The 62,640-nt window shown below is 33.1% G+C and overlaps 10 protein-coding genes across 19 annotated transcripts in view; 6 read left to right on the forward strand and 4 right to left on the reverse strand.

The window, feature by feature from the left end:
- Positions 1–1,687, forward strand: part of LOC108320904 (late embryogenesis abundant protein At5g17165) — a 3,799-nt gene extending 2,112 nt beyond the window's left edge. For 2 of the 4 annotated variants that reach the window (XM_017552501.2, XM_052869373.1), the window contains exon 2: positions 1,108–1,687. In XM_017552501.2, coding sequence (XP_017407990.1) covers positions 1,108–1,408 — 301 coding nt within the window. In that variant the 3' untranslated portion in view covers positions 1,409–1,687. The remainder of the gene's footprint in view (positions 1–1,107) is intronic. The other 2 variants (XM_017552502.2, XM_052869374.1) reach the window with 1 other exon arrangement.
- Positions 1,688–5,171: 3,484 nt separating this feature from the next.
- On the reverse strand, positions 5,172–7,321 carry LOC108320834 (uncharacterized). Its single transcript, XM_017552384.2, has 5 exons — positions 6,850–7,321; positions 6,693–6,772; positions 6,151–6,226; positions 5,674–5,799; positions 5,172–5,580 (listed from the first exon to the last, which is right to left on the reverse strand). The coding sequence occupies exons 1-5, from the start codon at positions 7,165–7,167 to the stop codon at positions 5,431–5,433; spliced, it is 750 nt and encodes a 249-aa protein (XP_017407873.1). The 5' UTR covers positions 7,168–7,321; the 3' UTR covers positions 5,172–5,430.
- A 407-nt stretch (positions 7,322–7,728) lies between these two features.
- LOC108320833 (protein PLANT CADMIUM RESISTANCE 10) lies at positions 7,729–10,146 on the forward strand. Of its 4 annotated transcripts, none has more exons than XM_017552381.2 (4): positions 7,729–7,859; positions 8,274–8,461; positions 9,316–9,542; positions 9,771–10,146. In XM_017552381.2, the coding sequence occupies exons 2-4, from the start codon at positions 8,281–8,283 to the stop codon at positions 9,939–9,941; spliced, it is 579 nt and encodes a 192-aa protein (XP_017407870.1). In that variant the 5' UTR covers positions 7,729–7,859; positions 8,274–8,280; the 3' UTR covers positions 9,942–10,146. The 4 variants fall into 4 exon arrangements, with proteins under 4 accessions (XP_017407870.1, XP_052725335.1, XP_017407872.1 ...); XM_052869375.1 differs by lacking the exon at positions 7,729–7,859 and adding an exon at positions 7,902–8,010; XM_017552383.2 differs by lacking the exon at positions 7,729–7,859 and adding an exon at positions 9,110–9,210 and having other exon boundaries at positions 8,367–8,502.
- Positions 10,147–10,777: 631 nt separating this feature from the next.
- LOC108320845 (pentatricopeptide repeat-containing protein At1g71420) lies at positions 10,778–13,454 on the reverse strand. Its single transcript, XM_017552397.2, has one exon. The coding sequence runs from the start codon at positions 13,373–13,375 to the stop codon at positions 11,072–11,074; it is 2,304 nt and encodes a 767-aa protein (XP_017407886.1). The 5' UTR covers positions 13,376–13,454; the 3' UTR covers positions 10,778–11,071.
- A 225-nt stretch (positions 13,455–13,679) lies between these two features.
- On the forward strand, positions 13,680–18,887 carry LOC108320902 (pentatricopeptide repeat-containing protein At3g18110, chloroplastic). The gene is made up of 4 exons (XM_017552496.2): positions 13,680–17,502; positions 17,632–17,832; positions 17,907–17,997; positions 18,183–18,887. The coding sequence occupies exons 1-4, from the start codon at positions 13,928–13,930 to the stop codon at positions 18,768–18,770; spliced, it is 4,455 nt and encodes a 1,484-aa protein (XP_017407985.1). The 5' UTR covers positions 13,680–13,927; the 3' UTR covers positions 18,771–18,887.
- A 3,190-nt stretch (positions 18,888–22,077) lies between these two features.
- On the forward strand, positions 22,078–22,919 carry LOC108320854 (succinate dehydrogenase assembly factor 1, mitochondrial). The gene is made up of 2 exons (XM_017552405.2): positions 22,078–22,261; positions 22,471–22,919. The coding sequence occupies exon 2, from the start codon at positions 22,517–22,519 to the stop codon at positions 22,826–22,828; it is 312 nt and encodes a 103-aa protein (XP_017407894.1). The 5' UTR covers positions 22,078–22,261; positions 22,471–22,516; the 3' UTR covers positions 22,829–22,919.
- An 896-nt stretch (positions 22,920–23,815) lies between these two features.
- Positions 23,816–32,968, reverse strand: LOC108320876 (uncharacterized). Of its 2 annotated transcripts, none has more exons than XM_017552448.2 (8): positions 32,611–32,968; positions 31,864–32,198; positions 31,619–31,699; positions 29,210–29,395; positions 29,016–29,117; positions 28,840–28,911; positions 27,728–27,844; positions 23,816–25,328 (listed from the first exon to the last, which is right to left on the reverse strand). In XM_017552448.2, the coding sequence occupies exons 1-8, from the start codon at positions 32,810–32,812 to the stop codon at positions 24,054–24,056; spliced, it is 2,370 nt and encodes a 789-aa protein (XP_017407937.1). In that variant the 5' UTR covers positions 32,813–32,968; the 3' UTR covers positions 23,816–24,053. The 2 variants fall into 2 exon arrangements, with proteins under 2 accessions (XP_017407937.1, XP_017407936.1); XM_017552447.2 differs by having other exon boundaries at positions 28,837–28,911.
- Positions 32,969–36,216: 3,248 nt separating this feature from the next.
- On the forward strand, positions 36,217–47,066 carry LOC108320903 (uncharacterized). 3 transcript variants are annotated; one of them, XM_017552498.2, is made up of 14 exons: positions 36,217–36,366; positions 36,449–36,656; positions 36,769–36,853; positions 36,952–37,022; positions 38,106–38,220; positions 38,297–38,376; positions 39,375–39,459; positions 39,549–39,629; positions 40,728–40,822; positions 40,978–41,028; positions 41,439–41,519; positions 42,935–43,007; positions 43,102–43,179; positions 46,681–47,066. In XM_017552498.2, exons 2-14 carry the CDS (start codon positions 36,538–36,540, stop codon positions 46,717–46,719), a joined length of 1,053 nt encoding a protein of 350 aa, XP_017407987.1. In that variant the 5' UTR covers positions 36,217–36,366; positions 36,449–36,537; the 3' UTR covers positions 46,720–47,066. The 3 variants fall into 3 exon arrangements, with proteins under 3 accessions (XP_017407987.1, XP_017407986.1, XP_017407989.1); XM_017552497.2 differs by having other exon boundaries at positions 36,226–36,366; positions 36,474–36,656; XM_017552500.2 differs by having other exon boundaries at positions 36,228–36,392; positions 36,474–36,656.
- Positions 47,067–49,186: 2,120 nt separating this feature from the next.
- LOC108320934 (cytochrome c) lies at positions 49,187–51,851 on the forward strand. Its single transcript, XM_017552534.2, has 3 exons — positions 49,187–49,407; positions 50,634–50,767; positions 51,531–51,851. The coding sequence occupies exons 1-3, from the start codon at positions 49,296–49,298 to the stop codon at positions 51,624–51,626; spliced, it is 342 nt and encodes a 113-aa protein (XP_017408023.1). The 5' UTR covers positions 49,187–49,295; the 3' UTR covers positions 51,627–51,851.
- A 2,719-nt stretch (positions 51,852–54,570) lies between these two features.
- LOC108320933 (ethylene-responsive transcription factor ERF022) lies at positions 54,571–55,546 on the reverse strand. The gene has a single exon (XM_017552533.2). It carries the CDS (start codon positions 55,321–55,323, stop codon positions 54,670–54,672), a length of 654 nt encoding a protein of 217 aa, XP_017408022.1. The 5' UTR covers positions 55,324–55,546; the 3' UTR covers positions 54,571–54,669.
- Positions 55,547–62,640: the final 7,094 nt, after the last annotated feature.

Here is a 62,640-nt window from a genome sequence, read left to right on the forward strand (position 1 = left end):
TTAACACACAAGCTCAATTTTTATGTTTGGTTTTTTAATTAAATGGACAATATTTACTATCTAAAAGTGATACTTTATGTTTGGTTTTTTAATTAAACGGACAACATTCACTCTCTTAGGTACTTATTCTGATATACAACCACTATCTAAAAGATAGTTGAGTTTTTTCCTTCTTTTTTTTTAGTTTCGTTTAACCACAAATTCGTAATTAAGCAATTATTGAATTATTAGCCGTAAGAGCGGCGTGATGTCTACTATTTGCTAAGGTGAAGTGACCCTTCCCGTGTGCCGGATTGAATTAATGGCATTAAAAGTACCTATCTTAGCTGTAGTTTCCAACGTACGCGAGTTCCATGCTTCATTAATTTTATGTGTTTTTTGGGTGATATAATACCATTGTAGTGCCTGCTAAAAGACATTTTTGTCTGTGTCAACCTGTCCTATTTATTACTTGGGGTTGAATAATCTATTCATTCAAATGTGTGATGGTTATGATGCATTCTTTAGTATGACTTCCTTTTGTGTCAAACTTACAGTTATTTGAAGCTTTTTTTTAACGTCCATTTTATTTTCTTTATTTACCTACCAGCGTGTAAAATTTATGATATTTATTTTACTTATCATCATTATTTATATTAATATTTTTGTTTAAATTTGATGAGTCATGTTTTATTACATTACAAGTATTGTGATTAATCTAGGTAGTAAATCATAAAGTTGAAAGCTTTGTTTGAGTGGGTGAATGGGCCTTGAAGAAGAAGGCGTGGAAAATGCGTTGTGAATACTTAAATTAATTGGGTCGGTTGGTGGTCCAAATCTAGATAGGCTCATATATACCCATCACGTGCTTATCCCTTTTTTTTTTACACCTAACCATCTTGTGCATACAATTAGTGCCACGTGCGCAGAGTTATATATTACAGTACTCTGTTTCAAAATTGTTGTTTTATATTTATTATATATTTTTAGAAATGCATGTTATTGTTATTTGATGGGTAAAACTAATTTTTATTTAAAAATAATTATAGAGAAAGTTATCTAAAAGTAATTGGGACTGTTTAAAACTTATTTGATTCTAACTATGATTTAAAAATGGTTAATTTGAAGTAGAAAAGCAAGTGGAGGGGCAGCATACAGCAGTAGTTCGGTGTACGACAAGAACCCTGATGATCAGATCCAGTCTGGACCAGTTCCAGACGATGTGATCCACGCCACTCAGTCCGGCAAGTACTGGGCCCCACACCCACAGACTGGTGTATTTGGGCCTCCCGGCGACCACCTTGCTTCTCCTCCGACCTCCTCCACTGGCGGCGGAGAAAGCTCATTTCACTCTGATGTGCTGGAGGAGAAGGCCTGGTTCCGCCCCACGAGCCTGGAGGATTTGGAGAAGCCTCACAGTCTTCCTTGATTACCAACTGCACTCAACGAACCCTTTGGTTAAGACATTATATTATTAATATTACAGAATAAATAAAAGACAGACAAACAACACTTGTCACTGTTAGTGAATAAGTGAAAGTTTGTGTCGGTGAGTGAGTGAGCCTGGTGTGTGGGTTCGTTACTCCATTTAGCTTGTTTTTGTAAATTTACCTAAGTACCTTTTATCTAGCATAACCATGTATGTTTCTTCTTTCTGTTTTCATACTACTTTGAATATCAGACTTATGCCTATGCTTTTACTCATAAATCTATGGTGTTATGTCCTCTTCGTCCTTACCCTTGAACAACCCTTTTTTGTTTTCATGACACGTCACTTTGATCAATCTAATCCTAACTCCGACTAAATATCTATCACCATCATTTTCGTTTTTTACTTTAATGTATGTTTCAGCCTAACAAAAATTGTTAATTTTTAAATCAAAGATAACATTTTATGAAATCATTACATTATATAAGATAAATTTAGTTTATTAAAGTAATAATCTATGCTTTAATGTACTGTGTTAAAATAACTCTTAAAGGTTTTGAAGAGAAAGCATTAAAAGATTCTGTTGAAAATGTGAGTACATTTAAAACCAAAAAAGGTTAATGTTGGTTATCATTTTGAATTAGAGTAATGGTAACTTTCTTGACTAACATTACAATTAATGGAGTTAAGAAGGGAAGTTAAAATGTTTTTAATCTCAATTTATAAGGACTGTGTATTGTGCATGACTAAACACTCTTAAGTCATATCACTGCATGTACGATCAAATAAAGTAAATAGATTATTAGGTTATGAATTGAACAAACATAATAATTTATATTATAAATAATACAATTATGAAAAGTATTTTTTTTACGTGCTGATTTGGAATAGAAAAAGTTCTTAAAATTAGTTTTTATTATAGGTCTCTTCATAAGAAAATGTTGATTAAAAAAAATTGAACATATTATTATTACTCTCCAATATTTTTCATTAACAACAAAAATACGTTTTTTTAGATTTAAAAATTAAGTAAGTCTTAACTACTTTTTATTTTATTTGATTATATTTTCTTCTAAAATAGTTCAACTTTTTAACTAATATTTGACTTTTGACTTTTAGTTACAACATTTTTTCATTGACATTTTAGAAAAATATCAAGGGACTAGCAAATTTTAATGAAATTAGTTAAATGTGTGTGATTATTGATATGCATTTTTTTTCTGACTTTTATACAATTTTCATTTCAATTGTCCTATTATTTTATATGTTCTCATTTTTTTTATAGTAAGCATACTTTTTTTTTTCAAATTAAGTCATTTTTTATTTATCTCACTGGTTGCTTTTATGAAAGTTAATTTTAGATTATGATATGTAATTAATATGAAGAAAAAAAATATTATGTTCATTCCTTATATAAAAATGAAATCAATTTGAGAATATTTAAAGTAGTAGAATATGAACAACTTAAAAATAACAGGATACTAAATTGTTAACCTTAATAAATATATACTTTTTATAATTAATCCATCAAAAGTCATTATTAATATAATCTAGTCAATAGTAAAGATAACTGCATGCTTGCTATAATTAAAATTAATGCCTATAAACAGGCCTAGGTTCCATTTTCACCTTAAATCCTATAACTTCCTTAAATCCTATAATTTCATTTAGCCACTATAATAAAAGTCCTAAGACTTTTAGTCATAAAAAGGAGAAGCATAAAGTCTTTTTTACCCATTCAATGTGACTTAAGATAACTAGGAGTTATTAGAAAAATGCTTTTTATAAATTTATCTATAAAATATGTTTCTAACTTTAATAAGAATATATTCAACTAAGTGTTTGGTTAAATATATTTACTTCTGGTTTTCATCAAAGTATTGAGCAAGACACTCTTAATTAATTTATAAATTTATAAATTTATCTATAGAATATTGTAAAAATATTTATTTATTAAAATACTTTTATAAAAAAAAGTTGACCAAGTTCCATGGAGATGGGTTTCAGTGACATGTATGTCTTAACAAAAGGAAAAAAATATTTTTATACAAATGTTTTTATAATATTCTGATATAACACGTCATTATTTTATAAATTTATTATTGTACTGAATTAATTTAAATTTAACGAGAAAATAATGCATATAGTATCAAAATATTATAAAAAATATCATAACTTAATATAAAAATATAATTCTGAAGGTTGGTGTGGGAAGTAGCACTTAGTCATCAACAATTTAGTATATCAATTCCTACCAATGGTGCTGTCATGCGAGTTAACACCACAACCCAAATTCAAATTAATTACCAATTTCCTATTCTGTAAATTAAATGCTATGAGATGAAATATTAAATACATCCTTTATATATATATATATATATATATATATATATATATATATATATATATATATATATATATATATATATATATATATATATATATATATATATATATATAAATTAACAATACATATAGGTAATTATAGTAAGTGATTTTCCATTGGACATCCTATGTTTATTTATTTTAAATAAATCTCTATTATTAAACCGTTTTTTTATCCAGAGTTATATTCAGACTAATTTTTAAAATAATATCAAAATTATTAAAAAATTATTTTAATCACTTTCTTATTCTCATATATCCAGTCAATTTTGTTGAGTACAAACAAAGTCTCACGTGAGATAAAATAAGAGATAGACATGAGTTGATATATACATAAGATACCTAAGAAGTCTTTTGGAATAGTACCAAAAGCAAATTCGTAAGGACTTAACCCAAAGTGGACAATATTTTATCAGTGTTGAGATCTATGTGTGTGTGTTGAATCTCATCACAAATTTACATTTTTTTTAAAAGTAATGTAATTTTAATCTCACTTAATATTTCCACTACTTTTAATATGCCTTTTTTACAATATTAATATAACTATTTATCATGAAAGCAGCTATTAAAACTATCTTAAACACTCAACACACTCTTTTTTATTGTTTAAAATTAATTAAAAACCAAAACTCAGTAAATTAAATAAATTGCAAAACTCTGTAAATATTATAAATTCAATAAAAGTACACGATAAAAATAAATGTGTTAGAAAACATATTTCTAAAATTTCGCTGGTTCGTGGGACGTTGGATGTGATGGAATGAAAAAGAAACAAAAATTGAAAATAACTCAATCAATTACGAAATTCACATAACCCATCACGAGTCTATTTTTCTTTTTCTTTTTCATTTTTAAAAAATATAACAGTAAATAAAATAAAATAATATTATAATATACACAACTAATAACCAAAGTCAAACACATTACACCTCCAATGTTCATACTTATTAGTAAACTCTTGAGCTAGTGGGCCATTGAAATTTAACTGACGGAAACTGTAGCCCGATTTAATAAAATTGAAATTTATTTAGTTTAGATCTGATCTGACCCAAATATTAAACCAAATGAAATCAACTACTTAGTTTCAAAAGGATTTTCGTGCTCTGACAAATTGATACAAAATCCAATCCAATGGAAACTGCAACTATAGCATTGCAGTAGTAGAAAGCTACACGGCTTTTCCAAAGCATAATATCTCAAGTTATCTCTAACATAGTATTCTGCAGTCATCACAATAAATTCAAATGTTCATCACCCTGCTGTCCTCCTTTTATACTAGAAAACTGTATTCAATTATTCATACTCTCACCGGGTGTATACATTTATCTAAAGATACAAAAAGAGAGAAGTAAACTGTAAAGAACACGAACGGATTCATGAGACTAAGAAAGGGAAAATTTGTAGAAAAAGTGAGGTGGAAGAAGACTAAGTATACAATGTTCTTGCTGTCTATATATGGCACCTTCAATATCATCCAGTAAAACCAGCCATGAAAAGAATTCATCTCATGATGACAACATGAAAACTGAGCAACATCAATTAAGACAAAGCTTTAGTTTCATTGAAACGCCTCAAAACTAAACAAACAGCTCAGGGGTGCCAGAATTGGGCTTGAGACTTGATTGGATCTTCCAAGTTCAGTGCTTGTTTCGTTCTTTGACATCATCGTCCAAGTCTTCATTCAAGTGCTGACGGGGTTGCAAAGGCGTATGTGAATCTTCCCAACCTCCAATATCCCTTGATCGTTCTTGGGCATGTGGCAGGTTCTTCTTTCCTTTCTTGCTTCCCTTAATCACAGTTCAGAGCAATTGCAATCAACGTCAGAGAAAAATACACAACTTATTTGCAAAATGTTACTATGTTAACACAGAAAAGAGCACCTCCTCAGTCATTTCTTGATGCTGATTCACATGACTTTTTTTCCTATTATTTGATGGTAGCTGATCCGCGACATTCCTGAATAGTTGAAACCCCTGAATATCTCCATTTCTAATGCTTGCTTCCAGCTGCAATGTTAACTATTCTATCAATATGAAAACCACATGAGCTACAACATGGTTGGTATAAGCCAGGCTACTAGAATTGGATATTTTCAAGTCTAGTCAAGTTCTAAAACAGATTTGCGGCCACAATTTCAGTCAATTTCAGTCAAGGTTTTTGTGCTGTTCGATCATATTGTTGCAACTACGATTGCAATGAGATAGCAACTGAAATTTAAAGCCTTGACTCTAATCATTGAGCTCTCAGGAAGCTTTAGCCTTGGGCATATTTTTTGCATAATCAAGGTTAAGAAAAAATAATAGTAAGCTCCAAGGCATGGGAAATGTACATATAAGAAAAACATGATGAGCTCGAACCTGAATGTGAACGATGCAGAATAAAATGCTGGCAATAGGCAGCCAACTTTCTTCAGGCGAAAGTGATAGGTTTGACCTGATGAATCACAACATCATATCATTCTCAAGTAAAACAAAACCTTGAATAGAAGTAACATTACTAATCAAATGCTCCTTGGGGGATACTAATTGTTCTCTGGCCATGCATCAAGCGAATAACACAAATATCGTGTTCGGATAAGAAGAGAAGAAAACAAGATAAAAATGAATTTAACTTCTTGCATAAGCCGAATCAATTTATCATCTCAATGATTCGAAAAGATACAAGAGAGAGCTTCTACACAAGTCTTTAAGATAATTTAAATTTGAAAGAGAAACTCAATTCATTTTACTTCTTTAATAAGAGAGAAGTCGATCCACACAGGAACATAGAGTAAATGGTTCAATGTTCTAATAAGCATTGATATAGCAATTGTAAAGAACAGAGAAAGTGTGGTGTGAAAAAAAAGAAGAAATACTAGTTACAAGGCAAATTCGTGGTGTGAGTGAATCGAGAAAGGAACCTGAGATAAGGAGCCATATAAACAAGTGCGTAGACAGCATAACGTCGTTTGCCAGTATCGAGCCACGCGAAAACCCAGCTCTGCAAAAAGTTGAAGATTGTGATGGCAGTGTCACCTATAACGAAAAATGAAAGAGTTGGGAAAGAAGGGTGCATACGAGCCAATTGAAATAAGGGATGAAACTTAGAATCCCCATGACGACGAGCCTTGCGTCGGTTGTGGTGACGGCGGAGTCGGCGTCTTCGTCATCTTCCGGGGAAGCGGCGACGGGAAGAAGCAGAGAGGTGAACATGCAAGCGCCGATTGCGGCAGCAAAGGGGGCATCGTCGGTGAAGAGCGCCTTGCAGGTGAGGTTGCTGTTCCTGAAATTGGAAATGGATGGGTAGGGTTTGAGGGGAATTGTATGAGAAGGGTGTTTGAGAAAAGATTGCAATTTGAAAGAGGGGTATGAGTGAAGAATGGTGGAAGAAATCATGGTGTTGGACGATGATGATGTAGGTAGAACTAAGAATTAAAAAAAAAAAAAAACTTTTAGGGATTCGAAAATCCTAAATAAAAGCATCTCTCTGCACTGCAACATGCTTCGTGCGCTCATTCTGGTTTGGTCTCGCAATTCACCAACTGTTTGTTCAATGTCCAAAAATCAACATTTTGTATCAGTGAACTAGTGTCTATTTCTTTTAATCAATTTGAAATTAATTTATTTTAATGTGTTTTAATCAGAAATAGCTATGACGTTAAAATTTATTGATTGTTAAAATTCAAATTAAATTTATTTCAATTTTCTAAAGAATGATTAATCCCGTTAATATATTGTTCGTGTAACTACAACTATAATAATAATAATAATAAAAGAGATTTGAAATTATAAAAAAGATTTATAACAACTATTTCATAACAATATAATATATTATATATCATAATATCATAATGAAAAATGTGTGAATACTACCATTAATACAGCGTTTGACTGTAACAAGATTAATTAAATGCAATTAATTAATCTTAATACATAAATTGTATATAACCTTTATAAGTTGTATAATGCAAAGCTTGAAAATAGAAACTCAGAGCTTGAAGTGAGTACGATTTGGGTGTTATCATCCCTGCAAGAAAAACACGCAATTTTAGTTCTACTCGATTGCTTCTCTTTCTCAACCTTCCAAGGTAGACCTATTTCTTTTTTATTCGTAAACGATTCACCCCTTTTTAGATTACCAACTGGAACATTTGGGTCAGATCTGATTTCGCCCAATTTTATGCTTTCGCCTTAAAATCACGTTGAAAGCTCAGCTTACAGTGTTTGTTCATTGCTGAGGTGCTATAAATCTTCCATGATATCTATAAATCTGCCATGACATAACGGGTCGCCTTTTTTATTCTTTTATCAAATATAATGTGAATTTCAACTGGGTTGATGCTAAATTTCATTTTTTTAATCAAATTTTGGAGCTTTTCGTCCTAGGTTGGATGCGATCGAGCTGGGGTTTATCGGTTTCACGTTGTCTTACCTAAGTTATGTTGTAAAACGTTTTTAGAGAATTATTGGAGGAAATTTGATTGATTTGTTGATTTTTGTAGAAGCAATATGAAGAACCAGCACGGTTATGTGCCACCTGCTTACATACCTTTGGGGCAGTCAGATTCAGAGGTAGTTCATGTCTCTCCGCTTCAGCGTAATGAACAACATCCTGGTAGCAATGGATCAAACCAAATGCAGCCTCAGTGGTCTTCTGGAATCTGTGCTTGTTTCGATGATACGCAGAGTTGTACGCTACTTCCTTACCCTGTGACCTCATTTAATACAAAGGTGCCTCTTGACTATGTTTTGAGGAAATTTGGTTGTGTTCGTGTTCCTTTTATCCTAAATATTAGTGTTGATTCGGTGTTTTGTGTATCTTAACGATAAAATTAAAATGGAATTGTCACTATGTGACCCAGAGGTCATAAGTTGGAGTTGTGTAGTTAATACCACATAAGGCTGCTTCCTGTATAACTTGCACATAGCATGATGTTCCTCTTTATTCTGTGATAAAATCATTTTCTGTATAACTGGATAGTATTCTTTCTTCAAAACCCTGAGAGGATTATTTTGTATGACTGTATAACTGTATTGTGAATGATAGAAGGTTAATACTATTGTTGATGCTTCTGATGGTTCTAACGAGGTTGAGGGATTATGCCGATGAAATCCTAGCAACCGACTGAGAAATTAAGAACAGCAGCAGGGGAAACAATGAGGATCGTGATGAAAAGCTCTTCATTTTTTTTTTTGTAGCACAATGTTAGCCTTTATATTGTGTTTGTTATCTTGCCCACATTAAACCTTATAATTATATGAACTTTTAACTCATTGAACTTATTTTTGGTTGGTGACTGGAAAATTCTTTGATGAACATTTTTTCAATTCACACCAGTTGTTATTTGATGTACACCAACGATAACCACAGGATTAAACAAAATGCACCAACTTTTAGAATTGGTGAAAGGAGTTTTCGTTGTGAAGAAGAGCTTGTAGGTTGAAATATTTATATTTGAGTGCCAAAACTCTCGTTTTGTCCATTCGTGATAATGTTATTTATCATCTAAATTGATTGGCTGCAAACATTTATCACCTGTGCAGGTTGTATAGGTTGTCTTTGTCCTTGCTTTCTCTTTGGGAAGAATGCTGAAATTCTGGGTTCTGGAACTTTCCTGGGATCATGTGTTACACACTTTATATTATGGAGTGTGGTTAATACAGCCTGCTGCTTATTAACTGATGGCTTGTTTTTGGGTTTACCGGGATGCCTTGTTTCGTGTTATGCCTGTGGCTATCGCAAGGCCTTAAGATCAAAGTATAATTTGCCGGTAATGCTATTACAACTATGCTTTACATGAATTCTTATTACATTTTTTCCCATTATTGTAGGCTTTGAAACTTTTGACAATTCTCTGCAACCTCATGCCTGGAATAAAAGTTTTGTATTTAGCTATTGCATTATTGCTTTTTGAAGAGACTGGTTATTGAAAATTTGGATGTCTCAAAACTAATGAAGTGGTGATTCTATGCTATAACGATGTTCTTGCCTTATGCAGGAAGCACCCTGTGGGGATTTTGTTACCCATTTTTGCTGTCACCCCTGTGCTATTTGTCAAGAATATCGTGAGATATGCGAAAGATCTGGGGATAGTCAATCAACAAACTTGAAGCTAGCTGTAGTTACAGCTCCACCAATCCAGACAATGCAACCTGATTCCAAGCAATAATGTAGTTATACACTATCGTGCTTTCTCAGTTTTACCACCTTAATTCTCTTCTTGAAGAAAACTACAAGAATATCATATAGCCATTTGTACATAAAAATTGATTGCGTTTGATTCTTAGTTACCTTAATTTTTGTGTCATATGTACCCTTTTTACTCCTTGAAAGACAAGTAGAACAACATATACCATGGCATGACCTAATTTGTCAATATTGTGATCATTCTTACTTGCAATGCTTTATATCTATTTGCGTTTATTTTCCCTTCCGTTAAATGGATTTTTCCACCCGTCTTTTCCATGTGCCTTTTCGGTCCATTTCCTTGCTCATTTGTATATTCATTTTTTCACTCATTTTGAATGAGTTTCACTTCTATTTCCTCACTCATTTGATTGATTTTTTTTCCCATATTTTCATTTAACATGTTTTATTTTTCTTTTTAATCATTTTTACTATATGTTTCCATCCATTATAATGAATTTTTGTCTGTTTACATTTTTCTACTCATGAATATTTTTTTACTGATTTTTCTACCTTATTTTCAACATTTTTTTTCTACATTTCCTTTTTTCTCACGTACGTTGGTTTTTATTTCTCGCACTAAATTGTGTGTATGATCATTCAAATAAAAGTTATATTTTGATCGCAGTACTCATCACACTAGCCATTAAGATTCAACAAGCAATCATTAAAAAGTAATCAATAAAGTTAAACGGATGGTTATATCACAGAAATTTACAACACGTAAGAAGTCTGCATGTTAGCAATTTACAAAATTTACATTTGTTTTATATTTATTACAATATTTACAATTGAATATCATAATGCTGCAAATAGACACGTTTTGCCCATATGCTGCTGAGATCCATAATGTTGTAATAAATACACAACAAAACATCACTCTAATAAGATATTTATTAGATCATTCGGTTAAAAACTCAGAACAATCACCCTATGTAATTATTACGTCCTGATAAATATGAGGAATGAAGAACTGTTTTTAGATGTGCTTAATCAACTAAAGAAACTAGACCTAAAGGTTCCACCATTCAGGCACAGTTGGATCTAGCTGAAAAATTCAGGTAGGGAGCTACCAATAGTTATACCAGTCATTGGGAAAAAGCAGGCCGTATTTTACCAATAGTCGTTGCAAGAACAAGTTGCATATTTGAAGTGGTGAAAGCGGTTCGAATCTCTAACAACAATCTCCTTCTGAAATAGAGATGATGCTAATTTCATGAAGTTGTGGCAGTCCACACAAATACGAATATTCTTCATTATCTTAATGACATTCCCACCACATGGCAAACTTCCTTCGTTCATTATGGCAAATACCAATGCCATCTTCTCACTGTGATGAAGTAACTGGTCTTCTTTGTGTTCCACTTCGGTGTCATATAAGGCTAAGCTAAGCTCCGGCACATAACCCATCTCTTTCAATTTTCCAAACAATATCTCAAGCTGTCTTAATATGGCCCCTTTATGCGGATGGTATTGAGCACCAGAGCCAAATTCATGAACCTGCTTGCCAATCTCAACCCAACTTAATCCTGGTTCTTTTCTTACTTTATAGTTACTCATTTCTTTCCTAATCAAACTAGCTTCTGTAAAACTACCGGCAGAGGAATATACGTTTGACATTTGTACATACCCCATTGAATTGTTTGGTTCTAACTCTTTAAATTTATCAGCTGCTAATTTGGCTAAGCGAGTCTCACCATGCTTCCTGCAAGATCCAAGTAATGAACTCCAAATCACAGAGTCAGGTTTCATTGGTATTTTGCGTATTAATTCCTCAGCCTCAACTATCTTTCCAGCTCGTCCATAAAGGTCAATCATGCAGGAATAGTGATCTAGTTGAGGAGCAATACAGTGATCATCAGACATGGAGTTAAACAATGTCACTCCTTCATCAACCAGTCCGACATGACTACAAGCTGAGAGAAGGGCAACGAAGGTAGCTGAATCTGGACAGACTTCCATTTGCTGGAAGAGCTCCAGTGCATCTCTAGCTTTCCCATGTATGGCATAAGACTTGAGCATTGAATTCCAAGAAACCAAATCACGGTAGCCCATTTCATCAAATACTTGTTCAGACAAAGCCAACGAGCCACACCTCGAATAAGCATGTATCAAGGCATTACAAAGAACAGTATCTTCCTGAAATCCTTTTTTAATTATTTGTGAGTGAATAGCCATGGCATGTTTTTCTGAAACAAAATATGCACAAGCTTTTAAGGCAATGGAGAATGTATACCAGTCTGGAAAATAATTTTGACGATGAAGCTGACAGAAAAGGAGGAAAGCCTGCTCAGGATCCCGTTCTGCGAACACAGAAATAAGTGCAGTCCAAGACACAATATCCAGTTGGCTACTTGTATCATGGAAGATCCTATAACAGTCAGAAATGGGTCCTCCAAGATTTGCGTAGGATTTTATCAATGCAGTTATCACTTCAACTTCTGTAATAAGACCGCTTTTAACAGTCAGACAGTGCAATTGAAAACATTTCCTGAGATTCACGTTAATGTCGTGAACAGCACTACATTGATTCAGTGAAGAAAAGACGCTAAGCAGCGTGGCACGATCAAACCCAATTCCACTGCTGTACATGTGTGTAAACAGGCGAATGGCTTTGTCCCCAAGTCCACGAAGTTGAAAACCTGCAATCATTGAATTCCAAGATATAAGATTTCGGAATTCCATTGACTTGAACATGGTCCACGCATCGTCCGCTCTCCCATCATAACCTCCGGGGGAGCCAGAGTGCTTGCTATACATTGCAATAAGAGCATTTGCAACATATACATTGGCATCCAAAGAAATTTTCAAAGCAACTGCATGTACCTGTGTGCCACATTCAATGTCACGCTCCTCACAGGCGCTAAGCAAACTTGCAAAAGCAAATTCATTGGGGCGAAAGCGAGCCAGCAAGTCAGAGAAGAGAAAGAAACACTCTCTGATTAGGCCAGATTGGCCATACCCCGAAATGAGAACAGTCCAAGAAACAATGTTTCTGCGTGACATTTGGTCAAACACGTAGCGGGCATAGGATAAGTGGCCACACTTGCAGTACATGTTTAGGATGTGATTGGTGAGAAAAAGGTCATTTTGAAATGCGGGGTCTTTCTGCAGCATGTAATGGTGCAGGGCCATGCCATGTTGGAGGCACTTTTTCTGAGCACAAGCATGGAACAGAGAGGCATAGGTTTGAAGGGACAGAGAACAGTGTGTGTAAAGAAGTGAAAGAGCTTCTTCAATGTTGCCTTGTGTAGAAAGAGCATGTATCTTTGCATCAATTTTAGTGGGTAAGGTTTCTGGTTCTACATTTGAAGTACAAAGATTCCGCAACAGACAACGTTTGAAAAACACATAACGCACGAGCTTTCTGGAGCATAACATCAATGCAGAGAGGTGGTTGGCACCAACAAGAACCATCGTGCCTAGTTTTGCATTGTTTGTGTTTTACCAAAAATCTTTTTGGTGAATTCAAATCAATTTCATTTAGTTCATTAACCATTTTTTTTTTGTTAGAACTTATCTTCTTCAATTTATTGGATATGATAACAGTTCCAAAATTCAATAAATAAGTACTAATGAACATTATTTCATAATATTTATATTTTTTATTTGATTAATTGTTGTAATCTATACATATTTTTAAATGCCAAATACTAAACATGTGAAACACCTTTTCTAAAGGAGATTTAAATTTTAGTTTGTCATAAAGTAAATGTCTAACCCTTTTGTTAAACCAACCTTGACAGATATCAAAATATCTTATTCCTGGATAACAAACAGTGAAGAAGTGGTTCTAAAACTGTGATTCAGTGCTTCTACACATTTTCTGCTATTCTCCAACCTTTCGCATTTCCCATAACAATTCAAACCATAAATGTTGCATTTTGCCAAACCCGAAGGAATGCTCAGTGCCTCATACATGACCTGAGCAAGTTGCTCTTGCAACGGACACACCTGAACTGAGCAAACATGTCTGTCTCAGTCTCAGGTTCTCAAGTTCTAAGTTTTCCCTCAATTCCACGACCACATTCGAACCCTCCGCCCAGACCTGCTGCACTTCCTTCCTCTTCTTCACCTTCTACTGCTTCCCGTGACACTGAAACCGATTCCTCGTCAGAACCCAACGCCGTGAAGACCGTCAAGTTCGTCTACGCCAGAGCTTCTCCTTCAATCAGATGGCCCCACCTCAAACTTTCCGAAACCTATTCTTCCACGCACACCCAGTTACCCCAAGACGATATTTTCCCCGCCAAAACTCAACCTTTCGACACCCCAGAGGAACCCCCAAAACAGGGTCGCATTGTTGTGAACAACGACGAGGCCCAAGAAGCCTTGGGGAGACGCAGCAGGACGAGGGTGAAAAAGATGAACAAGTTGGCGCTGAAAAGGGACAAAAATTGGAGGGAAAGAGTGAAGTACTTAACAGACACGATTCTGGCGTTGAAGTCGGAGGAGTTTGTGGCGGGTGTGTTGGAAGAACGTAGAGTTCAGATGACACCAACCGATTTCTGCTTCGTGGTGAAGTGGGTGGGTCAGCAGAACTGGCAACGCGCGCTTGAACTCTACGAGTGCTTGAATTTACGGCACTGGTATGCTCCCAATGCGAGAATGGTTGCAACCATTTTGGGTGTGTTGGGAAAGGCCAATCAAGAAGCACTTGCTGTTGAAATCTTCACCAGGGCCGAGTCAAGTGTAGGGGACACGGTTCAAGTGTACAATGCTATGATGGGTGTGTATGCGCGCAGTGGTCGCTTCGATAAGGTAAAGGAGCTGCTTGATTTAATGCGTGAGAGAGGATGTGTGCCTGATCTTGTGAGTTTCAATACTCTGATCAATGCAAGGATGAAGAGTGGTGCAATGGAGCCTAATTTGGCTCTTCAACTTTTGAATGAAGTGAGGAGGTCCGGGATTACGCCTGATATAATAACATACAATACCCTCATAAGTGCTTGTTCAAGGGAATCTAATTTGGAGGAAGCGATGGCAGTTTTCAGCGATATGGAGTCTCACAGGTGTCAACCTGACCTGTGGACTTACAATGCTATGATTTCTGTGTGTGGTAGATGCGGGCGTCCCAGGAAAGCTGAGGAGCTGTTTAAAGAATTAGAGTCTAAAGGATTTCTCCCAGATGCTGTGACTTATAATTCTTTGTTGTATGCTTTTTCCAGAGAAGGGAATATAGAAAAGGTGAGAGAAATTTGTGAAGAGATGGTGAACAAGGGTTTTGGCAAGGACGAGATGACATACAATACTATCATACACATGTATGGGAAGCAAGGCCGGCATGATCAAGCAATCCAGCTTTATAGAGACATGAAGTCTTTTGGTAGGAATCCTGATGCGGTTACGTATACTGTTCTGATAGATTCACTTGGGAAAGCGAGTAAGGTCGAGGAAGCTGCGAATGTGATGTCTGAAATGCTGGATGCGGGGGTTAAGCCTACTTTGCACACGTATAGTGCTTTGATTTGTGCTTATACCAAGGCTGGGAGGCGAGAAGAGGCTGAAGAGACATTCAATTGTATGCGTAGGTCAGGGATCAAAGCTGATAATCTAGCTTACTCAGTTATGTTGGATTTCTTTCTGAGATTCAATGAGATGAAAAAGGCTATGGGACTGTATCATGAAATGATTCGCGAAGGTTTCACGCCAGATAATGGTCTCTATGAGGTCATGGCGCATGCACTTGCGAAGGAAAACATGTGGGGTGTTGTTGACAGAATTATTGAAGATATGGAAAAACTGAGAGGTATGAATCCACAAATTATTTCATCTGTACTTGTTAAAGGGGGCTGTTATGATCATGCTGCTAAAATGTTGAGAGTTGCCATCAGCAATGGCTTTGAATTGGATCATGAAATATTTTTGTCTATCATGAGTTCGTATAGCTCATCTGCTAGATATTCAGAAGCGTGTGAACTTCTTGAATTCTTGAGAGAACGTGCTCCAGATGATATTCAAATGATCACAGAAGCACTCATCGTTATACTTTGCAAGGCTAAAAAGTTAGATGCAGCTTTGGAGGAGTACAGAAGTAGAGGAGGACTTGGTTCATTTAGAAGTTATACCGTGTATGAATCTCTTATTCAGGAATCTATACAGAATGAACTCTTTGACGTAGCTTCTCAGGTTTTCTCTGACATGAGATTCAATGGTGTTGAGCCATCTGAACGTCTGTATCAAGTCATGGTGTCTGTCTACTGTAGAATGGGTTTACCTGAGACAGCCCACCAATTGTTGTATCATGCAGAGAAAAACGGTATTATACTTGATAATAATGTATCTGTTTACATTGATATCGTTGAAACGTATGGGAAGCTAAAGATATGGCAAAAAGCAGAAAGCTTGGTAGGGGGTCTCAAGCAAAGATGTTCAAAAGTGGATAGGAAAGTATGGAATGCTCTAATACATGCTTATGCATTCAGTGGTTGTTACGAAAGAGCTAGAGCTATTTTTAACACAATGATGAGAGATGGGCCTTCTCCGACTGTAGATTCTGTAAATGGTCTATTACAGGCTTTAATTGTTGATGGGAGACTGAATGAGCTTTATGTGGTAATCCAGGAATTGCAAGACATGGGATTAAAGATTAGTAAAAGTTCTATTCTTTTGACACTTGAAGCATTTGCTAAGGCAGGAAGCGTATTTGAGGTACAGAAAATATACAATGGGATGAAAGCTGCTGGTTATTTTCCTACCATGCATCTCTATAGAATAATGCTTACATTGCTGTGCAAATGCAAAAGAGTATGGGATGTAGAAACCATGTTATGTGAGATGGAAGAGGCAGGTTTTAAGCCTGATCTTCAAATTTGCAATTCCGTTCTTAAATTGTATTTAGGTATTAATGATTTTAAAAGCATGGGTGCCATTTACCAGAAGATTAAAGATGCTGATCTTAAACCAGATCAAGAAACTTACAATACATTAATTATAATGTACTGCAGAGACTGTAGACCAGAAGAAGGTTTATCATTGATGAATAAGATGAGAAGCCTTGGTCTGGAACCTAAGCTGGACACATACAGAAGCCTGATCACTGCATTCGGTAAGCAACGCATGTATGAACAGGCAGAGGAACTTTTTGAAGAGCTTAGATCAGATGGTTATAAACTGGACCGTGCTTTTTATCATTTAATGATGAAAATGTATAGAACTTCTGGTGATCATCTGAAAGCTGAAAATCTACTGGCCATGATGAAAGAATCAGGGATAGAGCCCACGACTTCCACTATGCATCTGCTTATGGTTTCTTACGGTGAATCTGGGCAGCCTGAGGAAGCTGAGAATGTTCTTAAAAACTTGAAAACAACTGGAGTGGTTCTGGATACTCTACCTTATAGTTCTGTTGTTGATGCATATCTCAAAAAAGGGAATTTAAGTGCTGGAATTGAAAAACTCACAGAGATGAAAGATGCAGGCATAGAACCAGATCATCGAATATGGACATGCTTTATCAGAGCTGCAAGCTTGTCTGAGGGAGCAGATGAAGCCATTGTTCTTTTAAATGCACTCCAAGGTTCTGGATTTGATCTACCAATCAGGTAATGATTAGTTCATTAAATTATTATTTTATCCTTTTAAGCTAAAGATCAGTTTTTATTGTCATCAAGCGGAAGCACAGATTACTTTTATATTTGTCCAGTTAATAATATATACTAATTGTTCTATAGGCTTCTTAAAGAAAGATCAGAGTCACTAGTTTCAGAAGTTGACCAGTGTCTGGAGAGACTAGAACCTGTGGAAGATAATGCAGCCTTTAACCTTGTCAATGCATTGCTGGATCTCTTGTGGGCATTTGAACTACGAGCCACTGCATCTTGGATTTTCCAATTGGCCATCAAGAGAAGCATTTACCGCCATGATATTTTTAGGTAGGTATTTATTATAGGTACTTCTGCATAATTCTTAGCTGCTGTTCCTTATTGCTTGTATCAATCAATTGCAGAGTTGCTGATAAGGATTGGGGAGCTGATTTTAGAAAACTATCTGCTGGTTCAGCTCTGGTTGGTCTTACGTTATGGCTTGACCACATGCAGGTGACTTCTCTTTCCCCTTTTCATTGCTTTCAAAATTGCTTATGGTCGTTCACTTCTAAGGTTCAAGACTACATATTATTTTCATGCTGATAATTCTTACTTACCAAATTCTAAGCTTTCAGCTTCGCTTCATCTCTCTAGCTTCTCTGTTTGACCTTAACATTGGAATGTTGGTTTCAATGCAGGATGCGTCCTTGCAGGGCTATCCAGAGTCACCAAAATCAGTAGTACTTATAACAGGAACAGCAGAGTATAACATGGTATCCCTTGATAGCACAATGAAGGCATACCTTTGGGAAATGGGATCGCCATTCCTTCCTTGCAAAACACGACAAGGTGTCCTTGTAGCAAAGGCTCACTCCCTCAGAATGTGGTTAAAAGAGTCACCATTTTGCTTGGATCTGGAGTTAAAAGATGCCCCAAATCTCCCAAAGTCAAATTCAACGCGGCTTATTGAAGGATGCTTGATAAGACGTGGCCTTGTTCCAGCATTCAAGGAAATTACTGAGAAACTGGAAATAGTGAGTCCGAAGAAATTTTCAAAACTGGCTTTGTTACCTGATGATCAGAGAAGTAAGACCATTGAAGCTTATACTGAAGGAAGGAAAGAGAAATTGGAAAAAAGAAAGAAAATTGTTGACCCCAGACGGCTGAAGAGGATCATGAAGATCAGAAGCCTTAAAAGAAGGAAATATTTTCGGGAAGCATCCATTCCAAATGCAATTGGGAAACAGAGGACTTTCAAACCAATTGGTACCGAACGACTGTCATAATGTAATGCCACAAACTCTGCATTTTGCAAGCTTACGTTGTACAGATAACAACACTCTGCCTTACACAAACATGAACTGTTCACAAAAAAAAAAGTTAAGTGTTATTTCCAGACTCAATTCTTATCATTCTCAGCCTTATATCCTAATAAATAATAATAATAATAATAATAATAATAATAAGAAAAGACTTAAATATATTTTTAATTCTTAGAAGACGAATTTTATTTTATTTTATGTAGATTCTTTATTGAATGGATGTAAAGATATGACATCTCTAAATAAATTTACTACATAGGAAGAAACGAAGGATAATGAATTCAATTTTTTTTGAAATGAAAATAGAAAATATTTTACAATGAATAAAACGGTAATTTATATTTTTATAAGAATTCTAAATTCACAGAAATGGAAAAATAATAATAATAATATATATAAGAAATAAGGTTAAATATGTCTTTTGGTCATCATATTTGATCGCGAATCTCAACTAGGTCCTTGTTTTTTTTTGTCCCAATTAAATCCAAATACTTGTTAATTTGAGACAATAAAGCCATATCCGTTAATTTTCGACTAACGCCGTCTGCACATGGTGAGCTGTAAATATTTTTATATACGTGGCAATATGTATTAAGTTGAATGAGTGTTTTTTTGTATAATGAAACATTCCACGTGGACAACTAAATTTTTTATGTTGGTAGTCCTGAGCCCTAATATTTAAATCAACCCTGACATCGAAAGTTTATACTTGTTTGTGCTGGGGAGGAAGAGTGCTGGAAGCAGAGTTGTGGAAGCAGTGTTTATACTTGAGCTCATCAAATGTCTGCTTCATCCTCTTCTTGCAAATGCTTGGGTTCGGGGTTTCAACAGAGTTGTGGCAGTGTCAGCAGGTTGGGTGTAAAACCCACTTGCTTTTATGGTCAGAATGCAGTCTTCCGCATTGCAAGAAACCCTAAAAACAAGGGCAAAAGATTTTGAGGATGCCTCAAGTTCAAGGTAAGTTTAATGGATGCAATAATCTGACTTTTAATGTGGTTTTCTTCTTCTTCTAGAGGGTGGGAGTGAAGATTGCGTTCACGGAGTGTGTTTTCTTCTTGGACAAGGTGGGAGTGAAGATTGTTCTTCTGGATGCAACTTCTTTCAATGGTGCAATGAAGATGTAATTCATGAAGGAAATGTGGTTACTGTAGAAGAAAGTGAAGTGGGTGGAAGTTTGATGAAGATGGAACAAATGCTGATGAAGATGGAAGAGAGAGATGTTGAAAAGCTGAAAATAGCTTGTTTACAGAATAGGTGTTGTTAGTCTGCAAAAGTGGTTGAAGGTGGTAACGGGGATGGTGGTTATTATATGTGTTTGTAATGTAATTGTGATATCAATGTTGATGAAACTAGGTTGATTTGTTAGTGAAAGGTTATGTAATATAATTTGATATTTGGAATGTTATTGTCTGTTTTATTTATAAAGGTGACTTGTTAGTGTTTAATACTGTCGTCTTATGTGTCTTATTTGTTATATTTCCTTTGCTAATCCAAATACTTGCTAATTTGAGGCAATAAGTTAAAGAAAGTGCACAAGTAACATCATACGTAATGGTCAATAACCATCATACAAGAATGATCAATAAACTTTGTCTTATAATATCTTATAACAAAACAAACATTGTCTTACAATGACAAAACCTCATAACAACCTGATGAAATTATACCAAAAGATAACAACCTAATACATATTACACCAATGCAGATTACATTGTCTTACTCAGTGCATAACAAACCTGATAACAACCTAATGAAATTACACCAAAAGATAACTCATAAAATATTGTTCCTTCATCAATACAGATTACATGATATTTAAAATAGTGTCTTCAAAATGGAAGTAAATAAGACTTCATTGATGAGAATGAAGCACAATAGACTCCTGAGTTGGTTGGTCAGCAGGGACATGTGTTGAAGGTACTGTCACTTGTATTGGTTGACTAGGTTGGTTAGGAGGCACTTCTGTTGTTGTAGGTCATTGTGGACAAGATCTTTTGTTGTGTCCCATTTCTTTGCAGAGACCACATGTTTTTTTGCTTCCATCCTTTCTTAATTCACTGTCATTCTTCTTCAACTCCCAAGCATGTAGTCTTCGTTTTTTCTTGGGCCTTCCTGGCATTGCCCTTTTCTTTGGGAGTAATACATCTGGATATGGTGTAATCTCTCACACATGTTGACCATTGATAGGATAAATGATGGTGTTGTGAAATGTGTATGACTTCCAATAATTGGTCTCATGACCACCTGCCATCAGTACAAAATGACAACACAGTTACCAACTTCGTGACCCATCACAGAACAACAAAGCAAGAAGATAGCACACACATGTTATAAAGATAGAACAACAAAATCGGGACCATAACGCATAAAGAACGCAATATCAGTACATCCGCGTAAACGAAACAAAATTGGGACTACAATGCATAAACATAGCACACATCATACTAACCTTAACTGGCGTAAACTTTCACTTCGGTCTACTTCTTCTTCTTGTGAAAGGAAATCCCTAATTTTCACCTCCACCTCCACGTGATTGTCTTCGTCTACTTCTTCTTCTTGCAAAATGAAATCCCTAATTTTCACTCACTTCCACGTAATTGAATCACTATAAATGAGCTATTAATGTCTGCATCCACGTCATTACAGTTAGACGGCGTTAGTCGAAAATTAACGGAGAGGGTTTTATTGCCTCAAAATTAACAAGTATTTGAATTCAATTGAAAAAAAAAACACGAGAACCCACTCGAGATTCGCGAACAAATATGAGGACCAAAAGACATATTAAACCAAGAACCAAGAAGTAAATTCAAAATTGGGTGAGTTATGCTTGATGTTGGTTGAGAAATAAATATAAACAAATCAAAATGATAAAAAAAGACAAGTTATTGGTTTAGGTTGATTTAAAGGATTCTCACAATATCGTGGTTGAAGCTTTTCAAATTCTTCCGGTAAAATGTTTATAAAAATGTAAATTTTTATATATTTTTTAAAATAAAAATAGAAAATAAGAAAGATGGTGTAAATTAAAAAATTTATGTATGTAAAATAATATTTTTCTTTCATTAAAAGAAGAAAGGAGTTTATCAATAAAGTGTGAAAATATACTCTCTAATAGTTAGCTGAAATTATTGAAATTAAAAAATGATGGTAAAATTTATTTTTTATTTAATAATTTTTTAAATCTTCATAGTTTTAAATAAATTTTATTAACAAAAAATAAAGTGTGTATTGAAAATGATGTGTCAGAGAACGTGAAGTAGGTTTTTAGGTTTCAATTGGACCCTAATAATCCAAATGGATTCTGAACTTCGAATAATAGTTAGATCAGAACGAACCTTGCCAAACTTCCACTTTCCAAGACAGAACATCGACGATAGATGGGTTTGATTGCACCGCTTAAATTTCGGTCTGAAGAAATTTGTTTCGGATAATTGTTTTTCCTGTTCGAGTTTGAGGTAATTGGTTTCGGATATTTGCTTACGAACTATTTGATAAAATGCCTAACATGGATTGAATCCTTAGTAGGGTTTTTAGGTTGCTGATTCTGATATTCCAAAGGATTAAGATTTTCATATTGCTTATCGTTTCCATAACGTTCTAATCTGATGTAGTAAAGTGTGAAGGAACGAACGAACTCACCAGCATCGTTGTTCTTCATGTGCAGAATCTAGCCCAGAAAACTTGTATATTTTTTGAGAAAACAAGATGCGATGGGAAGCTCCAAAGTGCAAAGGCTTTCTGGGATGCAGAAACAAGTGCTTAGTCTTTTCAGAGGGTTTCTGCGTGCAGCACGTTCCAAATCGGAGGAAGAGCGGCGCAAGATAGAATCAATTGTATCGCAAGAGTTTCGGCGTAATGCAAAGAGTGTAGATCGGAAAAACTTTCTTTACATTGAGTACTTGCTTCGCCGTGGCAACAAACAGCTTGAACAACTGAGGAACCCTGGTATCACTGGCTTATCTTCATTGCAACTTCATTTCTCCAAAACTGATTCCAATGGCCATTCAAGTAATAAGGCTTAAAAATTATTGTGTTTTTACCATTACATTTAGACGTCTATAATTGCCTACAAGGAACCCAACGAATTCATTTATGCTTGGGTCATTTTTCTCATCTATCATTCATTAACAAATGCTTGATTGCTAAGCCTGCCAAACTGTTTTTTCATTGCTCGAGTAGACAGGTTCATATCATGAACATTCAAGAAATTCAAAATTTCAATCAAATAATGCAAAGTATACTTATTTTAATAGTACGTGTTAAAAATAATTAAGTTGTGTCAACAGCCGGAGTCTAAGATTGGTGAACTGTTATTTTTCTGTAAATTGTGTTGAAAACATTATTTCATGTTTTAGACTTAAGTTTCACTGAAGCTACATTTGTAAGTTTTTTTATTCATTCAAACATAAGTTTTAAATTTTGTTGGTCGTCAATAATAGAAATCACTTTGTCTTGTTAATCCCCTACGCATACGATCAACTCAATCAAAATATAAAAAATAAGAACTAAAAAAAGATTAAAAAAGTAGTCCGTGTTAATTATTGATTTCATGTCCAAAACTCAATTTTGATTACTAGTTTTAAAATAGCATTATGTATCCAAATTAATTTTCTAAACGGAAAATGACATGACACTACACGCACATTTTATTTTTAATCAACTTTTTTAAAGATTGTAATTTCAAAATAATTCTACAAATAAATGTCTAGTACCGAACCTAATCTACTTAGATATTTGACGCGATCAACATCTCGTCTAACATGTTATGATGTTATTAATGGTAGCATATTACTAAGGGTAAAGGAGATGGTGCAAGTTAATGAATTCTTCAACCCCTTTTAACCAAAAATTATGCTTAATTTAACTAATAACGCACGCTAATTTATGAAATTCAAAACCATGTCGTCACAGGAGTCATGAAATTAACAGGCGAATATTGGGCGGGAAGCACTGAAGTACTACGGAGTCTGCCGCGCGTTAAATGTATTCAGCAAAAACAGAAACAGGAGTGATGCAACAATCTCGATTAATTTTCTTATACTTGGAAGAAACAACAGCCGTAGGCAACATGGATTTTCAAGAATTTGTAACATCAGAGCACTCGGGCCTATTAAAATTACATTTTCATGTTCCACGTTCATAATGTAAAACAGTACATATTACAGGCAATTCGAGAGCAGGATACACCAACAGGAGCCATAAAATTAGAACATGCTAATACTAGAATTTGGTTGTTAATAGAAAACATCATCGGGGAGCACCATAAACCTGGGTGGAGTCATATTGGGGATAAGCAGCAGGCTGTGGTGACAATGTCTTGCCATACGCAGCCGGAGCAGTTGCTGGTACAGCCCCATAACCTGCCGATTGTGTGTTGGATTGTTCATAACCAGTTTGAGTTTGAGTGGGTTGACCATAACCTGGTTGCCCACTTGGTTGGGCTGTACTATACGCTGGTGCAGCACCACTGCTATAACCAGGGTCTTGGGGTGCTTGGTAGCCATAAACTGCATTGTTGGCAGCCTGTTGGTCAGGGTAACCAGGCTGTGAAGATGGGTATGATGCATAACCAGTGGGACCAACCTGTGCATAACTGGCAGCAGGTTGGGCAGCTGGCTGACCATAACTGGGTTGTGGCTGGGTATAAGGTGCACCGGATGCAGGTTGCGGATGACTGTAGCCATCTGCAGCTGGTGCAGACCCATATCCAGGATATGCTGTTTGTGATGGCCCGGATACAGCATATGGGTATGGCTGTTGTGTAGGCACATTCGTGCCATATGACTGGGCAGGAGTAGAACCCTGATACGGCATTTCGCCTGGTTGAGTAGCTCTAGGATGACCATATGGTTGTTGTGGCTGTCCTTGTGATGGCATGCCATATAGCGGAGGCTTGCCATACTGCTGAGGTGCAGGGTAATTCGGCTGAGCACCAGTCTGAGGGTAGGTAGTTTGAGAGTTTACATGTCCTGCATACGGATGTTGATTAGGAGCACGATTTTCATACTTCGACTCCTCGTATCCCTGTCCATAACCTTGTTGAGGAAGTCCTGCCTGTGAATAAGCAGCTTGATGACCATAATCCTGACCTTGTGGCTGTCCATAGTTGTAATTCACCTGAGTCGGGGCTGGGCCCATGGACGGTAGAGGGGAAGGACCAGTACCATGTGGTGGGGCTGAACTGGGAAGCTGTGTGGATGGTGGAGCATCAGATAAATGACCCCCTTGTCCTCCATAATACTCATAACCACCATTGTGTGGGGGTGGAGCTTGAAAGCTGTGGTGAGGCCTTTGTTCCCAACCAGAACCGTAGCCGCTTCTTGGAGCCATATGTTGAGGATAATTTCCATATGGAGGGGCATACGGTTGATTATGAGAAGGATATGGCCCACGATGCTGGTAATCATATGCTGAGGGGTGGCCAAAATGAGAACCCCTCTGACCCCATTGGGGTGGGCCACCAGATCCACGTGGTGGGCGATAGGCCTGCTGGCCGAAGCCACCAGATGATGGCCTGATGGGCTATTCAACCAAAACACGACATGAAGTAAGTAAACACGAAAATTCTCTTAATCAGAACAATATCGTACGCAGAGTTAAACCAAAAGCAGCTTTCAACACCCATATTTTGAGAAATCATTTAAAATTCATGAGTAGTCAAATTAAATGATAATGGATGTGCTACCAACCCAACCAAAAAAAGTTATAGTAAGAAAATTCAAAATGATTTGGTCATAAAGTTGATGGAGTTACATCTATATTATTGCATAATTATGTAAATGGTACGCAGACCAAGTCATCAGAATTTGACAAGGATATAACTGAAACTGCATGGGAACCAACAGAATAGTACGTAGCAGGTTATAAATATAACGTAATATCCATAGCATGTCATATAATCATGCGCTAAATAAATGACCAAATCTGGATGGGAATTAACCATAGTATGCAGCAGATGTAAATATAATGTATATACGTAATATGTCAATCATCATATTCTTGACTACAGTAGGTAATCAACTATACAATATAATAAAGTCACAACAAATGTTATCACGGGTATAAAAAAAACTCACCTCAGCAAACAAGGTAGGGAAAAGGAAGGAGACGGACATTGACAAAGCAAAACTCATAATGCTCTATGAGTTAAATTCAATCTATCAATTCAACGACTAGCCAATCTTAGATGGCACGTTGAAGTTTAACATCTCTTAACAAACGTATAAAAATGCTTAAAAGATTACGGTGAAATATAAAAACAATAAATACTACGTTGTTATTAAAGGGACCAATAAATATATTGAATATGTCAATGTTGCCCATAAACACTAATCGGTGATGAATGGTTAAGATAATTTACAGGCAAAAGGCAATGAAAATGCATGTTTGTATGCTGAGGACCGAACACAATAGACTTCCACTATGTTATGAAGATTCACAAAAAGCACAGTTTTCAATATTCAAATCCATGCTTTCATCAACAAACATTGATCAACTAGGTTTCCTTGCTCTTCTGTACTCACAACACCAATGTAACACTCATCTAACAAAATGCTATGCTAGTACTTTAAACCACACTATCATTAGGTTCAATATATGATAGACAGCATGTTAATGAACACGATATACTGGGATTGACACCAGGTCATATGATTTACGTTAACACCCCCAACCTCAATACACACCATATGACATGAATTGCTTATTAAATATTTGAGTATAGAACTAGATAAAGAAACACAGCCCCAACATAGTTAAAATCATCAGACTCCATTACTTCACCAGGTATGACTTTCCTTCCAAAAGGTCTCATGCAAATCATACAGCAGCTCTATTTGAGCACCAAGGCCAGCACAACATATTCTTACTGAATCATGATTTTTAAGTCTTGAAGCAATCTTACCAACCATTAAACATCCTGCAATCTGAGGTTTTAATGCCAGCCACCTCTCTTCAGTGGATGAAAGTGAATATGTTGTCTACGCTACATCAAGAAAGCAATGCTGACCCCAGGGAAAAGACAATAGCCAAATCTGCATTTTTAAAGCCAACCAATTCGAAATTGGCACCTTCAAGAAAAATAAATCATTGCAACTGACATCTTGGTTTACATATACGATCTTCTAAGAAGATTTAATTGACCTTGGCATGGATAATTGATCATTTTCCAAACTCACGAACACGGTTTCAGGTGATCAATCTCACTTCTATGGCAGCAATAGATACAATACTTCCATAAATGGTTCATACAGGCATTGAATACATGGGATACTTCCTTGAACACAATCAAGATTTCTATTGCTTTCACAATACAATTGTAGGGTAGCAATCAAACCCAAATAAAACAAGCACAGATATATGAGGATTTTGTCTAGATCTGTATTCTATACATGCACACTACATGGAAAATGTCTAGATTCCGATTTACAAAGGTTAGCTATATACAACTAATCACTTTTAGTATTTATTAGTTTCATTCTGCATAAAAATTCTAATGAAGTAATAAATAAAACTATAAAACTCGTGATCACAATGGGAAATTCAACATCAGTCCATCCAAAATTAACAAGCAATATTTGGTGGCATTACCCCCCAATAACAAAAAAGAAAAATATATATAAACTTTCCAATTAAAAAAAAAGAATAAATAGAAGTTGGCACAAACATGGTTATGGACGCAAATTACACAATAACCATACCACCCACACAATTCTTTAAAAATTACTGCAATTTGTTCAGCCAAATTCAACACATGGATATTAACATAAAATCACCATACATAAAATTTGTCAATAAATCAACACCAATGCAGAATAATGATCACTAACGTAAAAACTATACTAAGATAAACAAGCACCAATACTTTCCGAATATTAAAATTGTAAACTTCTGCAGCATAAGCCATGTATAGTCAAACAAACCTGATTCATGACTTCTTTTATCAATTCTTGTGCAATTTCAATTTGCCTCTTATCACCAGTAACTTGAACAGTTCTTTCTTTAGAATCATCCCCTTCTGGAAGATGTTGAGGTATCAACTAAAACATGAAAAAAGGAATTTAATCAAAATTCACAAGCTAAATTCAAAAAAGGAGAATGAAGAGATTATAAAATTGCAAAACACTCTTGTTGGAGGCGACAATAGTAACTAATAATTATAAAATGAACGAATTCTAAGAAACTAAATCTCGAAAAAGTGTATGAGTCTCAAATGGTGTCAAACTCGACAGAAATCACAATTAATCAGCATGGCAGAACTGCTTATCCTGCAGTTATCAATCCCATAAGTACAGAGCAGCCACACCCAGAAACAGCTAGGACAGCAGGGTGATCAATATACCAAAGATTTCAATTTCAAGTTAAATAATTCATTATACATATACATGAAGACTAAAAGATAAGAATAAGAAAATATTATTTCAAGATCAAAGACATTTATAATTAACACTCAAATTAAGTGTTCAGCTAAACACACAAGTCAGTAACAACAAACATCATTCAATAGAATATTTTTACGTCTCCAAGCCTAAAATAAACTTAATACACATGACATTTAGGCAACATATTCCTTTATATTAAAGATGAATGTTCAGGCAACGATCTTGGCAGGAAAAACAAAAATTGAAGTCAAGTACAAAACTTTCATATAACTCAGAAATACACTAGCACTGAATAATTAAATTTAAAATTATTACATGTGTGGTAAGGAGCACTTTCGCTTAACTCAAGAGAGCTCTTACACATTGGTTCGACAATGGGTTGGTCACCACTGGTTTCTTTAAAATAAAATATGCAACAATTCACTTTCCATAGATCTATTCATCAATTTACAATAAGATGTATCTCTAAAATCAGAATGATTTCAAGAAACATGACAAATCAGGAAGCACTCCATTATATTATTCTATGCTATGCATTTCAAAATCAAAGTATTGATATACAGCTCATTATTAGCAGTTTAATTCCAATTTAGGTTCAATCTTGACTACACAGATTTAATACAAAAAGGTTCGAGGTTAACGATAACAACTACCTGGATCCGTGCCCCAGATTTGGTCTGCAGGCTTTTAATTGTTTCTCCACCTCTCCCAATGATTAATCCAACCTGTATAAAAGAAACACATCACTCAAGGTTACATACAATAATAAAAAGCACGAATAATGATTTTTTCTAATAAAACGAATTTAGAGATAGTGTTAGTCTATCACCTTTTCATTTGGAACTTGTATCTGAATTTGTTCAGATCCAACGGTAGCTTGAGCAGGGGAGAGGCCCCGTGCTACAAGAGAAGGAGATCCCCCAGCATCAGCCTGCCAAATATGAAATGAAACAAGCATAAGCATAAAGACAAGAAAAAAGTAGACAAACAAGAGCAAGATGAAGAACGGATATGATATCAAACCTCTGCAATCACGGCATTCATTAGTTTTTCTGCCTTCTCAATACTTTCCAAACTTCCTATCAATTCCACAGACCTTGAAGCACAGTGGGGATCAGCATCAGCATCCCTCGTGATCTGAATCTTTGCACCTGAATTATACTGTAGGTATCGTATAGTATCCCCAGCCTTCCCAATAAGTACACCAACCTGTGCATAAAAAAAATAAATCATTAAAAAACAAATCCAAGACAGATGTTCAATTAATTAGAAAATAAGACAGCTTCAAGAGAAAATGTAACAAATATGCATGCAATTAACTTCATTATTGGTACCTAAAAGCAAAATGTACAAATTTAAAAAGAATAATCACTCTTGATTGGTTCAGTACAAGTTGCTATATTTCATTCCTGTACAGTTTTATGCATAGTATAACTCGTGTCAAGTTTGTTATGCACAGATGATTCCTTCATCGTGGTATAAATGGCCATGGCCTTTACTGTATTGAGGGAGAATGATGAAATCAACAAGATATTCATTCTGAGATGGTATCAAAGATCCTTAAGAAACTCTGGTGGCCAAACCACTGATACGAATTATTTTTATCCCTTCTTATATCACCATGGCTAACCAGGGCTCAATTTATGGTGATTACCTCACCAATCCCTCAAATTCTTTGATTCTTCATGCCAACAGTCACCCTCACAGGCATTAGCCTTGCAGCGTGCTCTCCTCTCCAAAAATAAATGAAGTTTGTAGACGGCAGCATTCTTCCTCCGTCACCAACAGATACAGCATGGGAGTGATGCAACAATATTGTACTCGCTTGGATTCATAGACCCATTGTGATTCTATTCTGCAATCCATTCTCTGGATCGATCAAGCTTCAGAGGTATGGTGGGATCTTCATGATCATTTTTTTCAAGCTAAGATATTTAGGGTTTCTGATCTTCAGGAATGAAAATAACAAATCATAACAACTACCGTAAAATTTCAGTAATGACTGGTCCATGATGACTAATGTATAATGACTAGTTGCATTCTCTTAGACCACATTGACAATAGCAGAAGCCCGTACCCATGATGCAGAGGTAGATACTTGTAGTAGTAAGGCAAAGGGTGTGACTGGCATGGATGCATAGATCGTCACCCCAAAATAAAAAACCAGGAAGAAGCAGCAATACAATAAAAAAATTTATCCACTTTTAAGTGGAAGAATAATTATATTTAGTTTACTAATGTGAATTGCATATGTTAATAAACATTATGGTTGTTGAATATGACGAAAGAATTAGTAAATATGTCCCTTATTATATAACTCCCTTGTAAATAAATTAGTTTTGATTTAGTCCTTATAAATATCATATTTCTATATTAAGTCCCAGTAAATATTTTATTACTTAAATTTAGTTCCTAAAAATATATTAAATAACGTACTTTTTTTTATTTTAGTCCCTATAAATGTACCACAATTTAGTCCTTGATGATATTATATGTAAACAAGACTCTTTTTGATAATATTACCATTGCTGAGTCGGCTATTTTGTTGACATGCCATGTGATGTCATCACCACTAAATTTACGAATAAAGCTAAAGGCAGGAGCTAAAAGCAAAGAAAGAAAAATAAAAAAGAGGAAAAATAAACAAAAAATTAAATAGGAACTAAAACCAAAACATCCAATATTGTGAACATTAAAATGTTAAAAGTCATATAAATAAACTAAGCAAGTGAGTTTTTCATAATATAATGTGTATTACAAATGGATTGGCCTCAATTAACTCCAAAAGTTAGCTTGGGTGGGGAGGATTGCAAAAAACTTATAAGGAGTCTTCTAGCATTATTTTTAAACGACATGACTTGTGGGATAATAAGACATTCCGCATTCCCAAAACACAAAAACTGAAGTATGAAATTTTGTCAAATAGGCATCGACAATAGCCAAAAAATGATAGATAGAGTTGAGGCCTGATAAAATCACAGATATGGATTAGACCTAACTCAACCTTTAAACCAGCTCAACTCAATCCACCCTATGATTCCCCCGTTTCCTCTGTAGTCGCAAAACCAATCATGTCCGTTGTCATTGGCAATTCGTGAGTAAAAACAGACTCAGACAAACACAAACATGACTACTTCAACTCCAACAAAAATCAATGTTAGTGCACAAACACAGATGTATATTTTGACTAATATTTTCAAACTGAGTCCCAATTCTAACAATACAATAGATCCCATACAAGATGCAAACACATACGCAACAGAATTGTTAATTTCAATATACAAAGAATAAGCAAAACTACAAACCATGACAGAGAGGAAATTTTTCAATTGCATTGTGTGCTTCAAAACTACAAACCCACGAAATCCAACTATGATACAAACATGTAATATAATTGAGCCCCATAACATGCATCCAAGAGAATCGAAATACCTTGTTGTTAGGAACCTCAATTCTCCGCGTTGTTATCTCAGCCTCGGATGCGGATTGCTTATGTTCAAAAGAAGCATCTTCCTGAAATCAGGTACAAGAAATTCATAGAAGATAAATAATATTTTAAAGCAAAATACAAATAGATAAGAACAACTATGGTGTTCAATTATACAAGAATCCAAAATAAAATATTTTTCACGAACAAACTTAATATAACATCAAAATCTCGGATACATAATCAACACCTTATCATACGGAACTTCCACACTATGCAAAGCAGTTTCAACAGTACTGGGCTGCTTGTCTCCAGAAGTATCTGGTTCAGTTGCGTCCTTAGACGCTTGTTGAGTTTCTTTAGAAGGCTCCTCGGCACTTTCATGTCCAGCGTTCTCGACAGGAGGTTCTCTGGCATCATCTAGCTCGCTATTCTCACCAGATTTTTGTTCAACGACAGTTGCCTCAGTAGGATCTTTGGTAGTAGTTTGATCAGGCTCAGGAGTGACATCCTCCAAAGCCGATCTTTCTTCGGTTTCTTTCTCTTGCTCAGCCTCTTGCTCATCTTGATGCCCATTTGTATTAGCTGTTGACACCAAAACCGGAGTAAGATTTACACAAATAGGTCCTCGCAAGAAAAGAACAATAAGGAATGCTAGAAACACACTCTTTCTAAACCACGCCCTATTACACGCTGGAATGTATTCAGAATCACAAAATGCGGGTGAGATTCACTGAAGAGAGTGTAACCCACGTAATTCCATGATACCCAGTAAATTAAGCCGATAATGCAATTCAACGGCTGTGGCGCTAGCATTTATCACAGTATCATTTAATATAAATCATTTCTCCTCTTTCTTTCTCTTTCAGACCTAATATCATCCTCAAGGATTATTTTACTAACAATATTATAATGAATGGAAAAAACTATTACGGCCATTGCAGGACCCGAATAATTGAATTAATTGAATTGGAAAGCAAATTGACGATTACAGTACCGGGGACGTCCCGCTGGTCGTCGAGGCGAGGACGCTTGTTCTCGGTCTCTGCGGGAACCGCCGTATCGGCCGTTTCGCCGTCGACATTGGAGTTTGAATTGGCATTAGATTCGGTGGTTTCGGGCTGCAGATCTTCGAGTTTCCGCTTGTGATCAGAGGGAACGGGGCTGCCAGCAGGTGCCGCAACTTCTTCCTCCGCCATGAGCTGTGAAAGATAAACGTGCGAGCAGGAGTGTGTGGTGAAGGAGAGAGAGGGGTGGAGGGAAATGAGGTGGTTCGAGACGAATGGATATTTATTGTGTCACTGCCACTCGCTGGTTCTGATTTTAGGGTTACGACCTACGCACCCATGCCAGTCACACCCTAGGCTTTTAGTACAACTGGTACCTACCTGTCTCTCGCGGGCCGTTGGGCTTTTACTACTGTTAATGGGCTCTTTCTTCCTGATGGCAAATTCTTCCTGCACCCCGTGCTCTTCAAAATACTAATATTATCCTTCTGAAAATAAATTTAGAGAATAAGTGTTTTGAAGTTTGTGGTGGTGGTTTGTGGGAGGTGATTGCTGGTGGTTGTGTTTATGCATTGATTTTTTTTTTTTGTGAGTTTCTCATTTATGTGTGAATTTTAGATTATACAATTCGAACAGCTTTTGGATTACATAATACAAAATTTTAATTTTTTTATGTTTTGTAATGTATAGTTTGAATCAAAATTTGTATTCCAAAACAGATAATTTCAAATAAAAAAATGTAATACATGATAGAAATTATATTTTGTAGTATATAATTTGAAATGTAAAATTTGTAGTGTGTTGTGAAATATATGTGGAATATAAAAATTTGTATTTTATGGTGTATATTCAGACTGCAAATTTATATTTAAGATTATACATTTTTTAATATAATTTTCTTTTACATATTTAGATTGTACATTCTAAAGTACAAAATTTGTATTGTTGATGGTTAAGTTTGAAAAACAAAATTATTTAGCCATGTCTTGAAAATCGATGAAAACGATGCCATGAACAACACCTACATTACCACGAACTAAGTATATTTCCAAAATAAGTTGGATACTTGTATCTCTTTTATAAGTTGGCTATCATTATTTTCCAAAATAACGAGTAAACAAATATTTCACACAAAAATTACATAGAAAGTAAAAATAAACTAAAATTTTCCATCAATGAAAAATATTTTCCAAATGTTATTACATGAATATTTATAAAAAAAAACAAAAGTATCATACAAAATTCATAATAAAACAACACAACATTTATAAAAAAATATTATAAAAAGAAAACATAAGTTTGAAAATCATTTTATACTATGAATTTTATATGTTAAGAAAAATGAAAAATTATCATCACATTAAAAAATTTATCATTAGTTAATTTCACGTTTTAAAAAGGACATTTAAATTTTAAAAATGTTTGTTTAGGAGAATTTGCTATTATTATTTTTTGTCTACCCCTAGCAAATTCTTATAATTTAAACTTGCTCTCCATCTTCTTTAATATTATAATATTCCATCCAATAAAAAATATTAACCTATTTGGAAATTATTTTTAATTCCTCTACAATACACATTTGTATGCTTAAATGTCAAAGAATTAGGATTGTTACTTAACTATTATGAATTAGATTTAATTACTGTAAACCCTAAAATCCATTAACAAACGGAGAGACATTATATTCTATTAACACACCACCATAAATTTTTTTAACAAGAAATATTCATCCACAACACAAATATTATTATAATTATCTAGGTTCGAAATGTAATCATGCAACAAGTTGTACATAAAAGCTGAACCACCTTTAACGAAAAAGTATTAGTTTACAAAAACTAGTAATATTGTTGTGATTTTTTTTAATGAAATTATCAAAATATGCTATATTAAATCATTTTGTTTTTGTATGCACATGATGAACTAAGTTTTCATTTCCACAAACTTTTAAGTGGCATCTTAAATTATAACTCAAAACATGGTTACTTTTATACATTTATCGTAACTTCATCGATGAACTAATTCAATTCAAACTCACTTACTAATATATAAATTAGACGATTGTTTTATATTAAAAATATAATACAAAATTGTAGTTTTTTATTTTAATCTACTATTGTCTAATATGAAGACTATAATTAAAATTCAAACCACTAAAATGATAATGAGAAATAAATCATATATTAATATACATCTAATACGCAAAAATATGAGAATATATACATATAAAATATCATTTTTAACCGGTAATTTCAAATATCAAATATCGTATATATTAAATATAAATCCAAACCTCATTTAAACTGACATTTAGGTGTAAAACTAAATATGAATGAATAATTCAATAAAGATTAGATAATAAATGATATAATTGACCTAACAGAAAAATATGGTTAAAATAAACCCTAACCCACAACTCTAGTATTTAAGAAATGAATTTCAAATTTAATCCAATATCATGAACTTATGAAATAAGATTTATACATTTTTATATTATATAAATTCGTTTTATTTATAGTGCATATGAAATCTCTAAAAGATTATTATAAACAACAATAAAATATAAAAAAAACACAAAAACGCAATCCAATATGTTTATTTTAAAATTAAAAAATAATCTTCATGAAAAAATAATCCGTTTTGACGATTCTTAATTCTGAGAGAAAAAATTTCCGTAAAAGCATAAACCCATAAGTTATGTAAAATTTCCTCATCCATGTTTTTTTGGTTATGTTTTAGAAACATAAACCAATAAATTATGCATTTTTCCTCAGCCATATGTTTTTGTCATGTAAAACTCTTGTAAAGTTGCATCAAGGTGTTTCTTGTTTTTCAAAATTATTTTAATATATAGTTGATGAGCCAACCAAACTTTCTATCCCACAAGTCAAATGTTCAGTCTTGATTTCAACTGCAACCATTTTTTTAGTTTAATCCTACTTACTACTTAAACTTCTGAATTAAATCTCTGAAATGTGAAAATCTGACACTAAAAAAATTTACGATAAAGTGACCTTAATGCGTAAAATCACTAGGCATATATAATCAGATGTATTTTTATTAGAAAAAATTAGTGGAAACACACGTGTGTCCTCCTTTCTAATCACAGATAATTAATTTAATAAAATAATAATTAAATTTAAATAACGATTTTAAAAATAAAGACGACAAAATAATTATTTTAATTTAAAAATATAATGAATTTTAAATTAAAGTATTTAAAGGTAAAACTAAAAATAAAAACGTGTAAAAAAAAAGAAAAATTCAATATATAGTTATAGACAATACATGTACACCAAATAATTTTTCTACACCTAAAAAACCTAATATATTTACTTTTTTATGTAATTTTCCCCTAAACCATTTTATATTTAAAAATAAAAGTAAAATTTTAATAATATTAAACAAGTGTAAATAAAAAAAAGAGCGTACATGTATCATTACAGTTCCTGTAATGCTCCAAAGGTAAAATCACGGTATTTTTAATTCTGGTCGTTTTTTCAATTTTAGATTTTTATAATTAAAATTTAATATTTTATTAGTCATAATCAAAATTAAGCAGGTTTAAAAGAGTGTTTGGAATTGTGTTAGAACTCATTATAGATGGTTGAGTTGTATTCATTTTCTTTAATACGATGCAAGAGTTTTATCACAACCCGTCATCATCCAAGAACTGAAGCATCATATTGCATACAAGAAGTGTACTGCGATTCGACGAAACTGTGTCGCTTTCTTGCTCATCGAGTGTATTCTCCGACCAATTATCGTTAATGTGTTTTGCTTTCTTATTCTTTAGATTTTTTTAATGAAAATGTTTATTCATTTCAGATTTAAATTTTTATTTACAATTCAGTTCTGGTCTGATTCTGCAAAAGTGTGATCGAACATTGGAGATCGACATAGGAAGACGGAGAGTTATGGAATCTTCTTCTTCTCACATGGCTTCGCTTCCAGAAAATGCGACGGAGGAGCCTTCACAACAGCAAACTCAACCCGATTCTGCTTTCGCTTCCGTTCCTCATCGCCCACCGACTAAGTAAGCTTCTGCGATCTTCTTCTTTTCACCTCTTCACTTATCAGCAGATTGTTATCCGCATCTGCATGTAAACGGCGGTGTTCACCATCGTTTTAACCGTTGTTTATTGTAGGAGCTCTTCAGAAAAATACGCGCCTCTAGATTGGTCCCAGTATTTTGATAAAGAAGAGGATGTTGCGATTCCCGAATCGAACGATGTTAGTCTGGGAATCTAAATCATGCTCTTTCTGTGACCGCTTTCTGTAATCCCCCGATAATATGAATTTTCTTCTGTCATTTTTCCCCATTTGTTCAGGTGTTTCATGTTTACTCGGCAGGAACCGAGGGACCCGTTGTATTCTGTTTACACGGTGGTGGTTATTCCGGGTACGATTGGTGCTAATGTGTGTCTTATTCATTGTTTCTTCTCTTAATTTATAGTTATTATTAATGGTCCACGAAGTATTGTTGAATTTACTGTCGCCTACCTCTAAATTTCCTCTTGAGACAGTTGGTAGTGCTGTGTGCTAACTTTTGGTTAATATTTTAAATTTCTTGATCTTGTAGGAAAATTAAATGTTTTTGGAAGAATACATTGTCTAAGTCTCGCACAATGTGTTATAGGAAGATAAATAAGGAAGCTACGTGGATTAATTCTGATTATCAATCAGATTAATTTTGATTACCAATCAATTTAATTTTGATTGTTCTGTTAGGATTTTTATTTATGGCATTGATGGTTAATTGGTATAATGCATTAATCAATCAGATTAATTTTGATTATTCTGTTAGGATTTTTATTTATGGCATTGATAGTTAGTTGGTGTAATGCATTAATCAATCAGATTAATTTTGATTATTCTGTTAGGATTTTTATTTATGGCATTGGTAGTTTAATTGGTGTAATGTATTTATATGAATAAGCAGACTCTAAACAGACTGAAGGAATGTAAATGCAAGTGTGTGCACATAAATTATTTTCATATTCAGAAGTGTTTCTCTTTTTTATGCATAAAGTCTTAGAGTAAAATTTTACTGCACAGTTAGAAGGCCTGCATGCAAGCTATGAGATTGTGTGTTGGGTGGGAAACAGGCAACAAGAAAGTAAGCTTAATGTTTTACAATTGAGAATGTTCCTATGAATGAAGGAGCACACAATACCGGATAGAGCTATTAATACAAACATTAGAGAAAAGGTAATGTCTTGTCTTAGATGGTTTGGGCATGTTTAGAGAAGACTCATCGGAGCACAAGTAAGTAAGAAGGGTGAATCAAGTAGAATATAGTCAAATTGTTGCAGGTAGAGGGAGACTGAAGAAAGTTGTTGGTCAAATCATTAGAGGGATTTTGAAATAATGTTCTAGATGTTAGAACATGACAATTCAGAAACATGTCATTTATCAACATTTTTTTTTTCAAATTATTCATAATATACAACCTGATGAAAGTCTTCACATTATATTTCCACAGGCTTTCATTTGCTGTCTCAGCAAGTAAAATTAAGGAGAAAGCTAGGGTGGTAGCTATGGACTTGAGAGGTCATGGGAAATCATCAACAGAAAATGATCTCGACTTATCTGTTGAGGTAAAAAGTAGTAAATGAACTAAATTGGATATCTTATTACTCATGTACTTGTAGAGGTAATCATCTTCTTGTGCAGACTATGTGCAATGATGTATTTGCTATTATAAAGGAATTATATGGCAACTCTCCTCCAGCAATGATTCTTGTTGGTCACAGGTGATTTTGTTTCTTAAATTAATTTTCTTGGATTCTTGTTATAGGGGCTTTCATACCTGAAGTCAATTGTCAAAGATCAATTAATAATGTTATACTTTTTGACACTTTTATCTTGGTTAAGTACATTAGTCTCTGGAAGTAATATTGGATTCTTTTCCAGCTTAAATGTGCCACAAAATATATTTAAATATATCTATATAATTCAACTGTGATTACCCTTCTTTCACTGCCTTCATTAGATGATAATATCATATAACTCTTGTTAAGCTTTTATTAGTTTGAAGTATTTTTTCCTTCTATAAGTTCAGAGTCTTTTAAGGGCATTTTGGTTTCCACTTCTCCTTTTGTTTCTTCATTTCAACTCCAAACACCCAAGGACACTCTATAAAAGAAACGTCAACTTAAAAGTAAGTTTGATGCTTCAAAAATTATAGGATTATGAAACAGCTATAACTTCAATCTGAAGTAATTTTTTAAGCTCTCAATAAACCAAGTCATATGCTACTAAGTTGATAAAAGAAGAACCTTATGTACTTTGTTTGATACATGAAATCCATTAGTCTCAAGGGTCAAAACATTTTTCCCTGATATGTGCTACCTGCCTCTTCACCACAGCTTTACTACATCTGACTAGATTTATCATCCTTCAATCACTGTGTATTGTGCTTCATAACTCATAAGCATTATGCATTTGCTATAAGACTGTAATGTGGCATAGCTACAAGGATATTCTGTATAACTGTTTTGTATTACCACTTTAATTTGACATTTGCATTTACTTTTGTCGATATTTGTGTTTCTTTTTATGTTTTTGTCTGTATCTGCACCACTTGCCTTTATTTTTCACTTATTTTCTTCTCTGAATTTTATTCCTATGAATATATATGGTGTACTGAGCATGACCAGTTTTCCACTTGTATAAATTACATTTAACTTTGTTTTATATTATTATTATTATTATTATCGGTCATTGATCAAAATTTGTTTCACTATTGAAGCATGGGAGGATCAATTGCTGTGCATGTTGCTGCAAGAAGATCATTGTCCACCTTGGCTGGGTTGGTTGTCGTGGATGTTGTAGAGGTTGTTTTTTGTGGTTAATTGCCGCATAAATTTTGTTATGACTTTTTTCGTCATTGGAACAAAGATGTTGATTGTCTAAACAATTTCAGGGAACAGCTATGGCCTCACTCATGCATATGCAGAAAATTCTATCAAACAGGATGCAACATTTTTCAAGCATTGAAAAAGCTGTGAGCCCTGTCTCTATACCTTCTTTCATTTGTGTTTCAAGTTGTGTTTTCTATTATCTCTACTGTTTGTGATTTTGATCTTTTTTACTTTCTTTTCATTGTCATTATTAAAGCAGTCTTTACATTTTTTTTGAATGTCATCCCAATCCTAATTTATGATATTCCTCTTGAATATTGAGTTCTGGTTAGAAATGCACTTGAAATTGTTATTTAAAACTGAATTTTTTCGTTGAAATAGCTAACAAAGTTATAACGTAATCATTGTTTTTGAATAAGAGGCACTGGTGCAAATTATCAACCTCTAAACTGAGGCACTAATTTACTAGCTTCATGGCACGATAAGTTACTAGTCAGTGCACAAGGTGTGTGGATCCAAGAACCAAGAACACCAAAAGTATTTAATCGAGGGAGGTCTTGAATGAGAAAAAAAATGTATACAAACATAGAATGAGTAGCTTTTGGCTGTTATAAGCCATAGCTTAAATTTACTAACATACATTATTATATTTGTACATACCAAGTGGTTTATTTCTGTTTTGAGCTTATATATAATCTACACTTTCAGTCTCTCCCGTTTTCCATCTTAAAATTGAGATTTGGTCCTATTTTAGGAAATCCAGAATTTTGGTTCAATCCACAATTTTGTTTGCGTTTGATTTCTTTTATTATGGTCCGATTGAATCCTAGACCTAAACATATTCATTTAAGATCCGAAAAAATATTTAATTAACTAAACTTAAGAAATACAAAAAATAAATGTAGACAAAATTGAAGATTGGTCTAATTTTTTAAAAGGACGGGGACTAAATATCTATTTAAAAATGGGGGAGGACTTAAATTGCAACTTGAACAAAATAGAGGGATCAAAATTGTATTTAAAACTTTAATTTAATTGATTTGCCTCTGCCATTCACCGTCCAATGGCATGCTATAAGTGCAAAAACATCAATTGAGATTTTTATGTGGAGGCATTTGTTGCATGTCATATCATATGGCTGTGTTATCAAACGTGCATAAGCTCTAGGTTTAAGTGAAGGCTCACTGTTGCTTCATTTATTCTGGTGAATTTTGATGTGAGCTGAAATTGCTTCTGTTCAGATTGAATGGAGTGTCAGGGCGGGGTCTCTAAGAAATATTGATTCTGCTCGTGTATCCATCCCTTCCACATTAAAATATAACGAGTCAAAGAAATGGTGAGTAGTAATGCTTCTCTTAGCTTTCCATTACTTTGATAGAATAATTCAAAATATAATGTTGTTTATGAGTTCCATGCATTCTAAACATCTGGTTACGTGTCCTTTTGTTTAGTTTTATGCTTGATTAGTATGACACTGATGTGATATCGCAGTTATCTTTACCGAACTGAGCTGGAAAAGACTGAACAATATTGGAAAGGCTGGTATGTTTTTATCTTAACTTTCATGCCAGATGTTCACAGCAGTTGCAAATTGTATATATGAATGAAACCAATTACTTTCTATCTTCTCTAACTTCTAAGCAAGAGGTGGATTGTCTGGGGCTTCACTTTTGATTGTTGTTGGGTAATTGCTTCATATATTGTTGTTTGGATTTTCGTTGAGTCTTTATGCAAAGAGGAATGTGTTAAAACAATCACCGTTGGCTCCTTTCTTTCCACAATTTTTCTTCATATTTTTTGCTTGAAGAATTTTAGATGATATACTTCCTTGGAATGCAGAGCATGATTACTTGATTCTAAACAAATCCAACTAGGCTAAGTTTTCATCAAATTGAAAGTAACTCTTGTGGTATCTTACTATCCCTTTAAGCAGTTAATATTTTTTCTTACAGGTATGAAGGACTCTCCGATAAATTTTTGTCAAGTCCAGTTCCAAAGTTGTTGTTATTAGCAGGAACAGATAGATTGGACAGGTTACTCTTTTTGAATTATTTTAACTTTTGGTGGTACCATAAACTTTATTTGTTGGTTTTCAGTGAAAACATCTTTTATAGCTAGCCAATTTCAATGCTAAAAATAGAATGCAAATCTTATTCCAACTTTATGTGTTACTACTACATGTTCCAAGTAGCATGGCAGGTTATGATCTGAGATTAGCTCAATTTTTAAGTCACTTTCAGTCATAGCTATACATCTCTAACTATACTCTAGGTTAGTGAACGTTGAACATTTAAGAGACAATGGGGGAAAATGTGGGAGTAGCAAGAATGAGAATGTTAAGTTGGATATGTGGTCTCCAAAGAAAGGTTACCATATGAGAAGATATTGGTGGGAAACTGATTGGGAAAATATAACATTATAATTGCTTAATGTGATATGAACATGTTCAATGGTCACTGAAAACAATTGTGAGGAGAGGAGATTTCATGGTTTTTTTGTTCTAAGAAAAGGGAGAGAGGGGAACTAAGAACAACACTGGTGAGTTGTTAAGAGGGATCTCACGGTGAATAATCTCTATAGATTTGGTCTTCAACTGAGTGGAACGAAGTTGTGTGTCTTGTGTAGCTGACCTCACTTTGTGGGGTAAAACTTTGCTGTTTTTGGTTCATTAATAGATATAACTGAAATTCATAATAAGGTAAATTTTAGTTGTCTAAATATTTTTGAAGACTCTTTTATTTTTCATTCACTAGTACCATCGAAAAATGTGTCCCACACTATGATTGTTCCTTTTTCTTTTGTTATGTTGTTATGTCAGAATATGTGAATTTATTACACAATTAATATAGCAATTATGTGTATTCCTGCAATTATCTGTAATCCCTAAAATTAAGGGATTAGGATTAGTAATTATTGGGCAGATTTTCTTTTATTAAGATCAGGTATTATTGGGTAGATATCTCCTGATTTAGAGACTTTATTTCAGGAGATTTTTTACCTTAATTAGACAATAGTTTGTTTCTTTTTAAACACCTATGTATTGTTTCAAAAGTATGAATGAGAGAATAATTAATTCCAGCATCCTACTACTGTTTTTTCAACATGTTACAGTATGTAATGGTGGCATTTATAGGCGCAATCCTGATTCATATTAAAATTCACGGCAACGAGTAAATATGATCTATGTTTTTTGAAATTAAATTTAGGCCATCTTTTTATGCACCACTATGTAGATTACAACATATTTATTTTAGATGTATAAGAAGGATTTATATGATTTTAATACGAGGGTGATAATATATGTTTGGGATACTAATGTGAACTTTTTACGCGAACAAATAACATTGTGTACTGTGTAATTCTGTTTCTCGTATTCTTTCTCAGTTGTAAGAAAACAGAATTGTTGAAGTGGAGTTCTGATATTTTCTCGGAATTATTCCTATGACAGGTCTCTTACAATTGGTCAGATGCAAGGGAAGTTTCAAATGGTAGTTGTAAGGCATACAGGGCACGCTATTCAGGTTTGTACTTGCCGTGTCCTTCTGCATTCATTATGTTGTTTCTGGTTTTCTCCTACAATTTGTAATTTAATAACTTGTGGCTCAATATTTTTAGGAAGATGTACCTGATGAATTTGCAACTCTGATTGTCAACTTCATTTCTCGGAACCGAATAGGCCCTAATGGAGTTGAGGTATTTCTCTTGGTGATTTCTTTACAACTGTCCTGATCGTACTGATACTACTGTCACATTTATGAGAGGGTTTTTCCGTTATAATAAGAATGCTTTTATTTTTATTACGACTACTTCAGTTGGGAGCGTCAACCTCAACTTGGTTGAAAGTAGAGGTTTTTGGTCCCAAGAGGCTGGGGGTACGGTAAAGATCATGTATTTGGGTACCAATGAACATATGAAGCAATTGGAAATAACAAGTGCTTGAGTTGAATGTCATCATTAATTTCTTAAGTGCATTTATATGGCACTAGATGGTGTGAATCAAGGATCCTAACAGCAAGAGGAATTTTAAAAAAACAAGATACATCTAATTCAGATTTAAACAAACAACATAACACGAGAACTGAATTGAAATAGGAAGAAGAACTGCAGAAGTAGACAAGAACATGAGCTAGAATTGAAACAAGACAGCAAAACAAAAAAGGATGGAGAGACTTGTAGAGATGGAAGAAGAGTGTCACTTGAAGATGGAGAGAACTTCATTTTTATGATAAGACCAAGAAAGAACCGCCACTTGTCTCCTAGGAATCCAATAAGATCCTAAGTAAGTAATCTCTCACAAGTGTTCTCATAGCTCAAATTCTCAAATTCAAAAGTGATTACAATAGGAGTAAGGGGCTATTTATTTCCTAATACCATTCTAAATTCTCATCCTAATTGTCGTCTAATGAAATGTGAAAGTAGCTTCTAGGCGAAAGCTTAACCCAGGTCGAAATTCAAATAGAAAATGGGAGGGAGCTTTGAAATTAAAATTTTGAAAATAAAATCAAAGGCAATCTTGGGAGTTGGCCGGAAATAGAGAGCTCTTCCATTGTTTGCCATACCTCTTTGGAACGTGCTTTTGTTGAGCCTTCCTTGGCCTTGATTATGATCACTAATTAGGTTTGAAAAGGCCCATCTAAACCTGTTCTTACTAATTGTACCTTAAAATACAAGTATTAAATCCTACATATTACAAGTCCCAGAGAATACAAAATAAAGAAATATTATTTTATTGAGCAAGAGAAACTTGTCTTGTCATGCTTGTAGATATGTTGTGTTCTTGCTAATTTTCTTTTTACTCAATCATGCACTCATTTGGGTAGGTGGGCTGGTGGGGTATATTGGAGGGAAAATTAATTAAAAACTAAGTCGATACAAGAGTCAGATTGGGCACATAGGCCATTGAAATTTCAGAAATCTAAAGCAAAGATATATCCATTGATATGTGCAATGAATGCATTGTTAGAGGGTATGGATGAACCTCAACTCCCAATCTTTGTTTCTTCGATGTATGATTCTTATGAGTATTCAGTCTTAGGGTGGCTCAAGGACAACTGAATGATCAAAGAAATAGCAACTTGTTAGTCACTCGATGATAGGATATAATGTGTATGATAGGAGGAAACATATTAAGAAGTAGTTGTGAGTTAGGTTGTTAGGGTGAGTGAGGAGTCCTGGTATGGAGGACACTTTCGGATGATTTTGTAGATTGAGCTTTAGCTCTTTGTGAAGGGAAACCTTTGGAGGAGAGAGTGCTCTCCTATTTTTGTGTTCTTTTCAGTTTATACAATAAAGAATATTACTCTTCTTTCTCTTTTCAATTCTGGGTTCCTAACAACTTTGTCCGACCTGCTGGATCAAAAAGTGGTGGAAGCATGTAAGGAAGAGTCAATACTTTGGGGAGGTGGGCCAACGAACAGAATAAGGTGATAGCAGAATGGAGAAGAAATATTTAAGAGATAAGAAAAGATATCCAAGAAATAAAAGAAATGATGCGGAAATCCAAGAATCACGAAAGGGGCTCAAAAGGAAGTGAGAAATCTGTTTACAGAGCAAGAAAGGGAAGGAGTGAGGAGTTTTTTCAAGACATCATGAAAGGAAAGAAAGTGGTAAAGATGGGTATGGATGTTGAGAACAAGAGTCTCCAAGACATCAAGAAAGCAAAGAAACCCTTAGATGGAGAAGAAAATTCAATCAATTGGGAGGAGAAAAGAGAAGAGGATACCATTGACAATAATGGAACTTTCGGATAATTATGTAGATTGAGTTTTAGCTCTTTGGGTAGGGGAAACCCTTGGAGGAGAGAGCTCTCCTATTTTTGTGTTCTTTTCAGTCTATACAATAAAGAATGTTACTCTTTTTTCTATTTTCAATTCTGGGTTCCTAACACTCGATGATTTTGTTGTGCACATGATTTCTCCTAAAATACCCAAGTTCAGCTAAAAGAGCCATCTTATGGATAATATGCTGAGTAAATCCTAGCAGTCACTGACCAGTTTCCCTCAATAGCTCCACAACTAGATTCAGCAGGATTATCTCAAGAAACCTGATCCATTTTACATAAGTACTTATGCAATTTCTCATAATTATATTAGTTTCAGGTTCACTAGCACATTGGATGGAATCAATGTAATTGCAAGTAACGTTGGGTTTGTTCATGAGACCTTTCACATAATAATTGTTTGCATGAGTTATGACTGTAAAAAGATCCTCATCCTCCCATTTGCATGAATGCCATAAATATAACGAGAGGTAAAATTACTCTGAATCCCGGACTGTATGGGATGCTAATCAACAAATCTGAACATCGAGAGAAGTTTTGGGCTGTCTCGTCTACCCCAATAATTTCTCAAAGTCTTAAATAGGTTGTTGTGGGCTCAGAAGAACATTTTATATCTTATAGATCACTTCCAATTCAAAGTTCTTACTTATCTGTCTTCAGTATGAAGCATGCACTTTTAGTCGTCAAGCAACCTTCACGGAATCTTTTCTCCCTATGCTTTTGCATATGAGAGGGAAGAGGGTACATAACAGAAGGGAAATATTCCAAAGAAGGCAATTGGAAACTCTTGATTAGGTTGCACTCCCCTTGACAGTAGTGCTATCTTCATCGCATTTAGTGAAGGATAAGCATGCAAATAAGTTAGACAAAGCAAACACTCGAATTATGTGGTAGAAAGTTTGATTCAACACAAACTACCTGTCCGTATTTGAAAGCGGATTTAGTTGTGATCAATGGATCTTTGACAATGTGCTATACTCCTTTCTGTGCACCTGAGATGTTTAAGTTTCGAAATCACGAGCATCAAAAACCTTCATTCATTAAACTGGAAGGACTGTAATTATCAGCATCAGGAACCTAGACACGTTTTAAAAGTGATTTGTTGTCAAGGCATAGCTTTATACACTCAAGAAGTTAACTAAAAGTGTATATTTTGGGACAGGGGGGTTATCCTGAATTCTGTAATTTTTTTTCCCGACATTATAAGTTTTGTTTTACTTAGCCCTATATCAAGGACAGTTTCAATTTGCAATTCATTTAAATGCTTTTATCAATATTTTAGATGAAAACAGAAATTAAAATTCACTGTACCATGCACTTTACTTTTAAATAATTTATACTTATTTTAGATTTCATTTGATTGTCACAATACTTAGGATTTGGTTTGTATGATTCTTGATAAAATTATTTTGCAGATACCTGGCCTTCGCAAGCCAGCCTTTTCAAAACCTTGAATCCGGCTGGTGTTTAAGTAACCCGAGAATGACCACTCTGCAATATGATGATGATCATGGATTTCTTACTTTTTTTATTCCTTTACTTTGAATATATAATTATGTATACAATATTTATTTTGATAGGGGAGGAAGGTAGGTAGGTGAAACGATTATACATCTCAGATTATTTTCAAATGTAATGAGTTGTGGGGGGAAGACGAGGAATGGCATAGATTTGCACACTCAGCTAAGGGAAGTTAGTGTGGTCATCAGTACTATCCTTGGTAAATGTTACGAATACGGGGAGGAAATGTTGATGCAATGTGATTTTAGATTTTTAGTAAAAATAATCAACTTACTAACAAGGAGTAGTTATTTTAATGAAAAATTACAAATGCGTTGGTTACGTAATTATAACTTTGGAATAATTATTTCAATTTTTTTATTGATGATTATTGTTATTAATTCTTGTTCATATTTTCAATATAATTTTTTAATAATTATTATAATAATTATTCTTCTGTATATTTATATCATAAAAAACTAGATTACAAGTGACTATGTTTCCACTAGTAATATATCTATAATTTATACCATTATATAAAAGAAATAAATATTTATCTAATTTCATTTACTCTGATTGTAATGAGGTAATTTTGCATTTTAATAAATAAAAATAATTGATATATTTATTAATTAAGTAATTAACAACTTTTTTTTCTACATCTAAATAACTAAAGAACTTATTTACTTAAAAATACCAACAACATATATGTTTAGTATCATTTTAATTTAATATTACGCGCTATTTTATTATTTATTAAAAAATAGCTGCATTGAATAATAGTTGTTCCCGAAAATTATGTAATTATTTATAGAAGTTGATACATAATTATTATAATATTAAATTTTTAATTAAATTTTATACATTTAATTATCCTTGAAAGATAGTTATAGATGTATTTTCTCATGTAACAATTATAAAGATCGGACTTAATTATGTTTCAAACTTTAATAAATTTAATTAATTTTTTACTCGAGTTTTTATTAAACTCTTTTTTAGTATAGTTAGTACTTAAGTTTTTTTAATTGTTTTGACATCATTATCTATAATGGTTAGGACACTATCAACTTATTATCATTTATGGGATAATTCGTATTATTCAACAAGTTTTTAACAAAAACAATAAAAATTGTTCATTTTAACCATAATATTATTTTATATTAATCATGAAATCTCTTGTATTAATTACAAAATTTTATATAACAAACAAATAAAATATAAAAATTCTAAACACTTGGAAAATAATTTTTTTTACTAAATAGTCATTTGAAAATAGCATGTTTCTTAATTAAAGATTATAAGAAAATTGGTTTACACATTCTTTAGTTTATTATGAACTTGAAACTCAATTAAAAATTATAAGAAATTTGGTTTAAACACTCTTTTTTACTAAACCGTCAAGCGTAAATTTCATTTAACCCATTCTTACATACGATAAAATGACATATAGCAAATGCATTATAAGATTTTCTTTTTATCTGCCATAAGATGTCGTTATAAGTATTAAACTTAATGTCTTAGTGAAAAAAAACAGCTAATGTCGTGTTTATCTTTCTTACATTATGTTAATTGTGGAATAAATTTCTTTTGTTTGTAGGATAAGTTAAAGAAACAAACTAAACCTTATGAAGGTGAAATTAAAGTGCTAAAACTTAACATCCAAATCTAATCCTTTTGGTCATGCTCACACAAATATTTGGATATTGAATTTGTCCATGTTGAAGGTTGTCCAAAATTCTATAGAAATTTCACCTTCCATTTAACTGTCAATATACATTTTCCAAATTTTTGGACTGTGTTGCGTATTGAAACTTTAAAGCTACAATTAAACCTTTCAACGATTATTACCATATTAATTATAAACCATAGTTTAAACTTTACAAAAAAACACACTTTTTTATTAAACATATATTTCTCATTAGAATATTATTATTTGATCAAAATTTTATGATTGTTTTAACCTTTGAAAATTTTAATCCTCTGTGATTGTTTTAAAGAAATTTGTCCTTGAAAAAATTGGGAAAACTTTTAATACACACAGACAAACGTATACGTGCTTAACACAATAGAACCCCAGAAAAAAAAAATTAGTTTTTCAACTTAAAATATTAATTTAAATTTGAGAAAGTAATGTAAAGTTTGGATGTAAACCTAATATCTCATATAAAGTATTCAAACTCTCAGCACAAATTCGACTTAAATACAGTGAAGTAGTAAGTTTCTCCACGCAAATCACATGCCAAACTTGACTTTGGCCTGAAGCTAACGCTACCAGTATATAAAAAAAGAAAAAAAATAACGGAGCGCTGTAAATTGTCCACGTCAACGAAAAAAGTTAGGGCTGGCCAAAGAGTCCCGTGGCGACCGCGTTCCAAATTTGCCACCCTGCCGCCTCATTTTCTCCTATATATATAAATAGAGTCATGCATAACGCATTGCATGTCTTCCGAATAGTTCATTCCTTTCTACTTTTCCGCGTAATTCTCCTTTTCCCTTCGATTCTGTCAAACCTATTCACCTTCCTCCGCGAATGGCGTCCTTCGATGAGGCTCCTCCCGGCGTTGCCCAGTCCGGCGACAAAATCTTCAGGACTAAGTGCGCTCAGTGTCACACCGTCGAAAAAGGTGCCGGTCACAAGCAAGGTTAGCGCTCTCTATTATTATTATTTCTCCTTATTAATGTTTTTTTTAATCGCTCTATGGTTTTCTCCTTTTACCTTTCGTTATTGGTTCGATCTACGTGTGTTTTGTTTAGTGCGAGCGTAATAAGGCGTAGATCTAGAAATCGCGCTGTGGATTTATTTGCTGGTTGATTCATATCTTTTTCACACGTTATGTGATTTGTGTAGTAATCTGTAATTTTTGTTGTGCCTTGTGGATGCACGTATAACTTGTTTCTTAAGAATCATGCGTGTAAATATTCGATTTAATTCTGCCTATTGCCTTCGTTAGTCGTGGACACCTTGGTGGAAACCGAGCAGAGGCAATCTACTGCTCGTTGGTGAGTAGCACTTTCAGGTCGATAGTAACTGTGTAATCGTATTGGATTCCTCGATTGAAAAAGTAATTATTCCTGTTTGATTTAAGCTAATGATTGAATGCTTGTTGATTCAAGGATTTAGTGGATTTTGACATGGAATGAATATATTATTCGTCCTCGTCGTTGAAGAAATATGAGGGGAATTCCATTTCCGAAGCTTAGGAATTGAAGATGAGTCCTCATGTTGTTTTGTACTTGTTTTTTTGGTGTGTTAATGATTGGGCGAATAGAAGAATTATGCTTTCCTGAAGCACAACCCAAATTGGTTTGGAACAATTTATGAATTTAACGGCGATTAGAGAGCAAGTAATTGAGATATTTAACATTTTGAATTATTATTTTTTGGTTTACTGGTACCAAACAATATGTATTTTGGTTTGAGAAAACTTTTTAGATGATCTGTGGGCTATGTTAAACATGAGCATATTGCTTACGACTTTACACATGTCCAAGTATGTTTTCCATGCCTAACGAGGAAAGCTCCCACTCAAAAAACCGAATTTCCCTCGTTCATGATGTGACTTTTGACCAAATTTGATTTCAATGGGTGGCCTAGGACCTTTAGGTGTTATGCCCTTGTAGTTTTTAAAACAAAAAGGAGAATGAAAATCACTTGCAGGGACAAAGTTGTTGGTAAATTTATTGCTATCCAGTTTACTTGTGAATTCTCTTTTTTAAAAATCGGATCATTGTCACTGATTTATACATTGCTTCCTTGGAACTCATTTCATAACATTCTTTTACCGGTTATAACTATTTTTGTGTTGCTTTCACACTCTGGAATACTGTTGTTATTTATGCTAATATTTTCCCTTTCGGACAATCTCAGGTCCCAATCTGAATGGGCTGTTTGGAAGGCAATCAGGCACTACTCCCGGATATTCCTACTCTGCAGCTAATAAGAACATGGCCGTAACTTGGGAAGAAAAGACACTATACGATTATTTACTTAACCCCAAAAAGGTAAAACACAAATTGTAGTATTTCTATATGAACGGCTATTAATTACTGATCATCCATATGTGAGATATGCTTCACTAATGTTCTCCTTGAACTGGATAGATAGAGTGGTGGGCAAGGGTGGACACCCTGACCCCCTCTCTGTAGATATCTCGTTTAAAATCAAGTGTGACAATTTTATTTTTTATTTAAAATTACACACTATATTACGTTAATTCAAACTTTCTACCTTTATAAATGTGCAATGATTTTTGACGCAGCGTAGCTTGCTAATAGTTGTTTCAAACAAATTATTTCTGCAATTCAATTCTTAATTTCAAAATTTTAGTATCTTTGATTCGTAGATATGAAATAAAATCAAAATTATTACAATGAGGGTAATTTCTATTGTACTGTGTTATTTATTAATTATTTGACAATGCGCTATTTTTCTTCTTTAATATATTTTTCTATTTATTCATTTTAAAATTATATCTAAATTTAAAGATATGTGCACAAGGCATTGTGTGCATTGAGAACTTGATGATGGATGCTAGAAGTTACTTATAATTTCTGTTCTTTCCTCATTTATATATTGGATCCCTTTCTCTGAATAAATTGTAAATGGCAATCGCGTACGGACTACTTAATTTTCATTATGGGATTTAATATCTTCTATCGTGTGGAATTTGTTCTGTAATAAACTATTATTGCAGTGACTTTGAAAAATCTTGTCCCCCTCCAATTATGTCTCTGACACCCCTTGTTGTGTTGGGTTCTTGTGCAGTATATTCCAGGGACTAAGATGGTATTTCCTGGTCTCAAGAAGCCCCAGGAACGTGCTGATCTTATTGCATATCTGAAACAAGCCACTGCACAGTGATTATACGTTTTCGTTCATTCAATTTTGCAGTGTGTTTTCAAAGTTCGGGAGATTTAATTTTCGGACGTTTAGTTTTTGCAGGAAGTGCCGTATCTTTGGCAAATAATGTAGGCTACATTGGTCTGCAATGCTATTTTGTTCATTTCGCGTTGCTTTTAGAAAAGCAGCCGAGCATAGGCTGGTGTAACAAATTATCTCTTGAAAATTGAAACATTCTTTTCTTCAGCATTTTAGTTAATTGGAGCCACAGCTCATTATTGTGCTTCGCTGAATTCATTAATTATTTTACCGTTCTACTTGATTTTCTTAGCTGAATATGGTTCCAAGAGCGGGGAGAGGGTAAGCTAAAGTTCAAGCAAAACATAATGAAATTCTATCTAAGATTGAGCAGTCCTGGAGAGTTTTCGACTGATTCTTTTTGCATATATTTAATCTTCCTCACATTCTTTTCGACTGATATTTGAGTCCCTGTAATCTTCTGAACACGCACCGCTCTCGAAGAAGAGCATCGTTTATCAATACCCTTCACCTCTTAATATTGAAGGGGATTGCAATGTCATCCAATGGAAAGGAGGATCTTGACCATGCAGAGTTTTGGATGTTGATATTTTAATAGAGGCACTGCAATTGGTGTTGATATAATATTATGGTCAAGCCGGGACCCCAACCAATGCTTAGGTTTGATACTTGCAAGACAGAGGAGATCTGCTTGTGAAAGGTAAGGTTTTTTGTGGAAGGAATATGTTTGACATTTATTCTGCAATTAAGTTTATATATGTGTTGTTTACAAATTGATTCAAACCATTATAGTGATGACGAAGTCATAATTAAAATTTTCACAAAACAAGAGGCAATCTTTAACTGTTTATTATTCTTTTTTTTTTGGCAAATAGTTCTTTATTACAGTATTTTAAATGTTGTGCACTTTAGCGTCAGAATAATTGTGCAACGTACAAATAATACCAATAATAAACTAAAAGTATTCAATATAAATATCAATGATGGGTGTAAAGGTATATTTTAAAAACGATGAATATATACTCTCTTTATTTAGAGACAATGAGTCCTGTCAAATAAGATAGTACAATTTCTAACTTAAATTGAAGTTGTACACATAAAATTCCGCTACACACAACACTTCTTATAACTAGTTATCATTTGTGAGTACATTAAAATTTGAATGTAAGTAAGGAAGGTGTTACGTCGTCTTATTCCCAATGTAGGAATGACCAAGAGTAAACGTCTATGTTCAATCAATAACTGTCCATATTTTAGTGACTTGAAGATTGTATCGTGTTAGACCAATTTTATATATGTTTGTCTTATAAATTATAAACTATTTTTTGTATTTAGTTAAAAACCGTTTAACATCTCAATCCAACTTTATATTTAAATATTATTTGAAAAGTTCTATATTCATGCATTAACTCCTTCGTTTTTCTCTCTGGGCCGAAATTTTGGGAGGTGATCCCTAACAAGAATCTAATTTTCCATAAAAAGTGGGAAAAAAACTTACATACTATTCACCGTGGGTGTGAGAATTTAGTATCATCTATTGCTCAAGATGTTATAAGCGAATATATAATGTTGTCAAAAATCGAACCAAGATGAATGTACATGTGTTTTTTCTGGAACAATTAGTTACAATTTGATTTCAATAATAACCTATCTCGTAACATGAATTTTCTCTTCAGTTCCTCTAAGAAAATCATGTAAATATCAAGCTAGATGGGCAGCATGCTAATTATAACGAATGTTAAAAATGAGTTATCCAAAATCGATTTTGTTGCCTGAGAGGAACACTTAATTTGTTGGTGGAATCGTAATCAATTGGGGAAAAATCAAATATAATTTAGAGTTGTCAGGGTCACTTGACCTGACCTGATCCGGTCTACCATGGGTTTGTTACTTAGTGAGTCAATTTCAATTGCTCATTTATTAGCGAGTCAAAAAAATTCAAATTCAGTCCGACCCACCGGGTAAAGGGAGTTTACTAACTCACTAATTACAAACTTTTTAAAATAAAAAAAATTTACAAACTTTCTATAATTCAAATCTAAACAAATTTTACTCTAAAATTTCACTTCTAAGGTGTTTAATTAATTATGAAAATAAAGAATTTAAATCATTTTTTCAAACAAAAAAATAATAAATATTTTTTTATGAAATTAAAATTAAATTTTAATAAAATAAAATTATGTAGGTGAGTTGGTGGGCCAACCCGGCCCACCATAGGTTCAACTCGCATAAGCTAAGTTTAAATGAACCGAGTTGAAATTTGACTCGCATAAAAAAAATATAATTTTTTCAAATCCAATTCAGCTTGAATCCGTGGTGGACCGGATTGGTTCACGTGACCCATTTTTACAGCTCTAATATAATTCAAGTATACATTTTATTCAACCCCAAAACATTCACAGATTAAAATATAAAATCATTCTGCATGAATTACTTTATTATTTGTAAATATTTCATAAAAGTGGTGTGTCATGCGTGCAGGTGGCACACTACAGTCAGACAGAGGTAGTTAATCTTATTAATTATTCCAAAGAAAAAAAACACCTTTAATTTCAAAAGTGGTGTTGGTTAGAACTTAGAAAATAGAAAATGTGGTTTGTGAAGGTCAAATGTGAATGGTAAATTCCTAGCACGAAAGTCATGCCGACTAGGTCGTAATAGATTCGGCCTGCTTCCCAAGATGATTGCCATATTATTATATTATATCATTCTTCTCCTCTTTATCTCCATTTTTGTACATATAATAACGTCTATAAATATGTAATGTAAAAAACTCACGAAAATATCGCTTATACTAACCAATAAGCAAGTGAATAATTAATAATATAATGAAAATACAATACAGGAGAAACAAAAAAGCGTGGTGATATGAAATTAGCAATTGACAACATTAAATAATCCTATTGCTTCATTGAATCAGTCTCACTAAAACCACATGATTCTTTAATCATTCATTAATAAATAGAATGCCCTAAATCAAGGGTAGTACATTAATTGAATATCAATGTGTAATTAATCACATATATTATGGAGAGTCCCATAAGGATTCATGATGCATTTCTTCCCATCCACTCAACTCCATGGCATAATCATCATCACCATCACATGACACCATCATCATAGAGTACTCATCACCAAACCCAAACCTAAGCGTCTCTGCCATTTGCATCATCCACATCTTTGGTGACTCCAACGGAGACTCATTTATAGCTTGAATCTGTGTAGCCGAAAGCCCCACTTGCAGAGGAACAACACCACTATTCTCACTCTTCTTCTTCTTACTGTTACTCTTTCTGTTGTTACTGTTTCTGTCACTACTTTCACTCGCACATATCTCATTATGCGACATCGTCGGTGACCTACTGAACCTCAATGCCGCTTGTTGTGCTGCCACCTGCACATCCTCGGACTTGGAGCTGGCGGGACGTGGCAGTGTCTCCGCCAGTTCAGGAAAATTGAGTCTGGCGGCGCGTCCTCTGAGGTGCAACGCCGCCACGTCATAAGCTGCTGCTGCCATCTCCGGCGACTCGTAGCTCCCCAACCATATTCTGCTTTTCTTCCCCGGCTCGCGAATTTCCGACACCCATTTGCCCCATTTTCGTTGTCGAACACCACGATACGATGTTGCTGCTGGGGCTATTCCACATTGTTGCATGGTGCTTGTTGGCTCCTGATCCATGAAACGAAAAAGAGAGCTTTTTTGTTTTGTTGTTTGTAGTATATAGCGTTTGATGTGATCTTATTGATGAGAGTTTGAGAGTGAATTTGTATGGTTGTGATGTGATGTTATATAAGGTTGAAAATGAGATGAGAAAGAGGTGAGTTTCGTCGTAGTTACACGTAAGTGGAGAACATGCTGTCAGTGAGAGAGCAATGCTACTACTTACTGCTACCATGCTTTCTTTTTGCATTATTATTCAATCTATGTGATGTCACAACAAACACTTGGATTAATTTATGCCACTAATTAAAATAAAATATTAACTTTTTTTTAAATTATAATATGATTTTGAATGTTGTTAATTCTTCATATTTAAGAAATTTATGAATGCTTTATCTTTGTCTAATTGTGTTAATCTTTTTCATATGACAAACGGTAAATTATGCTATTTTTTTAAGATATTAACAAAAAAATAAATTTTTGGATGATATTTATGTGATTTATTATATAAATAGTTACCCTTAAATGAAAAAATTTGCATCTATATATCTTTTAAACAAAAAAAAAAGATTTTAAAGTTTGAAATACATACAAAAACTAAAATAACTAATAATTTAAGAATAAAAATATAGTTAAAAAATTTCATTCTCCCATATTTTGTCTTTAATTTTATTTTTCTTATTCTTAAAAACATTGAAAGGTGTTAATTCCAGTTGTCATTAGAGAAGAGCATATTGTAGTTCAAGCTTGTTGGGGGAGTGTAAACGAAGGTAAGATAGAAGAAAAGGAAACTTTGCACGCATTTTTCTCATGTATGAAACAAATATTTTTTAGGATAATGATATTTTAATATTTTAACACTGTCATTTTGTAAGTTTATAATAATTTTTATTGATTGTGGAGTAATTTTGAACTAATTATACAATGACACGTAAATAATGTTAAAATGTTGTAAAATAAACGTTGTCAAAATATATTATTTTATTTTTATTTTTAAAATTTTCAGAAATATATATATAAGGAATAGAAAATGAAAAAAATAAAATTAAAATGATTATGTTTGTTCAGTAAAGTAAATGGCGGTGCCTGGTGGTGTACTTATTTTACCTACCACCAACCCACATGCAGGGTGGTTATGCTTATGCTTTAATTTCTTCTTCTAGAAATCAACATACATTTTTTTTTCACTGCAAGTTATAGTCAATTTCAGAATTAGTATATTTGTATAGAATCATTCACTCCCGACAATAATAACAGCTGTTAAAACTCGTTTTTAAGACTTGGGTATGTTTGTGTTTATGTTAGATTAATTTTTTTCTTCAGTATTTAAAGCTTGGAATATAAGAAAAGAAAAAATTGAATGGATAATGAAGAAAGATTGAATATAAAAGGTGGGTCCAAAATTATTAGAAAGATAAGGCAAAGGATAAAAAGAATGAGACAAAGACAGGGACTGAGACTGAGACTGGCTTTGTTGAAGAGAACAGTACCTCATTCAAACACGCGTTTGTGTCATAAATTATGGAAATTAGAATAAAACCTTCAATAATGAAGAAAAATAACTAAACAATTGGGCATGTGAAAAAAAGTTAAAATTTTAATTTTTTTTTATGATTTTTCGTTAATGTAAACATGGATAATCAAGATTATTAGTTAAAAATTGTTTGAAAATCTTATAGATAAAATTAATTTAAAATATATAAATAAATACAGACTTTATCTTACGAGTCAGTTTTTTGATATTGGATTAGGTTTAAAGTCCTTTCATTGTGATATTGGATTAGGTTTAAAGTCTATTTATTAATATGATATCAAAGTTATGGTTAGAGTCTATTCTAATTAGATATGTGATTTGTTAGACATATTGTTCCACTCGATGTTGAACTCCTATCAGACCATTAATGTTATCATTAGTGGGATCATAATTAATCATTAATTTAAAATTTGTTTTGAAATTTGTGAATATAGATTTAAACTAAAAGTAAATAAATAATAATATTTAATATGATTTGTTTGAATTTAAATCACACAGCCAAAGAGTTTTAAAAATAAAGAAATGATGATATAATTAGAAAAAAGTGAATTGAAGTGACGGTGTGTACGCGTAGGTTGTGTTATTTTATATGATATCCATGTTTGTTTGCAATAGAAATAGAAAGTTTGCTTTGAAAGTATGGAAATGGAAGTGTGCATGCTTCCATCTACTTCCAGCTGTTACCCTTTCTCAAAACCAGATTTTCATATTACATTACTCTTTCAATTTTCAGTGTCACTCATGTCATTCAATCACGTGTTAATTAAAGATTAAAATGTTTTAATATTATACTTAGACTTCTAACAGCTACAATCAAAGTCAATTTACATTTTGCATGTCTTCTCTTTAATTTAATAAATTGTTCAAAGTTATAGTTTCTTCAATCCGTACTCGTTTTTTCATAAATTTCTCATTGTACTCTTATATAAAATTTTGTGTCCAAGTTTAATATTAAACAATTTAAAAAACTAATTTTACATGGTATAATCTAGAAGTTAAATATAACTTCTGAATTGTGTAAGCTACAAAGTTAAAAATGACTTCAAAAAACTAAGGGTGGATAAGAAAAAAAACAATTTTTTGGATTACATAATCTTGAAGTCATTTAGATTTTAAATTTCACAATTCAAAGGTTGTTTTGACTTTCTATTGTATAATATTAATTCATTTTTAACTTTCACATTGTTAAATTCGGAAATCATTTACTTCCAAAAATAACTTTTAGATTGTATAATTTAAAAAGTATAAAAATATATTTTTATTTGTATAGAGGTGCAGTGGAAAATTTATGGAGGTGTAGGAAGAAATAGTCTAATTTTGTGACATTTGGAAAGCCCAAAATTATTTAAGCGATTGAAATGATAGGCCCAGACCGTCCTAAGTTGGAGCCCATTCAAGAATGAACTACTTATTTTCAATTGCTAACGTTGTGACAGTAACAAAACATATATGAATAGAAAATCTTAGATTAAATATCAATAAAGAAAGTAAGTAACATAAAAAAAAAATCTAACTTTGAAAATAATATTACTATTTCTTATGTGATTTATTCTAATTCATTAACCGTGAATCTTTAAGTAATTGATGATAAAAAAATTCTTACGGATATGGTTTATTCTACCTGATTGATAGTAAACATTGATATTAATTTTAGTGCAAACCCTCATATAAGAAATATGTTTTCTTAAAATATTCCATCAATAATATCTTTTAGTGTTTTCTTAAATATTCCAAGAATAATATGCCCATATAATTATTTATTGAGTTTTTTTCCTCTTTCATTGTATTTCACATGTTCTAAAAATAAGATATTAAAAATAATTGAGTATTTTCTTAACTATTTTTGCCTCCCAAATTTTTTCGAGATGCAATAAATTTATACTATAGGAGGAGGAGATATATACAATATAAAAATATATTTAAAATATTTCACAAACGTTAAACATCTTCGACAACATTATCATTTTCACAAATATTTCTTAGTTCTCAAAGTGCTTGGAAATGCATGGTACATTATTGCATGTCGCTGATTTATGTTCTATGATCATGTGCAATGGGAGTTTATAACTCCACCTAGAATCCTAAAACCTTAACCTTTTTGTCTTCTTTTTGTCCTACAATACACTTTTCTCTATCCATTGTTTCATGAGACAACATATGAAAGTCAATTTCCTCAAATCCCTGTGGACTGCATATGTCAACCACAAAAACAAGAGAAAGAAGATTTTTATATTATAATGAAAATCTTCATATAACTACAAACAAAACAAATTTATAGTATATAAATATATATAAATTTTATTTTATCAATTAATTTTATAAGATTTGGTTAACTTTAAAATCTATTTCCAACACACCCGAGGTATATACATCTCGAGTGTGAGATTAGACATTTTTAATGGGTGGTCCGATAGCGGGTGGAATAATATGCCCAACAAACAACAAATATTGTTAGGATAGACTTTAATCATGACTCTGATACCATATTAGAAGTGGACTTATCTCTAGTCGATGTTGGACTTTCAACAATTTGTATAACACACATAGAGTATAAGATCTTCAAATGAAAAATATAGTTTGTAATTTATTTTTTCAAGCATAGTTTATTTCAATTGAGTTTTGAAGATATTTCAATGGATGGAGTAAAAGTGTGACGAACTCGATAAATTGGTTGAACTTTATAAGAGGATGGCAGAAAAATGATTAGACATGTTGAAAATAGAAAGGTTTATATAGTACCAAAATACGTACCGAGCAAGCTGTCCTCAGCTATATGGGGAAACGAATGGAAGTTGAAAGCTATATTAAAACAATGGTTATGATCACAACGGCAATGGCCTGGACGCGCAGTAAGAAAAAGTTGTTGCATGTGAGTGATGATGGAAAGGGACAACAAAAACACTTCTAATATAGTTTACTATGTATAAATCTTTTTCTTTTTCTTTTTCTCTTCAAACTAGTTTATGTTTATCTGTTTCAATATGTCTTGTATTTTAAAGACATGTAAATCTAACATCTTCATGTCCAGAAATTCTATAATAGGTTTTTTTTAGTGCATTCTCTTTAGAGTACTTTTAAAATATACTTTAAGTATCTTAAGATAATATTATTAAATTAATTATAGTTTTTGGGATATTATTCGTTTATTTTATGAGTCTTTGAAATTTCTATAACAATTTTATACTTCCATAACAATTTGAAGAGATGAAAAAGAGACATTAATCTCAATTCCTAAACTATGTGAAAGTTTAGAGATATTTAAATATTTAAGGTTAAAATCTTGGTTTTTTTTATATAAAAATAGATAAATATATCTATTATATCATGGTTAGGAGAATATGTAAATTTTTTAAACATTATGAAAATAAACAAACAAAAAAGGGTTCGGTTTTATATGAAAAAATCGTTTTTAAATGATTTTACTTATGTCATATCTAAAAAGTTGAAATCATCTATTCCACACAACTTCATTCTTGAAATTGTCTAGAGAGTACACAACTTTAACTTTTTAAATATGACAAATCTAAAGTCGTATAAGAGTATACGATATGAAGTATGTATAACTTGTCTGTTTTTGCATTTTTTTTAATTTGTCTATCTCGTAATATAGAAGTCAAATTTGTCTATTTAAAAAAAACATAGTTTTTTTTAAAAGGATAATAAGTTAAAAATTCTGTATCAACTAACAATAAAAATAACATAATTTTATAATATATAAAAATAACATAATTTTATAATATATAAAAATATTTAAATTTTTATATTAATTTTGTAAGATTGAGTTAAACTTAAAATTTATTTATTAAAATAATATCATAATTATTTAAAATATATTATAATAATATTTGTTACTAGGTGATGAAATATGTTGTCATGAGATCATTCGTTTAATATTTAATTTCACGCTTTATATATATAATTTATTTTTTAAAAAAGATTAAAAATAGAAAATGTAATATAAAATCGAAACTGAAGATCTTGAGAAAATCTTTAAATTTACAATGGGCATTATTTAAGGAGCTGAATTTACGGATACGAGGTTGGTGTTTGTGTTGTGATTAAGAGGAAGAAGTGGAAAAAAAGAGAAGGAAGAAGATTGACCATCCATCAAAAATTAAAGTTTACCCATTCTTCTGTCTGGTCAAACAGTTCACCGAGGAAGACAAACTTTCATCCCACACCGCCATTTCCAACACTGGGCCCCACAAAATCCTCCCAATTACCACCGTCGACTGCTTCATTCGCCCAATCAAATTCGGTCAAAACTTAAATAATGTCTTTATTATATTTTTTTTCTTTTTAATTTCTTTCCATTTATTACAGCAAATCACACTCATTAATTCATCATAGTCAATGTTCCTCATTTTCTTAACCTATGTCTGTTGCATTGCAGCTGTTTCCCTCTCTCCATTCATCTTCTCTTTCTCTCTTCATTATTTTTAATCAAATCAAGGCTCTATGTATTTCTTCCACCACTCTATTAGGATAATCTTTTTTATTTTTCATTGCAAAATTAAAACGGATTTAACACTCACTCCGATTCATATTTAACAATAAATTTTCAGTATTATATTTATAGAAACGAAGGTGCTTTAGAAATTTGTCAAAGATATACATGATGAAATGGATGGCTTTTTTTTATATCCTAAAATATTTTGAAAAAAAATGATTATTAAATTGGTTGGGATGATGTAGGTGAGATTATTATTATTATAATAATAATAATAAGGTTTGTTGAATTCATTTCATGTAGAATCGATGTTACTTACGGTGGGGCATCGGGGCTCTGTTTTTGCCCTTAGGTTTATAAAAGATTAAGGAATGTTTAAGAATCTTTGGTTAAAGTTAATTTATTATTTGACACTATTGTTAATCGTAAAGCAACCATTGTCGGTGGAACCTTAGCTTTTTTTTTTCGTTCACTTAAAATTTTAAAACAATATTATGCTATTCTAGTTATATGTATATGGTTAGAAATTTAAATATAAGCTCAAATATTACATGGAACGAAATTAGATTTAATATTTATTTTTTAAGAAATTGTGAATGATTATGTAAGATTTTTTTGGGGAATTTTTTTCTTGATAAAGCAAAGATTAAGTGGAACAAACATTTTCCGTAAAGAATAAAGATAAGATCGGCGAATCCCTAAAAAAAACGAGTCCTTTACGGTTAAAACATATCCATCGAAAGTGTATTAATTATTGAATTGACTAAATAGATAATTAGGAATGAAAAAAGGGAAAGAAATTTAACGCGGAGTTCGTATATAATGTTAGTGTATATGTAGAACAAAAGTATGAGTTTTATGTGTGTGGGTAGTGTTGAAAATGAAGTGTGTATTAATTTATTGAAGAAGATGGTTGAATCCTAACATGATCCAGCTGTTCCCAAACTCTTTCAGTTGCAGCCACCATCTTCTTCTTCTTGCTATTCATTTGGTTCCAGCCACCACCACTACTACCCAAACATATATGCTTACTTAAAATTTTAATTTAAAATAATTAGTCATATTATTATATTTAAATATTAAACAATGTTAATTTTAATACTATCGAAATTGTTCAGTTCACCTGATCTGATTCAATACGGATTAGTCATTAAGTTAGTCAACTTAACTTATTTATTAGTGAGTTTGAAAAATTCAAATTCAGTTTGACCCTACAAAGATCGTTGGATCAAATGGAAATTTTCATTAACTCACTTTATTATATATTTTTTAATATGTAAAAATAATAAATAAGTTGATTTACACTTTTTCAAATCAACTCAGAAAAAATGAGAACATTTTAATTTTATAA

The sequence above is a fragment of the Vigna angularis genome, chromosome 10 (assembly GCF_016808095.1).
Source record: "Vigna angularis cultivar LongXiaoDou No.4 chromosome 10, ASM1680809v1, whole genome shotgun sequence".
Taxonomy (NCBI): Eukaryota; Viridiplantae; Streptophyta; class Magnoliopsida; order Fabales; family Fabaceae; genus Vigna; species Vigna angularis.

Excerpts from the sequence above, each read along its gene's own strand:
- LOC108320934 (XM_017552534.2), top strand. The coding sequence starts at position 49,296 with ATGGCGTCCTTCGATGAGGCTCCTCCCGGCGTTGCCCAGTCCGGCGAC. Across the intron at positions 49,408-50,633 it reads AGGTGCCGGTCACAAGCAAG|GTCCCAATCTGAATGGGCTG; the intron begins GTTAGCGCTCTC and ends GGACAATCTCAG. Across the intron at positions 50,768-51,530 it reads ATTTACTTAACCCCAAAAAG|TATATTCCAGGGACTAAGAT; the intron begins GTAAAACACAAA and ends GTTCTTGTGCAG.
- LOC108320902 (XM_017552496.2), top strand. The coding sequence starts at position 13,928 with ATGTCTGTCTCAGTCTCAGGTTCTCAAGTTCTAAGTTTTCCCTCAATT. Across the intron at positions 17,833-17,906 it reads TACCGCCATGATATTTTTAG|AGTTGCTGATAAGGATTGGG; the intron begins GTAGGTATTTAT and ends AATCAATTGCAG. Across the intron at positions 17,998-18,182 it reads TATGGCTTGACCACATGCAG|GATGCGTCCTTGCAGGGCTA; the intron begins GTGACTTCTCTT and ends GTTTCAATGCAG.
- LOC108320833 (XM_017552381.2), top strand. The coding sequence starts at position 8,281 with ATGAAGAACCAGCACGGTTATGTGCCACCTGCTTACATACCTTTGGGG. Across the intron at positions 8,462-9,315 it reads TTTCGATGATACGCAGAGTT|GTTGTATAGGTTGTCTTTGT; the intron begins GTACGCTACTTC and ends TCACCTGTGCAG. Across the intron at positions 9,543-9,770 it reads GATCAAAGTATAATTTGCCG|GAAGCACCCTGTGGGGATTT; the intron begins GTAATGCTATTA and ends TGCCTTATGCAG.
- LOC108320933 (XM_017552533.2), bottom strand. The coding sequence starts at position 55,323 with ATGGATCAGGAGCCAACAAGCACCATGCAACAATGTGGAATAGCCCCA.
- LOC108320854 (XM_017552405.2), top strand. The coding sequence starts at position 22,517 with ATGGGAAGCTCCAAAGTGCAAAGGCTTTCTGGGATGCAGAAACAAGTG.
- LOC108320845 (XM_017552397.2), bottom strand. The coding sequence starts at position 13,375 with ATGGTTCTTGTTGGTGCCAACCACCTCTCTGCATTGATGTTATGCTCC.
- LOC108320834 (XM_017552384.2), bottom strand. The coding sequence starts at position 7,167 with ATGATTTCTTCCACCATTCTTCACTCATACCCCTCTTTCAAATTGCAA. Across the intron at positions 6,227-6,692 it reads TATATGGCTCCTTATCTCAG|GTCAAACCTATCACTTTCGC; the intron begins GTTCCTTTCTCG and ends GTGATTCATCAG. Across the intron at positions 5,800-6,150 it reads TCTGCATCGTTCACATTCAG|CTGGAAGCAAGCATTAGAAA; the intron begins GTTCGAGCTCAT and ends TTAACATTGCAG.
- LOC108320876 (XM_017552447.2), bottom strand. The coding sequence starts at position 32,812 with ATGGCGGAGGAAGAAGTTGCGGCACCTGCTGGCAGCCCCGTTCCCTCT. Across the intron at positions 29,118-29,209 it reads TGAATGCCGTGATTGCAGAG|GCTGATGCTGGGGGATCTCC; the intron begins GTTTGATATCAT and ends CATATTTGGCAG. Across the intron at positions 27,845-28,836 it reads CTGGGGCACGGATCCAGGTA|TTGATACCTCAACATCTTCC; the intron begins GTTGTTATCGTT and ends TTCATGTTTTAG.
- LOC108320903 (XM_017552498.2), top strand. The coding sequence starts at position 36,538 with ATGGAATCTTCTTCTTCTCACATGGCTTCGCTTCCAGAAAATGCGACG. Across the intron at positions 38,377-39,374 it reads ATGATTCTTGTTGGTCACAG|CATGGGAGGATCAATTGCTG; the intron begins GTGATTTTGTTT and ends TCACTATTGAAG. Across the intron at positions 39,460-39,548 it reads TTGTCGTGGATGTTGTAGAG|GGAACAGCTATGGCCTCACT; the intron begins GTTGTTTTTTGT and ends AAACAATTTCAG.